Raw genomic sequence first — 55,493 nt, 5'->3', positions numbered from 1 at the left:
TGCTTCAGGTTCTTGGAGCGTGTACTTCTCTGTTTCTCTCTGAGCCGTGGTGTGAAATGTCGCAGCTCTCCGACATCGTGGTACCATTACGCCACTGAAAATAAACTGTTCACAAATCACTGGATCAGCTGAAAAGGAAGCGAGAACATGCAAACTACACACACTTAGTGTCTTCATGCTCCATTCTAAAAGGTGCACCTTGAAAGAGCTGAGTCAGCCTTGGAGTAAAAGTTGTCCTCGTGCTAAAGCTTTTCAGATCCCAGGTGAGCACGAGCAGATGTAGAGTTAATGTGGTGTGAAAGAAGCACTAACCAAGCATCAGCTGCAAGAAACTTGCAGCTGATGCTTGCAGCATTATCTACAATATCATTCAATGTGAATAATAGGGAACAACAATTCATCAACTTATTTTCATGCATTGTCTGACGTATAATACATTAATCTTTGCATTCACAGTATTTAAATGAATTCATTAGTTTGTGTGGAAGTCAAAATGTTACAAATGGATCATCTTGGGCCAAAACACATTGAGTCTTTATATAAAAATCTAAAAAAATCAAATCAAATCTAGTTTAAACAAAAACTTTTGGTTGACAATTAAAAAAAGTTATGGAGCAATCAACGATCATTCAAATCTGACGAGTCGGACATTTTGTCATGACTGATCATTGTCAGGATTATTTCAGTAAAACGATGAATGGATGAATGACAGATTTATGCCTTACAGATTAATTCTATTTCATGTGAAAATGTGAAATGATGCTTTAACACAGAGGTGTTTAACTCCTTTTTGCTTCATGAATAAACTGATTGATTGATTTATTTTACAGCAAAGGGCGCTCTCTATATAGAATTTTAAATTCAGGACACACCACCGTGTTTTAAATCAGAAGTGTGGAAGCATTTTGGCTTAACCAAGACCAGAATGAAAGAGGTGAGAAAGAAAGAACATAAGAGGGACTCAGAGAGGAAAGAGAGAAACGAGAGAGAGAATCAAAGCCATTGTTTGTTTATTTTTATTATTTATTTGATATGGGATTTGTTTCAAAGGCCAGTTGTTAAAGGCACAAAATACATTTTCAGTTACACTTTTAAAAAGAAAAGGAACGATTATGCAGTTTTGCATAGTTTAGTGTGGAGCTAGAATTTAAATGAATTTTAATTAAATGTCTTCTTCTTCATTTGTATTATTTCTTTATTTATTTCATTCAGGATTTATTTTTAAATAAATTGCATTCTTTTGACAATGAAAGATAAAAGAAAATAGTACAGTATTTTATTTCTATTTTTGAAGAAAAAAAAAGAATATTTTTTTAGTCATCATTTGTCTACAGTCTCATTTTGTAAAATAAATCGTGAGAGAATCGCATAGTGAACTCAGTATCGTGAATCGAATCGTATCGCGAGTTGAGTGAATCGTTCCATCCCTACGTATAAATGATAAATAGAGTATCTAAGGCAGCAACGCAATAATTTTTTTCAAATGTAGTTCATTACCAATTTTTATTACGTTTACGCAACTGCTGTTGAATAATTTTAGGAAATTGCAAGATTGTGAAAACTCGTGCTCTTGGAACAATTTGAGGATAAAAATGACTGCTATCATGTGATATAAAGCATGGAGGAACTGTGAGCTTATTTGGAGGACTTTAAATATCCATAACTGACTCAGTTGGTGATTTTCACAATGATTCATATTTTCTCTGTCATATTTACTTTCTCCTGTGGGCCGAATTACATGCTATATAGGGCCGGACTTGGGCCCCCGGGCCTTGAGTTTGACACATGTGGGTTAACAGATGCCTCAGAGACAAAGTTCATTTACAATGAAAACACAAGTGTGTGCGCGCACGTGGGAGTCACTGTTTTCTGTTTAAAGACACACACACACACACACACGTGCCAACTGTATTTGTGTGTGTGTGCGTGCGTTTGTGTGCGTACGGCGCATGCGCTCACTCACTCCACTCGGTGCCGCGCAGCGCACGCGACTCCCAGCTGTCCAGGGTTCGTTAACCTGATGGATGATCGATAATCGACCTGTGAAACGCACGCGCACTCATTTGTATCAATGAACGGAAGCTGATCCGAAAACTGTCCGTGCGCGTGCGTGTGCGCGCGTGAGCAGAGTTCACGGAGAGAGAAACCCGCGGGACTTTCCTCCAACCTTCATCACCTGCTCCCTGTGGTAAGTCCTCTCTGTTTATCTTATTGTTTTATTGTTTTAAACACTTTTAACACTAACATATTTTGTGCGTCAGAAATTCCAAATGATTTACTTGCTTCAGAATGTTTTTTTTTAATTTATTTATTTATTTTTTATTTTTTTTATTGCCAGTAAAGCAGATAAACGGTGACATAATGCACGGAAATGAAACTTTCAGTCAAACTTGTTAAATAAATAAATGTTTACCTGTAATGTAGCCACAGTCAGTGAGGAACACGTTCATACGTTTTTCTTGGAAAAAAAAAAAAAAAAAATCCTTAGAACTTAAAATGCAGCAAATTCAGCATGTTTGAACAATTAAAAATATAAATACAAACAAAAATCTGCAACCGATTAAAAAAAATAAAAATAATAATAATAATAAAACAGTAAACCAATGACTATATAAATAAACCACTATTAACATCAACGTCAAATCAAATAAATCCACAACAACTGAAATCTCCCTCTTATTCTGTCTAAAATATAGTCTAATGATTCAGACAATGACAGAAAATCAAAGTTATGGAAATCTTCCAAAGAAGTTCAAACAAATGAACTAAACCATGCAGAAGTATCAATAATAATAATCAATATGTAGAGTTTGAAAGAAAATATAATAAAGTTGCAGCTTTAGTGGCCCCTAGCGGTGGACACTGGGAGCACATGCAACTGTATTATCTGCATATTGAATAATAAGCAGTCCTGTGGTTGTTTATAGTTGTTTTTTTTAATCTTACATGCGTAATGGACATTGTGAGAAAGCTACATGGTTAGGAAACTATTTACAGTTAAACTGTTAACCTAAATGTGTTGAAAACATACAGCACTAAGACCTCTATGTTAAAAATATATATAAAGTAATAATGTTTTACTCTCATCCATTACCCGTAACGTCACACCGTCTATAATTACAATTTCCTGCGAGTAAACAATGAATAAAACAGAAGAAAACCATTATTTCCTCAATTTAAAACTCAAATTACTTACTTTAAAGACTTCATTTCTGACCTTTTTACACAGAGATTATTAACTGTGATTCCCCACGTTAGTAAACAGTGACCTATAGAAAATTTTAATGACATTTTCAGAACACGCACAATATATGAGGGGCCTGCAGGCTTCCTGTTAGTGAAGCGTAACATCCATCTGCTCCACCTGAAAGTCCACTAGTGAACGTATGTGGACGTGTGTTTAACACTCCTCTCATTACTTCTGTTTGTTTTAACGAAAATAAACATGTATTTATATGTTTGCTGAATAATTACAGCAGGGAGTTGGAGTCGACACCAGCAGTTTATTATTGAAATGATGAAAAAACTGGAGTCAAAGTGGAAAAGTGCAATACTAAAGAACTCACAGCTTACTTTTTTTTTAAAATTTTTACTCACAACGGATTCATGGATAGATCTTCCAGCACAGACAGAATAATCCTGTCACTGTGGTTAATGTGCTTCATTATTGTTTGGTAATCCCTATACAAGAATCACACACACTTGCACACACACACACACACACACACACACACATGCACCACCCTCTCTCTCTTTCTGTCAAAGAGGTGTCACAAATTTTCACATTAGTGACAGCTTTCGTGTGTGTGTGTGTGTGTGTGTGTGCATGTGTGTGTGTCCGTGTCTGAACCAGAAACCTGATAACTGGAGCAAACAGAGCTAACTAATGGGGTTACCAGGTTATTCTGTCCCACAGTTTTAGATTTCACAGATTCTGACAGAAACATCCTTTCACTCACTTCTCTCACATGTCCTTCCCTTCTTTACCTTTAATGTTGTTTACCTTCAATTTCCTCCTGTGGCAGGACACCTTCCTTCCTTCCTTCCTTCCTTCCTTCCTTCCTTCCTTCCTTCCTTCCTTCCTTCTCTCTGGAGTCTCTGTGCATCTAATTACCTCAAATAATCTTAATTAAAATGGAATGTTTCTGTCCTGTCAGACTCCCTCCTCTGTCTAAACACAGATTCAGTCTTTACACAAACCTTTAGACTTTTCTTCAATTGCTATTAGGGCTGGGCGATTTTGCATAAAAAAAATCTCTGATTTTTTGAAAGAAAAATTTGAGTTTTGATTTTTTGATATTTTTTTTTTAATGCACTTAAAAATGACTGCAGACATAAGTGCAACTTTATTGCTGTGATTAAGTTAAAATGCATAGAACAATCCCAAAATAAAAAAGTAAATGAGGTTCTGTCATTCAACAATTTCAAGCTTTAACCCAGGTTTGAGCAAAAGTGTAACAGCGCCTTCACAGTAGCTTAAATTTTCTGATTAAGAAGTCAGATAACTACATATTTCATAACATATAACATTACAATGAAAAAATCTCAGCATAGTGCGATAAAAAAATTGAACATGCCTGTGGCACACATATAGCCCACTCAAAGTGTAAACAAATGTAAACAAAGAGGGGGCTGGCTCACATCACGCTACGGTAACCCACAAGGACGGAACGCGAAAAAAGTAAAAAAAACTCTGGTGGAAAAAAAAAATAATAAAATTTTTTATTTACAAATCCGATAAATCGATTTTTTGCCCAGTCCCTCCAGGATTTTGCGATGTTGCGATCGCAACTATTAACGCAAAATCAACCAAACTCCATGAAATCAGTGCGACAATGCAATTTTTCCAAAAGCCCGCAACTTTCCCGCAACTTTGCTAAAAAAAAACATAAATATGTGGTCGCTTATCATTATTTTTGGGATGTTAGCGCCTGTAGTTGCTACGGAAGTAGCGGAGGATGTTCTATGGGCTTTGTGCCATAGACATGTATACATAGATGACGCATTGACTGCTGCCGCCCACTAGAGCGGTGCATCTACATAAATTATGTCTATGCTTTGCGCTGCTTACAAGGAACCTACAAAGAAGAAAATGCCTACGTCACATCCTGTTTTCAACCAGTGCCAGGAGAAAGCATTCAATGGAGTCATGTGTGATAGAAACACCTCGCATTTGCTTAGAAAAATATCGTCTAAGGACCGTGTAAAACAGTACCCAACGTTGCTTCGTAAGAGTGGAGGTAAATTTTTTTTGTTCAAAATGCAATGTTATCATCGAGCACAAGCGGAAGTCATCTATGGACAAGCATTGTGCTTCTGCAAAGCACGTCAAGAGAATACAAGCCAGTGCACAACCATGTGTGGGGGAACAAACAGGAAGCACACATTATCATTACATACAGTATGTTCGTTAATGCTTAGTTTTTTGTTTTTTTTTATGCCTAAATAAATATGTCTTCATGACAGGTTCGTGTTATGCACTTTAAGATTCCTTAAGTTCAATATTGTTTACCCACTTCTGATGATCATTTTGATTAAAAACTGTTGCACCTTTTGCATTCAGGGTATGCTCAGTGTGTAAGCTTAAAAAAAAAAAAAAAAACACAAGTGTTTGCATGTTTTGCAAAATTGTGTTGGTGTTTGCTTTCCAACATTAAAGCATATTTTTTCTAGAACATGACTCGTCAAAATGTATTTATAATTGGTAGAAACAATGAGCTTAATTGTGAGTAAAGTATGTTTCAGGGCTGAAAAAAAAATCGCCACTTTTTACCGCAACGTTTGGGAAAATGGCCCGCGAAATCAGGCATTTCAGCCCGAGACAATCACAAAAAATGCCCGCGAAATCCTGGAGGGACTGATTAGAAAACATTTATTACATCCCTAGCGTGCACTGCCAGTGCCTGGTTAAACACCCTCAGCAGTGTAAATGTACAGTAAAGACTTATTGTTCTGTCAAGACACCTCGTCTTTTTCTCCTCCACATAAATCAATTCTACCTATTTATAGTGTGTGTGCGTGCGTGCAATGTGCGTGTGTGTGTGCCAGGACTCCAGCAGTGGGCAGATTGAGGAGCAGCATGTTGTCACGTTAGGACAGATTAGTTTGGAAACCTGTAAAAAGCCCACGTACACACACACACACACATACACACACAAACACATGCACATACACTACATGTTGTTGTGTAACTCATGTACTATTATAGGTGTGTGCGTGCACTTTGAACAGGTTGGTGTATTGAACTCACATTAACGTTCAGTGACAGTTTTTACTTTTTCATCAATATGTAATTTGGATCAAACACACACACACACACACACACACACACACACACACACAGTGAGCTAAACAGAGACCTAACTTCACATAGAAACGCTGATTCAGCCTTTTCATTTCATTGGAAAACTAATGCAGTGTCCTCAGAGAGAGAGTTTTACTAAACAAAAGTTAAGAATTGGACCTTTAACAACTACTTCTTAAACATTTTGCACATGTTGCATTTTTAAACTTTAAGAGTTGACTAAATGAGGGCATTCTTGTAGCTCCAGATTATACAGTTTGCTAGAAACATCTCCCCAATGCTTTGCACGTGTTAGATTAATTATGTTTAACTGGGCGACTACAATTGCAAAGGATGGTGAACAACATTTAAACTGAACTTCAAACGTTAGCACTATGGGAAAGTTCACGTCCAGCTTTAGGGTTAAAATCAAAGAATAGCGTGTTTTTAAATGACCCTTTACAAAGACACGAGACAGGGACAACTGAGGCCATATGGGGCCCTCCAACTCATTTTATGGCAGCCCAAAAAGGGAACGCACAAAATGACTCCGAAAACATACAGAATTACAGTCAAACACTCAAAATGACATCGAAAATACACAAAATGACAACAAAAATAAACATAAATGCCAGAAAATATACAAAATGACACCAAAGATACAAAATGACCACAAAATACTTAAAACGACAGAAAAAACAGCACAAGAGTGACTCCAAAAACACACAAAACAACAAAAACTATCAAAACGCAAAACAAATACGCAAATTTACACAAACACACAAGATAACCAAACAGTAACAGAAAAACACACAAAAGGACAACAAAAATACACAAAATTACTCATAACGCAAAAAAGAAAAATTACACGACTCAAAAAACATCCAAAATAACAACATAAATACACAATATAAATGTTTAAAAAAAAAAACAGGAAAAGACACAAAGCGACAACAAAAACACACAAAACTCTTTTTTTGCTGACATGAACGTTACTAACGTAGCCCTTGGATCACAGAATCACATTTTTGTGATAAAAGTTGTCCATGTCTGGCCTAGACCTTTATTTAACGGTGACAGTCTGCGAGAAAAAAATAATCTAATGTTTGTTAAAGATATTTTTAGTTCTTTGCTTGACTTTATACTGTAATTATAATGTTGACACAGAACAGATGGAACATGTTTTGTTCAAGCAAATACAAAAAAATGTATTCAAATATAAAGAGTAACACATGCAAACAACCCATTTTAGAGTAATATTTATTATATGAAAAGGTATTTTAATTGTGATTTTCAGGCTGTCACCACCACAGCGCCCTCTAATGACAGGTTACTGAAGGTGTCTGAACTAAATTAGTTTCTGCTGAAGTTGCACACTCACTTTCTTCCTTCAACCATGTTAAACATCGGTGCTTTTTATTCTTCTTTTGCTTGGAAACGCAGTGAAGTGTGCCATGTGGAGACGCAGTGTGTGTGTGTGTGCGCGTGTGCCTTCTACAATGTGCTAACAGCGACCCACCTCATTACTCCCATTCTGTCTGCTGTGATTTATGAAGCTACCTGTGTGTGTGTGTGTGTGTGTGTGTGTGTCTGCACCTGGTACTTGTGTTGTTTGGGAAAGTTTTAATAGATTTTCATGTCATGTGATGAAAAAAAAAAAAAAAAAAGAGGTGGTGATGATAATGAGATGTGATTGGGTGGTTATTATCGAAAACATCATCAGAGGTTTGATGGTGAGCCAAGTGTGTGTGAGGGAGGATGGATAGGAAAAGTTGACCTGGTGTGTGTGTGTGTGTGTGTGTGTGCGTTAAAAAACAAAAGTAAATTGTGTGGCAGTGATGAAGCGTTTCCTCACAATTAGGGGTGAGTATTGGCAAGGATGTTGCAGTACGATACGTATCGCGATATGTCGCGATATTCTACCCAGTTAACGTCAAAATGAAACGTAGAGATGAAAAATCAAGTCGCTGTATATGTTCATCAGAAGATCATTGATCATTCAGAGGACAAATTGAGTCAAAACTGTTTTCTTCAAAACATCCTATTTATTATTTATTATTAGTGTTTTTGCACATTTTCACTGAGAAAAAGAAAATGCAGTGTTACACACTGCCATCACAAAATAAAGTGCATCAAGTTTCTTTTCACTGAAACTACTGCGTAGAAGTGTCAAAGTAACCATGACAACATAATGACGACATTGTAGCAACTGTAAGTGAGAACATTAAGGATAAATAACCCTGAGTTACTGATGATGCGCAAAAATAAGAAAAAATTATTTATCCTATTGTATCAGTTTAAGCACTGATCTGAACAGATTATATGAAAATAAAATGTCTGTGCATACATAATTATTGCAGGCATTACACACTGCCAAATATATAAAAAACAAATCAATTTTTTAAATTAAAAAATGGATTTTACCCCCGCCCAGCGCCCTTATGAGAGCCGGAGATTGGCACCGGCAGACCCCCGCGACCCCGTTAAACGGGAATAAGCGGGTATGAAGATGGATGGATGGATTTAAAATCTCCACCCAAAAAAAAATCGCGATATATCGTGAAATCGATTTTTTTTCACACCCCTACTCACAATGACTTCACTCAGACATGATGACGTATGGATCCCAAAGACGTGCTGCTTCTGTGTGTGTCAGCAGGAAAACGCTGATTTTAATCCTGTCAAACACAAAGTCACTGTGACCTGGATGAGGCCGTGATATTGTATTGATAGCAACCGAGTCACGATTTGACCCGTTTGTCCTCACCGGCGTGACGTCACCCTGCTGTGTCACCTTTAGGGAGAAGAAACCTAAACTCTCCAGGTGTGTGTTTCTGCCAGTTTGTCTCGTGTTTCTACTTCCATTAGTTGAGTGGAGAAACCGTTGAATGTTTGATGAATCCACGCATTGTGAAGGAAGTGATGTCATCAGGTTATCTCGACTTTCGGGTCACGCTAATGTTTTTCTGCCCTCGTTTCATACTCTGCCACGGTGCCACACGTCTACAAATAAACAGAACACAAACCATTACAGCTAAGACAGTCACTTTAGTCCATTTACTGTTGTACAATATGTGTAACAAACATATGCAGAGTAACAACCAGAAATATTGACATAGACATTACAAATACTGGATTCTTTAAAACAAAAATTCTTATTTCTGAATCCATGTACCCCTTTTGTCAAACTACAACATATTAATAAAAAACTATAGAACATATTGATGGAATGAACAAGTGATAAAACACATGCTAAAGAATGTAATTTTGTAAATAAGTAGAAAAAAACCCAGTATTTAGTGCTTTAGTATTTAGTGCTTTAGTTTTTGATCATTTTTGAGCTCATATATATATATATATTTTTTTTACTGCATTTTAGTTGAACTAGATTTATATTTCACAAAGTGAAAGTATAGACATACATTTGTTTAAGATTGTGTTGTTTTAATTTGAAAAAAAGAACAATGATTAAAACATTTAAAAAATCTATATGAATTTTTCAAAAATTTCAGGCGACCCCATTTAAACTCCAGGTGACCCCAAGGTTGAAAAACACTGCTTTAGTGGCTCCTGAATAGATTTATTTCTATAGTTTTCATTATTTCCAGTCATCTCACGCCTGGGGTGGGACTAGGGCTGAACGATTTTGGAAAATAACCTAATTGCATTTTTTTTTTTTTTATTCCTCAATATTGCGATTGCGATTTAATATGCGATCATTTTTTTAAGGGCCTCTTGTCATGTAATTTTTAATGAACACAATCATTAAATCAATCTGTTTCATAATAAAACAATGTCAGATTTATTGAAACTTTAAATAAATATAAAATGCACTTTTTAAATCACAGATTACAACAATAAAGCAAACAAATCTGTGGCTTTACCTCTTCAACATATCTAACTAACTTCACATTTCATGAAACATGTAAACATGTGCACTTATTAAACACTCTCTAACTTGACTGGACAAGAAACAAAAAAGAAATATATAGATTTTTTTTTTTTAAATAAAAAAAATAAAATTGCAGCCTTTGCTATTAGAAAATTGCGTTTTATGATATGGCGATAATATCGCAAATGCAATAAATCTTTCAGCCCGAGGTGGGACCAAGACTGACACTTTATTTGTTAATTTTCTTCTCTCTCTCTCTCTCTCTCTCTCAAGTACCCCCTGTATTGCCATTGCGTACCCCTCGGGGTACACGTACCCCCTTTTGAAAAACACTGCTCTAAAGTTTGATTTTTTCTTTTTTTTTTTTTTTTTTACACAACCTGAGTTGGGAACTGTCTAGGGCAGGGGTGTCAAACTCATTTTAGTTCAGGGGCCAGATACGGACCAGTTTGAGGCTGAGCGTAAGTGGAGCAGAGATTTTTTGTGGGAAAAAGAGCAAATTCAACATTAATGTTCCCTGGTAGGGATGTAACGATTCACTCAACTCCCAATACGATTCGATTCACGATACTGGGTTCACGATACGATTTTCTCACGATTTATTTTACAAAATGGGAATGTTGACAAATGACTGAAAAATATTCCTTTATTTTTTTGGGTAAAATACTATACTATTTTCCTTTTATTTTTCATTGTCAAAAGAATCCCTTGATAAACTATGCAAAATGATGCAATTTAACTAAAAATAAATCTTGAATGAAATACATAAAGGAATAATACAAATGAAGAAGAAACCTATTAATTTAAATTCTGGTTCTATAGTAAACAATTCAAAACTGCATTATAGTTCTTTTTCTTTTTAAAAGTGCAACTGAAAATGTATTTTGTGCCTTAACAATTGGACTTTAAAAAAAACAAAAAAAACAGTCATTTTACTGTATTTACGTCAGATATTTGTTTAGAGCAGCAGAGGGCGCAGGTAACCCAGTGGTCGGTTGGCATGCAGTTATTCCACCAGTGAAGAAGAGATGCTATGCTAGCAGACAGAGCTAATAGAAAAACGTGACTTTTACAGATATTCACGTAATATTACAGATATTATTTCGGTGCTAAAGGAGTAAAGAATCATTTATGAGCATGTTTAACAGTAAATGGCGGCCAGAAAGAAAATAGTAGCAGATTCCGCCCGTCACGTCCGCTTCTGCAAGGATTAATATATGTTCTGCTGTTTAAAAAAAGTACTGCGATTCAATTTTCAGAGCATCGATGTGAACCGTGGTACCTATGAATCGATTTTTAACTGCCTTACGATTAATCGTTACATCCCTATTCCCTGGTTTGCACTTCCACGCATAAGTGAGTACCATATATCAGTCCCTGCAGGATCTTCACTTGAATGTCCCTGATTTTGGGAATTTTGTGGCATAATTTGAGGAAATCATCTTTAGTCTAAGTTTTCATCAATATTGATACATTTTGAGGCTTTTTTTTTTAATTGAAAATACTGCTAAAATCAGATTTCATATAGAAATCAGAGATGTTTAATCAATTTCTCATTGTTTATTAATACGTTTTATTATAACCTAAAACACAATGTGATGATGGGTGTATAAGACAGTGCTTTGATGCTCGTGATCTCTCGATCCAGTCACAGTCACAGAGTCACGTTCATGAGACGAGACTCATTTCTCACATGCATCATCCAAATGTTTGTCCACGCTCAAATGCTTTGAAGAGCGCATGAAGCAGCAGACAGTCACAGAGAGGTCAGAGGAGACTTTTGCTCATTCCACAGAGAACTTCAACCACTGGCAGTGGCTTTTCAGAAGAGTAATCTACATTAGACCATAGAATTTTTTCTAAGGAAGCTGTGACACACGTGCGCGCACACACACACACACACACACACACACACACACACAGAGGGATTATAATCCTACAATCCCTCTCTGTCTGAACCAATCATGGTCCACCAAATCATCCCTTTTGCACAGCCTGCTGGGTAACCTAGATGCAGGAGTTTGTATTTTTCTCCGTCTGGTAATCCTCGTCCACCTCAAATAGACAAACATCTGCTTTATCTGCATGTGTGAAAGCATCATTTGTGATCAAACTTCCACTTTAACTCAAACCAACTCATTTTTCCCCAGTGCACATTAGGATTTCCAAGTTGCAGCGACTGAGTCAGTGATGCCATTTATACAGAATGTTCTGTATTAACATCCAAGCCTTGATTTTTCCTGGAAGGATTCCCATATCATCACACACAGGGATGCTAAATATAGCTTTTTCTGTTCATCTTTTTAAAATCATATTAAATGGCCAAAAAGCCTCTTTTAAAAACAAATATTTGTTTCAGTTAACTTGAAATCAAATATATTTCTTTATGGATGTGATTTAAAATGTTTACAGGGACATAGAATGCTTGCGTGCAATCTTTAAAAAGTGAATATTAGATTTATCGTTAGCTGATTACTCATTCATTAGTTCATTCATCTTCTGACACACTTATTTCTGCTCAGGGTCGCAGGGCTCCGCTGGTTCCGTCTCCAGCTATCAACAGGTACTAGAGGCCCCATGCGGCCCCTGGCCTAATTTTGAGTGCCCCCCAAAGTAAAAACCAAAAATAACTCCAAAAAACGCACAAGGCATTGACAGAAAGCTACACAAACTGACCACAGAAATACACAAAATACAAGAAATGACAACAAAAACACAGAAAAAAACGTTCAACATCAACAAAATGAAGATACAAACCCAAAAAAATGACAACACAAATACAAATGTTTTTCTCCAGAAACACACAACATCTGCAAAAATAAATACAGATAGAAATACAAAACATTAAAAAAATATACAAAATGACAACAAAAACGTGTTGCACCCACTTAGGGATTAGCGATACAAAAAACAATAAAATAGTCTTTATAATTAAAGTCAGCTCCAAAATCATTCACCCTCACCGTACCACACTCCCAGTTCACCTCCCAGTTATTGTTACAGGATGGGGAGAATACGTTTCCATAACACTAATACACTGCAATCCGTAAGCCTGTACTCGTAAGAGTTATCACCCAGTTTACACACGTGACTGGTTTCACTAGACACTGCAAACTAAACATCTTCAAAGAGTTTACACACGTGCATATTCATTGCACACGCACACACCTTAGGCCCTACCCCCTTTACCTGCCACACATGCAAAAATACACAAAATGACAGAGTATAAATGCAAAACAACTACATAGCTACACAAAATGACCACAAAACATGCAGATGGATTCCAAAATGAGACCAAAAAGAATAATGCTCAGATTGGACATTATTATCCTCCGCCACAAAGTGTGAAGGGGGATATAGGTTTGAGCTTTGTTCGAGTTAAAGGGGACAGCTTTTCTTGGAAACCATTTAAGATAGGATAACCAAATTCGGTGTGTGGCTTTAGGGTATCAATACTTTGGAGTTCCAAATTGAGAAGTGCGCAATTATTTTTCACAGAGTTGTTGCCCTTGTTCCGTTTTTTGGACTCTGTTCAAGGTATCTTCAAAGGGGACAGCTTTTTTCAGAAACTGTTTGAGATACGATAACCAAATTTGGTGTGTAGCTTCAGGATATCAATACCTTGATGGAGTTCGAAAATGAGAAGTTTGCAAATATTTTTTCCGGAGTTATTGCCCTTGTGTTGTTTTTTTACTCTGAGGTATTTTCAAAGGGGACAGCTTTTCTTAGAAACTGTTTAAGATAATTAGTAGTGTCATATTATGATGTGATAATATTTTCTTATGTATACGTCTAAGTTCTTAGATTTACGACATTTGGGAAAAGGTTGTGAGTTATAATGACAACCAATCTGGCGGGGGATGTTGATGACTTTGTCTTCTTGTTCTAAATGCTGACATGAAGGTTAATAACCACACAATTTCCGTGGCCCCTGTTGTGATAAAAAATGAGTATAACTGCGTGGTTAAAGGACAACACACACACAATTAAATCATTTTATTACATTAAGTTTATTTTACATAGTGTCATTTTCTCTTACACATCAGCATTCAAAGAGATGAGTCATAACTCAGTCTCTGAATGCTGGTTAATGTTAGTGTAACATCCTCTCAGGGATCAGTGACCGGTGGATGCGGTGAAGGAACATGTTCTGCTAGCAGAGCGTTCCCATGGGTCTTTGTTAGCGCTACCAGATAGCGCTCGCAGTTTGGCTCTGAAATTGAGCGTGAAAGCGAAGTTTCACCTTGAGCCGTAAGGTGTCGGCTCCTGATGGAGCCAAAGCAGCTATTTACAGAGTGAAGAGAAGTCACAGCGTCCTGAAGTAAAGGTTGGACCAAGGGAACAACCCAGCTATGTATGTGTGTGTGTGTGTGTGTGCGCACGGCTAATCCCTGCTGCAGTATGTAAACCAAACAACACGATGTCAGTCAGACACATGAGAGGATTAAATTCTATACAAATGCGCTCGACATCACTTTCGGAGCATCATCCAAACAAATCCTTCATTCTGTCAAACAGCATCAGCTCAATGGAAGATCAACAAATCAGAAACTGTTACTGTTAATCAACATTAACTAATCAAATTAACGGAAAGGACGACTTTGAGCTTATCTGCTATTTAGAAGAAGAAATCAGGTTGTTGTCTTTGTATTAGTTTCCTGTGAATGAATCAAAATGAAAGGGTTTTACTTGCAGTGGAGCTGTCACGTCAGCTTTAGCACTTTATTCCTGTAACATCCACACAAAATAAATACTGTGGAATAATAAGCTCCAAATGTCTGCTAGATGTAAAAGTGTCTTTAGATTTTAAGCAAACTTAAATTCTAATATCTTTAATGACAGTAGAAGAATACGGATGGATAAACAAGTGTTTTTTTTCTTCTTTTTCATACAGCTACTTTAACTGAGTAACTGCATCAGTGCCATGTTTTCTAGACCAGTGTTTCTCAAATGGGGGTACGCAATGGCACTACAGGGGGTACTTGATAGAGAGTGGAAAATTAATAAATATAGTGTCAGTCTTGGTCCCACCCCAGGCGTGAGATGACCAGAAATGATAAAAACTATAGTAATCAATCTTTTCAGGAGCCACTAAATCAGTGTTTTTCAACCTTGGAATCGGCACCCCATATGGGGTCGTCTGAAATTTCTTAAAAATGAAAAAAGATTTTAATTTTTTTTTTTTTAATTATTGTTCTTTTTTCAAAATAAAACACAATCTTAAACAACTGTATTTCTATACTTTCACTTTCTAGTGTCTAGTTCAACTAAAATGCAGTAACATTTTTAAAATGGGGTCATGATTCATAAAAAAGGTTGGAAACCACTGCATTAAATACTGTTTCTTTCCACTTATTTACAAAATGAGATTTTTTAAAATGTGTGTTATCACCCATTCATTTCATTATTATACTCTATAGTTTAAAAAAAGCAAAACGTTGCAGTCGGACATAGGAGGTACTTGGATGTCTGAATGTTAGTCTGCTTCAAATTTGATGCCATCCGTATTGGCAGCTGTTGTAGCTAATGGCGTGCACTTTTCTTACGAGGTACGCTATTGGTTCAACAAGGTGTCAGTCAGCAATCCACTCAGCTAATCAGATTATGCCTGTGGGTGGAGCTCTGGTTTTGTCCCCCTGCAATAAAAAGCGCTGCATTTTGGTGAGTTTCTACTAGGGATGTCCCAATACAACTTTTTCATTTCCGATACGATACCGATATTGCAGCCTTGAGTATTGGCCGATACCGTTCCGATACGAAGCCAGCACGAATCATACATACTTTTATGACTTATTTTGTAGTGTGGAATGTTAGAAAAGGCCTGATCAAGTGATTTTACATAGAGAACAATAGTCTGAGAAAAATTGACCCGTTTATTATTAACCAATTGGTTAAATCATTCTTAACCTTCAACATAATATTCTACAGCATTCTACAATTTAATAAATATAACGGAGATTTTAGATGCAGTCCGATTAAATCCGATATTTGTTTTCTGGCTGATATCGGACTGATATCAATATCGGATTGGGACACCCCTATTAATAATAATAATACATTTTATTTATTTATAAGACAGTACAGAAACAACAGCACTACAGTAGTAATATATACAGTGTAGAAATATAAATCAGAAAGAAAGAACATCAGTAAAAAAAAGATAAAAACAACAGGATTGATCAACCCTTCTTGTTAGCCTGGCCATGGAATAAATCTCCATGGTAACTAAAGGCTGATGATACAAGATTTTGATTTATTTCATCCTTTTTGATGACTTTGTCAAACACATTACTGTTTGCTGAATTTTCATCAAGCTTAATAAAGCCTGTTGCATAGGCCAAAATGAAATATACAATTATTATGCATTGTCAATAAAATTACATGTTACTGTAGTTAATGTCTAGTTTGGTATGTTAATAATCAGTTGCCAATGGTGTATGAATAAAAGTAGCATCATGGTTTTAGGTTTGCATGTTTTCCTGCCCTCAGCGTCCACCACTATAGCGTGGACCTCTTTTGTCTTCAGCTGACACTGTGGAACATTTCCTTTTCCCAGCAGGCCTCATAAATCTGAACTTCAGTGGTTTCATGTCGAAGCTGCTTTAGTTTTCCTATTTAGGTCAGAAGAAAGGATCTCTTCAGATTTGACCTTGTTGGAAGTCGTGCCTGCAAGGAAACAGTGGCTGAGAAAGAGAGACAGGATCAGATATCAGGAAAACTATAGCGGAATTACATTTTCTCATCTCTATCATTAGATAAAGAGGAGTTTAAGAGAAAAGTGGAGATTAAATCCATTTTTTTCTTTGAAACTGTCTCTTTTCCAGATAAATACTAGATATGGATTAATATTAAAAGTGCACATGAGAATTATATTTCCTTTCAAATCTTTGGGATCTTTTTTTTTGTGCCTGTCAGGGATAGACATCATACTGTGCTTAATACGTTTCAACGTCTCTAGCGTTGATCACCACTGCTTTATAGACAGCTGTGTGTGTGTGTGCGTGTGTCTCTCTTTGACCGCTGTTTTTACCAGCTCTTGGCCTCAGGCTGTGAGACAGCCACTATCAGACCTTCCTTTCTGTCTTTTCACATTGCCATTAGTTTCTTTGTCCCATTGTCCCCTCAGGTTGGTGGTGGTGGTGTATGTGTGTGTGTGTGTGTGCATGTGTGTGTTTCTGTATGCGCGTGTGAGCCTGTGGCATGCAATCTCTTTCAGCAAACAGCAACATACAGCACATTAATGCATTCATGCCCAGCAGTTTCTTTTTCTTTAACACCGGCAGGATTGAACGCTTCCCACCAATCACAGAAGGCCCTCGGCTCGTCCACTTATTCACACAGAAATCTATGTCAACAACAAAAGATGAGAGCAGATGAGAAAAAAAAAACAAGTCTGAAATGGCTTTTTTAAAGCTTTCCCCCATAACCCATCCATCCATAACGACCAGTAATCCAAACATTTGATATTTGCTTATATTTTGCACGTTAAAATGATTTATTTTGACTTTGTATGAGATTAGAATTTGAAGAGAATGCCAGCGTTTCTTTTAAAGTATCCACAGCAGGCAGACACTGTTGGATTCAGTTGTTGAAGCTCAGTTTGAGACTCATGGGCTGTATTCAGACGTGACATCAAAGGCTTGGTGGCGAGATTGAAACTCAGTCGGGATGTTTCTTTGTGTCCCTAAATGAGTGTTGGTACTTATCTTTAAGATGCCCCCAGCTTTTACCTATCATCTGTGTGTGTGCGGTTGTGTGTGCGCGTGCGTGTGTGCGGGATTATAACCCACAGCTGGCCTCTCTGATTACTGACTGCCTGGTCAGCTTGGATTAGGCTCGCTCACACACAAACACACATAAGAAACAGAAAAGGTAAAAAAAAAAATATATATATTTTTTTTGAGCTATTTAGTACACCTTGAATTACAGTAAACACTATGTCAGCATTTTAATGCGTGTGTGCCCATTAAACTACAGTAAGTAGGGGTGTGTGTGTGTGTGTGTGTGTGTGTATTTACCTGTACGTGTGTGCGCGCATGTTTAATTCCCACTTTAATAGAGCAGATATATTTAATCCTTCCCTTGTTGAAGCTGATGTCAGCATCAGTCTGCTCTCAGTGTGTGTGTGCGTGTGCATTTGCAGCTAATTCATCATAAAAGCAGATTAAGCATCTGTCTGTAGAGCATAAAGTGGAGCATTAACATCCATCTGGACGTGAAAGAGAGAAACAGAAAAGTATCTCCTGTGTCAATGAGCCGCAACCAAACTGTCGTATGTCTTTACCGTCGTCCGTTATTAATCAAGTCTTCACTGCGCTTCTACACAGCAGTGACAGAATTACTCCAGTCTCTATCATCTAGAAAAAGAACGTTACGCATTGTAGAAAACGTTGTTCATCTATGGTTTTTGCAGTTTCTCATCAACCTCGTAGACTTTCACTGAAAACCAAGTGAAATCACAATTCCTGGGAACGAATTCTGCTTTGTTGTTATCATTGTGATGTAAATAAACTATCAGACAATTGCAGTTTAATAGTAGCATTCATTACAATGACAACTTTCCCTTTTGGTCACTCAAGACTGTATAATTTACCTGTAATCACTTGCTTTACTACGCTTAATTAAAGTAAAGTTTAATTAACTGAGTGCTCTTGTTTTAGAAATTATTTGATAAAAGTTAATAAATATAGCCCCTGCAGTAGGAGCTTTAATTCTGAAATTAGTATTAGTTATAATTCACAAATGACTGTTATAAAAGATTTTTTGTTGTTGATTTTGATCAAAGCAAGTCCTAAAAGGCCATTAGGCTGAACTGGATGAGTTAAAGGTCTTCCTCATCACAATTCTCTGTTATAAATGACTTTTAGTTCGACACACAGTAGGTCACTAAATGACCACCTGGTTACAATGCTTTGCAGAAAACAAATGTATTTGCGTATAAAGTATTTCAATTTGGCGTATTTTGGTGTACAAATGTAAGAGTGACTACCCTCCATAGAATGAAATTTGACTATTACAATCAAAGTTTGCTATTGGCTGAGAATGGTGGTTATGTCATGAACCAGCACTTTTGGCCCCGCCCCTCCTATTAAATCTAGCACCTGTGGACTATGTAATCTGTGGTGAGTAGGTTGGATTGAGAGAATTGTGAATAGAAAGCTTTAGTGAGTATTGAGTTGTTAATTAGCATAACATAGATTGATCTTTTGAGTGTATATAGTATAGACTGGGCGTGTCTTAACTGCTACAGAATCCCCGCCCATAATTGAGGCATTTCTTTGGATTTCCAGTCTAGATGCATGTCAGAAAAATGACACGTGTTGTAATCACTACTTATGAAGAGTACAGTGAGTAAACCTGTATATCATTGAACCTTAATGTTCTCTTCATAGCAGCTGGATCACTGGTCCCTTTACAGAAAAGTAATGCAGATAAAAGCATTAAACGGAACTCCGAACTGGAGGAAAAGGAAGCGTGTGTGTCCTATCAGTGATCATGTGACTTGGCGGGGCACACGTACCAGATGGACACAGCCAAAGACTGACCTATACGCACACACTGCATGTCATCCTCTGCTCTTACTCATTACTTTATCACTATCCCTGTGAGCGGCTGAGGCTGCACACGCAGCATCCGGTGTCATTCAGGCCTGACTCCCGTCTGTCTGTCCGTCTGCTCTCTCTTCTTCTTCTTCTTCATTTTGGGAGGTTTCTGTCACCTTCACTCAGGAGCTGGATTACTGTTGTTGGATATCCAGATGCATCTTTTTTCTGAAACTTTTGGAAACAAGTATTGAATGATGGGGAGATTTAATTTCACGTTGGATCGCTAAGTGTAAGGAACATTTAGCTTTAACGATGTAATGCAGCGACTTCTTTGTTTAGTTGAACTTTATTAACAAGTACTGTTCAGATTTGCATGATTTTCTAGAGTTTTCTTGTTTTCAAATTCAATAACTCAATAATTCTACTAAAACGTTAGGTTTGCACGTAAAGAAGAAAGATGTAGGGATGGATTGAAACTGATCTTAAAGATGTACAACATCAGATGATGTCTTTGTCTTCATTGTCAGAGATGAAGACTCCTCTCAGCCCCTCTCAGCTGCTGGACAGTGGACGGATCTTTTTGTTTGGAGGCGTGTGTCCGGAGATGATGGACACTCCCCCAACCATTAATCTCCCAGTCCAGACGACTCCATCCCCAGGTGACTAACATGAATCCTCGTTTCTCCATTCAGTCGGCTGCTGTGCGTTTTCTCTGACTGTTTTCTCCCTGTTCTCCGCAGCTCAGAGCAGCTCCTACTTGTTGTGTGAGGTGTGTAACCTGCAGCTGACCTCCGATGCTCAGGCTCAGCTTCACTACAACGGCAGATCTCATCTCAGGAGAGTGAAACAGCTCAAGGTTGGAGAGACTGGACAGCAGCCAGCAGGTAAAATGCTTCAGCGCTTCAGGGGAAGTGAATGATCTAATAGAAGTAATGATTGTAAGAGATGGTTGTGCTTTATTTCATGATATTAAATCGCTCTGTTAGCAGGGGTGGAGTGGGACAAAAATTCAGCTCTGGCATTTTGTGTCCAGACCAGCCCACTACTTCATCAGTGACATGTAGAAGCCGTTATTAAGTCAGTCGTTTTAATTAGGATTCCCCGGAAAACCTTAAAATGGGGACACTTTTGAACCCGTTTTACCTATTTACATTTTGCAACTTCCTTTGTCCCATTTTTGCCCCTTTTCAAAAAGTTATGATACTTTTTTCAGACTTAAGCAACGCTTTACCAATACATGTCTCTTTTCTCCTATTTTTAGGCCGGGCACCCGAACTCAAAACGCCACTCACTTTGTTCTTGTTGTTCTTGTTGTTGTTGTGTACACTAGTTAAAATCGCTTCTCTTCTATTATTTGTGAACGGATTGGGCTGAAATTTGGTAGCTATAATCTATGGATCAATCAATCAATCAATCAATCTTTTATTTGTATAGCGCCAAATCATAACCAATGGTATCTCAAGACACTTTACAGTAGAGCAGTCTTAAGGACGGACTCTTCATTTTATGGATACACACATATGCATATATACGTATATACACATACATAAGTATCCCACACCCAACATGAATTCATCATGGCGGCAAGGAAAACCTTCTGTTAAGCAGCAGGAACCTTGTGTGGATCCCATTCCTATGATGAACAGCCATCCACGTTATGCTGTGTTGGGTGTGTGCAGAGGAAAGGGTGGAGACAGAGCCGCTGAGTCTCTGTAACTCCACACTGAGGATCCCACGGACCTGCAAGACAAAAGCCAGAAGGAGTACAGGAGCAAACACACAAGGGAAGAAGCAGACATAGAGGGAGTGTTTGAGAGAGGAATGGGACCCTCTCCGGTCCCTCTCTAACCTAAATGACCTCTCTCTTAACGCCCTCTCCAACCTCTCTCCAACCGAGCATGCCAGACCCCCCCACCGGCAGTCTATGCCTATTGCCTCTTAACTATGAGTTATGAGCTGGTTCCTAACTAAAAGCTTTACCAAAGAGGAATGTTTTGAGCCTAACCTTAAAGGTAGAGAGGGTGTCTGCCCCCCGAACCGTGGTTGGTAGATGGTTCCAGAGAAGTGGGGCCTGATAACTGAAAGCTCTTCCTCCTATACTACTTTTAGAGATGAATGGAACAACGAGTAGTCCAGCATTTTGAGAGCGTAGTGTTCTGGGGGGATTGTATGGCACTACAAGCTCCTTGAGATAGACTGGTGCCTGTCCATTTAGGGCTTTATAAGTGAGAAGAAGAATCTTGAATTCTATTCTATATTTTATGGGAAGTCAATGCAGAGAGGCTAATACAGGAGTAATGTGATCTCTTCTCCTAGTTTTAGTCAGTACACGTGCTGCAGCATTTTGAACCAGCTGAAGTGTCTTAAGCGACTTGCTCGGGCAGCCTGCTAAAAGAGAGTTACAATAATCAGGTCGAGAGGTAACAAAAGCATGGACTAGTTTTTCGGCGTCGCCCTGAGACAGGATAGATCTGATTTTAGCAATGTTACGGAGATGAAAGAAGGCAGTTCTTGAAGTTTGTTTTATGTGAGAGTTGAAGGATAAATCCTGATCAAATAGAATCCCAAGGTTTCTAACGGTTGTGCTTCGTGCCAGAGTAATGCCATCTAGGGCAGTTAGGCTAGCATAGGTTTCTCTAAGGTGTCGTGGGCCCAGTACAATGACCTCAGTCTTGTCTGAGTTAAGAAGAAGAAAATTTTGGTCCATCCAGGCCCTAATGTCCTTTAGACAGGCGTCGCTGTGTGCGCATCGACGCTCGGAGCCTGATTTTTGATTTGGGGCCCCAAAAGAAAAGAAAAAAACCAAAGTATATTTCTCATTTATTTGCGAGTCAAATATTACGACGGTTGGTGGTTCCGAATTTTTGGCACATACCAATATATAAATGGGGCCCATTACCCTGTACGTGTCATGGGGGCCCCCAGGGGCCCCATTTTTAGAATGACTACTCCTCCATTAGTTCTTGTTAGATCGAAATGCAGTTTAGTATGAATACTCTAATGAATATGATGAGACGCTCGGAGCCCTTTTTTTAAAAAAATGGGACTCGGGGGCCCACCCCCCATTTCCGGTAATTTCCAAATGAATGGGAACATAGTTGTGTGATATATCGTTTCAAAGGTAGTTCAACGTAGATTACGGTTATGCCTTGCACAATTTGATTAGGAGCCTGGTGGCCCAACCCACTTTTTTCGGCAATTTCCATTAAAGTCTTTTTCTTATTTATTTGTGAGTCAAATATTGCGACAGTTGGTGGTACAAAATAATTGACACATACCAATATATGAATGGGGCCCATTACTCCGTAGGTCCCACGGGGACGCCGTGGGGCCCCATTTTTCAAATGACTACTCCTCCGTTAATGCTCGTTGAATCTGGCTGTAATTTGACATGGATATTCTATGAGCGGATGCGGATGTCAAGAGCCCCTCGTAGACCTTTTTTTTTACTCGGTGGAACCGAGCCATTTGACTGAATTTTTGGGAAACTTTGTCCTTTCTTTAATTTTTTTGGCCACTTTTCATCCAAATAAGCCAACTTTTGCCCAATAAATACCACTTGTCTCATTTTATTCCTACATTTTGCCTCTTTTTGTTCCACACTTTTGCTACAATTTGCTCAATAAATTTGCTTTTTTTTTGTCCATTCTTTACCTGCTTTTGGCCCATTTTAGTCACTTTACACCCTTTTCTTGGCCACCTGTTACCATGTCTGCCTCCACTTGCTTGTCAAAAAAAAACAAACAAAAAAAAATATAGCGGACCGAACCGGCCCACTTCGGGTCGACTGCCCGTGGCAGGTATGCCAGATGGCCAGTCCACCCCTGTCTGTTAGTATTCTGTTACAGTTTCACTGTTTCTTGTTTTTCATGTTTCCAACACGTTGAGTTTAATTTTAGTCAGAAGCAAAATAAGATGTTGTCATAGCAACTGTTTGCACTGATTGCAACAATTCAAGCTGCAGCAGCCATAGTTTTATTTGCAGCAACAGTTGTGGTGACAGTAGCATCAGTCAGAGCACGAGCAGCAAAGCAGTCATCTATTCGTCCCCTATTTGTACTAATGGACTCTCATGTCTTCGTTCTCAGCAGGGGCTCAACTGAGAACACTTTCCCAGAACACAGGACTGCACTCACAGCCTACAGGACTGACTCCATCCTCTGTTCTTAGTCCAGCTCTGAATGCAACACCGAGCTCTGCAGGTAGGACAGCAATCTACGTTTTATTCCTGGTCATTGTTTTCTGTCGCCTAATGATTCATTGTCAAATTCCTGAAAATGACTTATTACCAAGCAGACGAGCAGGTGAATGTCTGCATTTGTATTAGATCCTAGGTTCCCAAAGTGGGGTACGCAACTTGTCATGGGGGTACATGAATGAAAAATGACCTCCATGCATTGCCACAAATGACATATTAGTTGATGTAAGACAACCCATAGTGATAGAAACAATCTCATCAAAAAAGTACAAATACGACGAGAGCTACATTACTTTACCGATTTACATTCCTTAGAGATTCTTGTTCTTTTTTTTCCATTATACATTATTCCTCAACAGGATACAGTGGGTAAAATAGGACTACATTGTATGTAACATTACATCAGTGGTTCCCAACCTTTTTTGGATCATGACCCCATTTTAATATTACAAATTTTTGGCAGCAGTGACTTTTTTTTTTCTTTCTAGAATTTGCTTTTTAATATTTAGTACACAAAGTGACAAGATGTTTTTATATTACATTTTATTTGAACTAGAATTATATTTAAGAAAGTGAAAGTATAGAATACAGTTATTTAAGTTCAATTCAATTCAACTTTATTTGTATAGCGCAAATTACAACAGTCATCTCAATATGCCTATCAAAATATAAAATTCATAATCAGAAAGAAAAAACCCAACAAGATCCACATGGACAAGCATTTAGCGACTGTGGGTTAGGTTACGTTATGATTCAGTTATAATTCAGTCCTGTTTATGCAGACTGTAAATCATAACCATAATCATTTAAGATTGTTTTGTGTGCGGTGTTGAAATTTTAAAAATAATAATAATTAAAACATTTTACTATTATAAATTACTAGACATTTCAGGGGACCTCATTTAAATTCCATGGAATCCCACATGGGTACATGACCCCAAGGTTAAAAACCACTGCATTACATTATCATGTATTTTATGTGTGCAGCAGAAGGGGGTACATGGCTTAAGGTTCAATGTCTGAAGGGTATGGCACTGTGAAAACATTGGGAACCACTGTATTAGACACGCTATAAGTAAAGGACCAGAGGGATGCTATGAGCTGCACATGGCGTTTGTAAAGTCTGACTGACAGTCTGTGGAGTGAGTGATTTTGGCTCATCCATCATCAACAGCTGCTGGCCCTGGGGAGAGGTCACAGTGGGTGTACTGTGTATGCATGTGTGTTTGCGTGCACAAATCCCAAATTGAGTTTTAAAACCCATCTTGCATTAAATCACATAAGTGCTTCAGTTGTATGCTCATTATCCTTTCCCCCACCTCCTCAACTGTCAATCTTCTCGTGTGGTCGAATATGTGCGTAAATAATTACTGCAGTCAGAGACTATAGGGTTTAATTATTTTGAAAATGTAAATACAAACTTATAATTTCATTGCAGCTGCAGTGTACTCATGTTTTGTGACTTAATGTGTTGATTTAAAGAGATTTGGGGGTTTTTTTTCCATCATTTTTCTTAGTCAGTGTATTTAAGGCCCCCTGCAGGTGAACCAACAGCTGAAAAACTTGCCGTCGCCTTGCTTGACCTTCTTTGGTGTGCTTGATTAGATGCAACTGGAACAGTTTCCTTGAGTTGCTTGAGTAGCTCAGGTCCACTTCATTAAAGTCAAAGTGCTGGTCTGCTAAGTAACCGGGCCACAACAACGCTATTCCTTTGTCAGATGTACACATAATTACAGTACTTGGGATGATTATGTCAGCGGAGCCCTCGGAACGACAACATTACACCCACACACATGCACGCACACACACACACACACGCACACACACACACACACACACACACACACACACACACACTTCTACGTGTGTGTTGCAGCTGTAATTACATACTGTGTGTCCATAGCAGGGTAAAGGCTACAATAACACTGATTAAAGATTAAATCTCCCTCTGATGGACACCCACCATCTCACACACTGAGGAAGCGTGTCTTTCTTTCTGTTTATTATGGGATGTTCTCTCATCCATATAAAGCTCTGCGGCCTAAACTCAGTGCTCATGCCGACCAGGCTGAATGAGTGAGTGTGTGTGTGTATTAATGCTCGTGTGTGACACTGAGCTCTGTGGCTGTGTAGGCTATCAGTGATCGGATGGCATCACAGTCAAACTGTCTGTTTAATCAAACTATTTAATTGTGCAAGATATTGACTATCACTGGTTTTCATCACGTCATCCATTCATACAGCTGTCTTTTATACCTATTCTATAATGGTCACAGGATGCTGGAACCCCACCTTAGTTGGCATAAAACAGGGTGCATCCTGGGAAGTATTTGTAAATGACATTAAATAAAAGTAATTATGAGCAAAAATTTTTTTCTTAGCCAACCAATAATCATGAGCCCATGTTTTTGACTGTCATCAATGGAAGTGAGTAAAGTAGATGCCATATTTGATTAAATCTCTCTACATTTACCATTTCTGATCATGACCCAAACTGCAGTACATTGCCAAGGGGCTTCTTGAGTTTGGCAGAGTTTTCAACATGGTTTGGTTCAGTTACTGTGCTATTTAGTTGGATTAATGCTGATCAAATTAACCTGTATACATTGGAGAATAACCAAGCCATATCTGATTAGTAGTTTGAATACAGGAAAATGTTATATAATGTTATATATTTGCTATCACAGAAATAGTATTACAGTAATTGGTTTGTTTTATACAAGTTTAAGTCAAACTCTTAATGCGAAGCAACTCAATGATACTAAAGCTAAATCATGTTTGAAAAGAAGCCACATTTCTGCAGAAGTACGTTATAAAAAATACAGAAACAAAGTCAATAATTTACTAAGAGAAAAAAAAGAGAATATTATGAAAAACAATTAAAAGAGAATAAAAACAAAAACAAAAAATTGTGGGAAATTATAAACTCCATAACCATGCGTAAAAGCAAAGAAAAAAATGCAGACCACTTTATAATAAACAACGTAAAAGAATACAATAAAAACATAATAGCACAAGAACGCAACAGTTTTTTCATAAATACTGGAAAAGACACAGAGAAAGGGATCAAACAACACCCAACACTTAAATGGAACCATTTTGACAATGAGAAGAAAGACATTGATAAGTATTCCATACTTGAAGAAGTAACAGAAGCAGAGGTGGATAGAATAATCACAACCTGTACTTCAAAAAAAATCCAGAGACGTTAGTAATCTAACTATGAGTCTAATAAAAACCATAACAGTTGAAATAACCCCGCCACTAACACATTTAAGTAATCTCTCATTTAAGAATGGTGTTTTCCCAGACAAAATGAAAATTGCAAAAATCAAACCGATTTACAAGGGTGGAGAGAAATGGATTTTCACTAATTATCGACCTATATCAATATTACCACAATTATCGAAAATTCTGGAAAAATTCTTCATGAAAAGACTCGACAAATTTATAGAAGACAATAATATACTACATGAAGGACAATATGGGTTTAGAAAAGGACGTTCAACAGCAATGGCTATAATTGACACCACGGAGAATATAAGAGAAGCATTTAAAAAAAAAAAACTATTTGTATTCGGAATTTTTCTGGACCTAAAAAAAAGCCTTTGACACAATTAATCATGATATTCTAGAAGAAAAACTTCAAAATTACGGAATAAAGCACAATGGATTAAAAGCTATATCACAAATAGGAGACAATATGTTGACTTTGAAGAACACACATCAAAATGCCAAACCATACAATGTGGTGTGCCACAGGGTTCAATTTTAGGGCCAAAACTGTTCATTTTATACATAAACGACATTTTCAAAGTCTCAAATTGCCTCAAACTAACGTTGTTTGCAGACGATACAACCATCCTATGCTCAGGTAAAGACATTAAAACTCTAATAGAGTCAACAAATGAAGAGTTATCAAAAATCCAGACATGGTTAGATGTAAATAAACTAGCCATAAACGTCAACAAAACAAAATTCATCAATTTCGGAAAGAAAAAAATAATAGGAGATATAAGACTGAAACTAAACATGGAAATATGTGGCAGCCAATAACCACTAGGAGGCAGCAAACACATGCTTTCCTTCTACACGCACACACACACACACACACACACACACACACACACACACACACACACACACACACACAGGCTTGTTCATGATGTAGTGGTTTTCTCTCTCTCTCTCTCTCTCTCTCACATACCATCTCTTCTCTTCCATCTCTTTTGAACTCCTCTTTTGATTTGCTTGCTTTTCATCTTCTTACCTTAGAACCTTTATTTTCTTTTGGGTCCTTACTTTTTGCACGGTAAACGATTAAACCGTCCCTACTTTTACGTTCTTACAGACTGTGCTGAAGAGAATATATCAAGGAGCCGAGTGATTGAAGTATGGAAGTGAGGATGCTGAAGATCTCAGTTAATGAGGAGATTTTATCCACGTCTCTTCTTGGCAAGGAGTAAAAAGTCAATATTTGTGTAGGTTTTCACAGCTTTCATGTTTCCCTCTGCTGGTATATACTTAATTTAGCTCTCCTAGGCAAATCAAGGTCATGATGCTGTTCTTCTGATAGCCCTTCATTCATAATGAGCGGTGGATCCAAGTTCAACTGTTATAAATAGAAATCTATTGAAGCTGTGTGTGTGTGTGTGTGTGTGTGCTTGTGTGTGTGCGTGCGCGTCAGCTGGTGATATGTGACTTTGTGGTGATGAATTAACAGTGTATGAATAGGCCTTGCTGACGGAGTCCTACACTGAGCGTTGTGTGGTGTTGACAACAGGCTCAGATATGACCACAGTTGAACTGGCAACGTTGTGCCCACCTGACCCACATCCGAACATACCCACACGCTTTCAGACCCAGTGGCAGACAATGATGACCTCGTATAAACTTAAATATCTGGTAGAAACAACTGGGAAAGTGGAGATAAAGAAGTAAAATATGTTTGAGATTTTAATAACATTCAGTATGTGAAAGCTGAAAATGGTTTATTATGTGAATCGTCTTTTATTGGAGTGCAGCACTGGTTCTTAAATATTGTATAAGGGACACTTAAAATCAAAGGAGCGTGATAAGGCTGTTCTTGGGTATAATTTGCAAAAGTGATCCATGTAAATGTTAATAGTTTGACCAACTATTAAACTTTGATCACCACATTTGATTACTTTGGCTTACCAATGATGCGTACGGCGGAATAGTGGTTAGCACACACAGCAAGAAGGTCCTGCATTCAAGCCCCGGGGAGGACACTTGGGTTCTTTCTGTGTAGAGTTTGCATGTGTTCCCCCTGTGCTGTGTGGGTTTCCTTCGGGGACTCCAGCTTCCTCCTACAATCCAAAAACATGACTGTGTTGTCCTGCGAAGGACTGGTGCCCTGTCTAGAGTGCGCCCCCACCTAACGCCCATTGAGAGATGGAGATGGGCCCTAGCAGACAGGAAAAACAGGAAAAAGCGGCTCAGAAAATGGATGGATGGATGAAAGGACCAGGAAAAGACTGTTCTTGGATTTAATTTCTCAAAAGTAATCTACTGTATGTAGTTTGACCTGTAGGGAACTTTTATTACAAGCTTTATCAAAAGACCCTGTGTGTTACTAGAGGTGTAGTAAAACCATTTTCATCAAGAGTCTTTGTAAAGCTCTGATAGGGAGAAACGGTCAGTGTCAAGTTGTTATTAGTGATGCACGCTCGTTGCATTGTCTGATTACTATTATTTGGTGATCAAGTAACTCCAGAATACTGGGAATAATTGCAGTTTAAAAACAGGAATTGTTTTACAAGATCTGTTTGGTCATTGAAAGCCCCTGCTTGTAATTGGATGGCTTTTAGCTGGTGTCATTGCGTACTTGCCATCATCATTAGATCAATGGAGTCTTACTGTTGTAAAGAGCACAAACTCATAGCGTGACTCATGGAGAGCTACAGCTGCACCAAATTTGCATTGATATCTTACAGAGGTGTGTATTGCCTGGCATCTAGCGATACGATTTGTATCCCGATACATAGGTCACGATACAATACGATATATCCCGATATTAAAGTATAAGGCGATTATTGCGTTTTTTTTTTTTTTATATATATATTACTTAAGAAACAACTAATTTGTACATTTATACACCTTCATGACAACATTATGTATGAAATACAGTATATTTTATTGACATATTTTACACTCAAAACATTGGCTTTAACATGCCATGTGCCAACAACTTAAAATAAAAAAATAACATACAATCTACCTGTGGCTTTTAAACCAACTTAGACTTTAGTGCAACGTAACTGAGGTTTATGCCTAGAACAACAAATAACTACAGAAAGTTCGAACTTTCTTTTTAGATTTTATTGAAAAAACACAAGCTGGTCAACATGCCCAGGATCCAGCGCACTTCTTTGTGCAGTTACAATGTCTCTTGCTGTGGGAAAGACTTTCCTGGTTAAATAAAGATTTAAAAAAAAAAATATATATATATATATATATATATATATATATATATATATATATATATTTTTTTTTAATTAAAAAAAATGAATATGGATGCATTTAGAATCGATCCGAGAATCGTGCGACGTAATATCGCGATTTATCGCCGAATTGATTTTTTTCAACAGCCCTAATATCTTATCTAACGCCTCACTGCTCACGGTTAGTTACCCCAAGGATTAAAAGTTTTTATAAACTTTTCTTAATCGTTAAAAGACAATCAATGGCGTAACCATGCCTATACCATTGTTTTAGTTTGGACAAACTATTTGTTAGGATTGGTATGGTGGAGAGTCTTTGAGATCAGACTAGTTAGAGTAGTAAAATATTTGTCATTGTCAAAAGATTAATTGGATAATACATGATTGATAGAGATCGGTTAACCCTACGAAACTAGAAATTCAAACATAGTGCAGATTTTATTTTTTTCTGACTGTGGGTGGATTCGTGGTTAGTTTGACTACATTTATGTTCGAATAGCATTGGTCCATCATTTGACGGTCAGTTTTAGCCTTTGGTTGTCTGTCCTCATGTATTAGCTCAGTGATGGACTGTCAGCATGGCCTGGGTACATTCTACCTGTGACTTGATGAAGCTGCGATTGACACCAGTTTTTTTTATTTTTTTACCCTGAGACAAATAAGCAGGTGTAGAGGGTAGACGGATCAAAGTGTAACTGTTAAAGGTTAGAAAGACGAGGAGGAAAAAACCAGCTTTTTTTTCTTTATAAATGAGATTGTTGTGTGCTGAAGTTACACAATGTTCCTCTCATCTTCTCCTGTCACTATAACCTGCTGAGATGAACATGCCACTCACAGACTGAGGGAGATAGAAAGAGGGATTTCCACTGAGACAGTTGATCCATCATCTCTGTTCACCCTGAATATCATCACCTCAGTGATTCACATAGACTGTGCACTCTGTCTCCTCCTCGCTGCATGTTGGCCGCCCTCTTCCTCTTCCCCCTCCTCTTCCTCCCTCTCACGCGTGTCGCTCTGCGTTCATGCCGATAGACAGTCAGATGGCGATTCTCTGCTGTGTGTTTTGGGTTTTTCTCTTCATTGGTTTTTTCTAATCGGGAACCAGATGACAGAAGGGAGCGGGGGAAGGAGGAGGGGATGAAACAACTGTCTCCCAGTTCATGATGTGGAGTAGTTTCCTAAGTCGAGGTAGGAAATCCATCTTCTGTGTTTTTAAGTTGAAGCTCCGTGTTTATTTGTTGCTGTGTATCTCTGTCTGGCAGAGTGTGTGTTCATGTGTGTGTTGTTTTCATGCTATGGGGAGGATTTCACGGCCCACAGGTCGTGACCTGAAGTCATACCTTAAAGTGAGTTTAAGCTTTCAGAAGCTGTCACAGTCAGACGTTTATTAGATTACAATGACAAAAGCTTTGAGACTCATTTTTTGTTGTAGTTTGCACAATTTAGAAATTCTATTTTAAGAGCGCTTCTTTGCTTGATCTCATAGGTAACATCACTTTAATATGCATCCCTGTTCAATCAGACGTCACTGTATTTATTACTGTACTGTCCATTCAAAGCTGTGCCACCTCGCCTTGTAGCCAGTATAATCCAGGCTTCAGTGTCCCGTGACTTTGAATGAGGATGAACAGATGTACACATAAATTCTTCACCTCATGAATTAAACATGTCGTATTGTGTATATTTACTGTATTCATTCATACTCTATTCTATTAATAATTGTGACGCCAAAGGCCAAAACGCTGTAGGGCTCATGTTTTACATTTCATTTGTTTATTATTTGCTTCAATGAAGTGTTGTTAAAAAAAAACAACAACCAACAAACCAAAAAAAAAAAAAAAAAAACCCGAAGCATCACTGTTAAAATTAATAACATTATACTGTAACTCTGTCCAAGTAATTTCTAACATGCATGTAAAACATCCCCTCAGATTCCCCTCAATGACAACACTGTGGGGATCCTCCAGAATAAAATACAAAAATAATTTTGTCTACTGTCAAATTGTCCCTTGAAGTGATGCCGCTGCAGAATTCCTCCAGACATGCTTCATGCTGTTGGCAGCTGAGCTGAGCTATGATTAGCACACGTACTGTACATGCTGAGACAAGTGTGCAATTTCTACCATTATCTTCACTTTATTTCGGTGCGTTCTAATCTGTGTTGATCAACACGTTGCGTTGCTTTGACAAATCGGAATAAAGACACAAACAAGTGCCGTCAGCATAGCAATTTATTACATCACACGTTTCCATGAAACGTCAGATTAATACCAGAATGACCAGAATAGCTTATTAAAATCAGTGAACTACTTATTCTCTGACCAGAATCGGAATCAGAATTCCTTTATTAATCCCAGGGGGAAATTGCTTATGTTGCAGTTACAGAAAAAAAAAATCACAAATAAAAGAATAAGACGTTTAACAAAGACGAAAGAAAGAATAAACAATAAATAAGTGTATAATTAAGTAAAAGACCGTTAAAAAATAGGGATCAGATACACACATTACAGTAGTAGAAAATAAAGTAGGATAGATAATACTACTACTACTAATAATAATATATAAATGATATACTAATATATATATATGTAAAAAATACAGATATTTACAAAAATAATACAAATATGATTTAGATATTTACAACCGTCAAGCTATGACGTTACAGTGATTAATTATACAGTTATATATGTTAATATGTTTTTGCTTTAAGGCATTTTATAATTTAAATAGAATAAAATAGATTAACTAGAAAAACAATGCTTGCATTATCTATTGTTGGTTGAAACCAGAGGGCTTGTGCTATACACACTTGTCTGCCTTGTTTTCTCGCCTCCTGTGATCTTCTTATGTATGCTTGACCTGGAAATCTGGCAGCCCGAGCTCGCCCAGATGAGGATGTTTTCCTGGGAATGCCAGTGTCTTTACAACCATCATAGGCTCCGTCCTAACTCCTACAGGAGATTCCTGGATGAAAGGGTTTTCTTAGAAAAGGAATTGGAAAAATAAAGGCTGTGATTGGTTGGCTGGATCCCTGACATTCCTCTCATTATAGATAGCGTGACTTCACTGATAGCACACACAGTGCTGCTCATCACCACTGACCAGGATGAAAAGAAACACAGTGGATTCCTTTGTCCAGTGTGTTCGTACCACAGTTTGTTTACGTCAATAAATGGTTTCATAACAAAAAAAAACATGAAAAAAATATTTTATAGGTTCATCTTTTTCATTAGTAGATTGTAGCTTAATAGTTGGTCAAGTATGAACAAAAATATGCTGTTATAAAAACATACGAAGCTTGCAACAATAGCCAAGCAGTTCATGTGGGTCAAATTCTCACCCACATGGAAGGCAGGACTCATTGTTTCCCAAAGTGACACTGCAGTCTTGACGGTATGACTTGTATGATTGAGAGGGAGATTTTTTGGTCATGTTGTTGATGTAATGTGTTTGTTGATGGTTTTAAATGATTTTACTGATGCTTTAAAATGTTGTTCTTGTAGATTTTAAGCTGTTGAATGTTTTCTGTTGCACTTTTTGATCATGTAAATCACATTGCGTTGCCTTGAAATGCGCTACACAAATACATTTTGCCTAAGTGATCAATGTGCACACCCAAACACTGTATGGTATGATATTACTCATTTATTTGTTTGTCTGTTCACAGTATTACGTTAAAAGCACTTAACTGAAATGTTAACCAAAGATAGACTTTAGGGTGTGGATCTGGATCAATATGCTGATGTTCTCATCTTATCTTTAGCAAACTTTAAAAAATTCACATCTCTGATAGTAATTGACCAATATTTGTGAAATTTGTCTCAGTTATTTCTCAGTTATTCCACAACGTTTCATCCGGATCAGATGCAGTTTACACATTTATCACAAATTTTCGAAAAAAAAAAGGGGGTGCCCATATATTTTGGACCTACTGTATCGTTATTAATGGGTATATACAAATCTTCCAAGCCTTTAAAGTGATCCTGATCAGGGTAAAATGATCAGGATCACTTTAAAGATTTGGAATAAATTGTAATCCAGATAAAAGGAGATTTGGCGCATAGTGGAGGTTTGTGATCTCTGATTGCTTTTGTTCCTCATGTATCGATATTTATCACTTTCCTCAGTGGATATGTCTATAGTCTGACAGTATGTTAGTAAAGTACTGATACTTTCTCACAGGACCAGCATTCATTATATATTTTGGTATATATGAAGTTTCATTAGCTTAATATTACACAAAGTAAAGAGATTGACTGTCTTTTTAGGGGGTAATTCATTTCATATTGTTCTGTTTCTTATTTTGTTTCTGATTCTTACCTGTTTTAATCACTTCATTCTTCAATTTTAACTTTGAAACTTACCCAAATTCAAATAAATAAATGAAATGTATGAAGCTGTTAGTAGTAGTAGTTCTCAATCAACCATTCGACACTAAACGACTTTAGCATTCCAGATGTTTTTGTGAAAGAAAAATATTACTACAACATAGACAAATTCAAGATGCATAATATCTGAAGTAAACTTTGAATTTCGATTGACATACTTGATGTTGTCACTGGTGCATTTAGTTTATCTATTGTAAGGTGAAAGTTTGTCAGACACGAGCAAAACTAAAGGCGTCTCCTGGATATCTGACACAGCTGGACCTGCTCTGTGTGGACGGAATCTCTGAGTTAAATTACTATCGACTATGACCTTTACTGCAGTGGACCACTGCTCAATTAAATTCTACAAAGAGTTAGTGTTATTGATGAGCAGGCTGCGAGTGTTTAAGCATTTCTATCTCTACTGATCACTACTCCATCTCCTACATACACGTCTCTGTCTGCCTTTATAGTCTTCATTTGTTGTGTGTGCGTGTGCGCTTAAGTTGATTTTTAAAGGAAGAAAGATCTGAACATGACCTACTTACACACACTGGCTTGTAATGCTAATGTGCATGTTTCTGTGCATAATAATAATGCTGGGTGATCTGTAATGCTGCAATCAGCAAATCCACTTTGGCTCTGTGTCGCTCTGCCGCTCGCTCTCTGTGAATGTGGAATGTTTAAAATGCATAAGAAGGTGTTGAGATGCCCCCCCCCCCCAAGTAGGATTGCTGGTGTATTAATATTCTGAATACTCCTTCTGCTGCTGCAGTGGATTAAGTCTTAAAAGTTGTTGAGGGATTTATTAGTAGGACTTGGGCTAGTTTACTATTTGACAAGTTGCCTAACTACTTTCCTGGACAGGCAAAGGGAGAACATGCAAAAGGCCACAGTGAAGGGTTCCAGGTCTCCACCTCACCACTGTGCATTGGTGCGGTTGCGTTGACACACATAAGTGAGCAATCTCCCCTTGGAGAGGAGAACAGGGAGTGTGCATAAGTACAGTATATGCTCAATCCTCTTACTGAGGAACAGAAAAACTCATCAGCGTCCAAGGCATGTTGTGAAGATTGCTCTGTTGTCATGTTGACAGTATATACAGTATAAGGAAATGTATGATTACAATTATTTATAAAGGTGTTTTTGTGTTTAGGTGCTCAAATAAACCAAATTCTGTAGAAGTAAGACAAACACTATCATGATTTATTCATTAGATTTTGAGTTTCTTTTTCCAAGTTCAGGATGACCTAGTCCCAGATGATAAATGATGCTACCATATTGTATTCTTGCTGCCTCATGGTATTGCATGCAGGGGTGGAGCAGCGATTTTAAAAGTGAGGGTGTTCTAAGGGTAGGGCAACCGTCGACTCCCGATTTAGTTTATTAAGTTCATTTACTAAAACCATGATGAAGCTGTTAAGTCAGTGATTCCCAACATGTGGCCCTTTATGTCCCCTTAAAAGGGGAAACTTTTTAACCCCTTTTTACCTTTTTCTTTCACTATCTTGCAAGTTCCTTTGTCCAAGTTTTGCCCCTTTTCCAACAAAATTTGACATTTTTTTGTTTTTTCAGGTTTTAGCTTCCCTTTGCCAATATATATCCCTTTTTGATACTTATATCCAATATTTGTCGATTCTTTAACCATTTTTTTGCCACTTTTCATTCAAATAAGCTACCTTTTGTTCATTAAATAACACTTATTTACTTTTCTCTACATTTTGCCTCTTTTTGTTTCACATTTTTGGAAAAGGGTGTTTTTTTTGTTTGTGTTTTTTTTTTTTTTATAGGTGCAGAAGCTAAAGTTTCATTAAACTCCAACAGTTATGAACAGCTGATGACTTTCTACTGCCTCTGCTGGCATGTCTCTGGTTATCAACTCATCAGTTAAATGATCCATCAGTGTTGATCATAGTTGGAAAATCTTGAAGGAACATAAGCTGCCGTCAGAGCTTGTTTTGCCTTCTGGGAACTTCTCTTTTAATCCAATACTAAAAGGTTAAACCTTGTTTTACTTGAATTACAACAGTTGGGCGACACGGTGAAAGTGTCTGGGTGCTAAATTGGTTTTTCCCACAGTCTAAAGCTGTTACCGCTGAAAGCATTTATCACTTTATAAAACGAAAACAGATAAGGAGCGACTATAAAAGTTAAAGCAGCTGAAGTTCTATATTTAGAAAGAGAAGTAAAGCAGAATGGTGGTGAGAGAAAGATCAACACTGATCTTGAAGGATAGAAACCTTTTTTAGACAAATATTCAAAAATCAACATTGAGTTTGTTCCATCCATTAAATTCCTTCAAAAAGAGACATTCAGTAAAAGACAAATGAAGACAAATATTTTATATTTTTGTTTCTTCTTTCACTCCATAAAGAAATTGAAGATTTATTTTATTCTTACGAGTATATGGTCCATTTGGGATCAGATGAGTCCATGTGTTGTCTTCTGTGGCACTCCATGGCTAAATGATGGATACTGTTACAGAAAACAAATGGACAACTTGTTATGTCAGAGTGTTACAGAAATGAAGCAATTTTTTTAAAATGTTTATTCTAAACTTTGATAATATGTGTCAAATGATCTGTCACATTTTTTGCTGCACTGGATTTTGTCCACCACTTTTTAAAATAGAATAAAAATGCATTGAGTTTCATCATTCACCAATTTATTTGTTTTATACTAAATATGGGCAACCAGTGGTCTGGGGGCCACATGTGGCCCTTGGTCATGTTTTGTGCGGCCCTCTAATCGAACACAAGGATTTCAAAGACGCACAAGCCACTTAGTTACATAAAATTACTCCGAAACACAGAAAATGGCCCCAAAATCACACAAAATAACTCAAAATTGCACAAAATGACAACAAAAGTATAGAAAATGATAGAAATACACAAAAACGCACAAACCCTTTGTTCAGATCAGTCATTGTTCGAAATGCTGACATGGACGTTGATACTGTAGCCCTCAGATCAGGCAATCACAATTTTGTGGCCCTCGCTGTGATCAAAGTTCCTCATCTCTGTTTTATACCTTTGATCTCTGAATTGAAAAACAGTCCCTGACTCTGCAAAAGATTTTCTCCCAGCAACACGATGAGTTAGCCCCTGATATACATGCTGTAAAAGGAGACGTGTGAACCAACAACTGCTCTCTGATCTCAGCATACACACACACACACACACAGCAGAGACTGCAGCAGGGTAATTTAATCTTTAATCCTCCGCTATAATCTGTAAGTGGCGTGTGTGGTCGTCTCCTCTCTCGCTCGTTCTCGTCCCAGGGGATAGAGTTTCTTTCCTCTGGAGTAAATGTCGGTAGGGGATTAAGGAGTAACTCACACACACATACACAGAAACACACACCTGACGTGAGGGTTTGGGGGTTCAGATAGCGATGACACATGCCACTCTTACTCTAGTCACCTGATACTCTCTAACGCGCTCTCTCACACAAGGAGTGAGCAGTGAATGTGTGTTTAGCTTTACTTCAAATTTGTTGGAAGACGACAGCAGAGGAAATCAAACGAGGGGAGCAGAATTTAAAACTGAGGGATTTAAAACAACCATTCAGAGTAAAAGAAATCCAAAAGGACGACTGGGCCAGGTAGGGAGGTTTGATCTTCATCCAAATCTTCCTCTTTGTCACATCCTCCTGGCTGTTTGTGTACGTTTCGATCATGGTTTCACTTCGGCTCAATGCGTTTGAATTACTTTACAGTCTGATTAACAGCACCAGATGTGGCTCTTTAGTTTTATGGGCTGCATGAGGAGAACCAAGCTGTGAAAAGTGCACCATCAACCCATGAAAACGCATTCATTTACCAAAAATGACAATAACTTATTTTATTTTAGTTTATTTTTTTTCAAATTATATGTTTAATTTTGAACATTCAGCTCTTCTGACAATTTAATTTTATATCTGTGTTTTTCAACCATTGATCAGCTATAACAAACATTTCTGCATTGATAGATTACATGTGTTCCCTATAGGTGTCATATATGCTTTATTATGCCACTTACTGCCACCTATTGACAAGGAGGAATAATTGCATCTGCCTATACATTTTGAAAGTTTATGGACAAATATTGTGAATGGGATCAGTTTATTTATGGGGTTCACTAACTGCCAGGGCCACCGTGGCTCAGGTGGTGGAGGGTCGTCTTCTGATCGAGAGGTTGGGGGTTCGATCCCAGTACCTGACTATGTGTCGAAGTGTCCTTGGGCAAGACACTGAACCCTAAGTTGCTCCCAATGGTTGACTAGCGCCTTGCATGGCAGTCCTGTCCCACTGGTGTGTGAATGTGAGAGTGATTGGGTGAATGAGCTGATATGTAAAGCACTTTGGGACTGCTTCAGTGTGGTTATAAGGCGCTATGTAAATCTAGTCCATTTACCATTTACCAGTCTCATACTCCAGTGTACAGCTGGTGAGACATATAATTTACAGTAGTTACATAAAAGTTGTGAATATTCACACACGTGTGACGTAGGAAAGATGAACAACCTTTTGAAAATTCAACAATGATCCAAAAAGAGAAAACAAAATTTGTAAAATTCTCTAATACTATTGATTTATCTTAACCATATAACCAACTCAAAAAAGTTCTAAGATTATGACAAATTAATAGTGCAGCTCACGGGAATCAAATACCCGTGTCCTTTGACCAGTACAACTGTGATATTAATTAGATTTTTGCTACAACTGTAATTACAAAGTAGCTTTGTCAGCATGTTTAGATTTACACACGTGTGGCATCATGTGATAGTTTAAATATCAGCAGCTTCACCCTCATCGACACTGATTTCTACAGGTCGATAAAGTACAGGAGGTGCAGTCCACAGCTTTGACGCTTTGGGCAGAACTAACACGCGTGCATGCGTGGCATGGATGCATGTGTGGGTGTAGTTAAGAAAGACGTGTGAATGGTAGAAATAACCCCGACAGCACAAATTGTAAAATTGATCACTGAAGATGGAAATGGACTGACCACCTATTATTTTCCTCATACAAATGACTTATTTACGCTTGTTTTAGTGGTAAAGCCTGCTTTTATTAACAAGCAACTGTTAATGTCAACATCACACAGGTGTGCAGTGCGCGCATGAGACAGTAGATCAGTGGTTCCCGAACTTTTCACAGTCATGTACCCCTTCAGACATTTAACCTGAGGCCATGTACCCCCTACTCCTGCACACTTAAAAACATAATAATGTAATGTCATATACAATGTAGCCCTACAGCACAAGTCTGGCCCTTTAGACCATCAAATTCGGCCTGCAGGAGAATAGTTAAAAAGACTGAAAAAACATAAATTATTGTCCAGATTACCAAATAATTCAGTTGTAGATAAATTAGCTAGGATATCTCATATATCTAAATACACAAATTCAATGTACATTATATTCCACAATATTTGGAGAACGTTTTTTTCCCAAGATTGCAGTTATTTTAAATTTAAAACTGTTCAAAAAAGTAAATTTTCCTACAGTTATTTAACACAATTTCCACAAATTAAATACAAATTGGTCACAAAATTAATGAAATTTGAAAGAGCAAATCCTACAGGGACTTATTGCTTGGATATTGTTGGTACAAAGTACAAACTTGGGTACATTAATCAATGTTTTTTAAATTTCTATTCACGTACCCCCATGCCAATTTGCGTACCCCTGGGGGTACCCGTACTCCACTTTTGGAACCTAGGCAGTAGATCTATTTACATAATCCATGTATCAAATATAAGGGTAATCCATGTTTTTGTGCAGAAAAGGATTGGTTCAACAGCGGATGCTTCAAGCTTGTCTCGATTCTGTCTGACAGCTCACAGCTTTTCTTTTTTTTTTTGCACTTGGCTGTTAATAATGACATCAACGTATCGAATGCTCATTAAATCCGCATTGATCGTTCACACTGAGGTCTCATTGAAAAGTATCCAATCTGTGTCTGATTCAGGACCATATATGAAAGTGGTCTAAATCTGATTTTACGAAATCAGATATGGGTCAGATTTGAGTGTTCACACTGCTGTTAAAAAATCAGATCTGGTCACTTAAACCCCCAAAAAATCGGATTTGGGCCAAATTTGCCTGCAGTGTGAACGCAGCCTTAGAGATCTGTCTTTCCACTCACTCACTCACTCACCAACAATGACTAACTTGCATGGTACTTTCTCTATAATGGGAGCAAACATTTGTTACAGTAATTGAGGTTTAAAGGGCCCATGTTACCCTAAATCAACTTTTCTGTGCTTTAAACATCATAAAGTGCTATTAGGGCTTCATACACATGGCCAAAGTGTTTTTTTCATTGATTCCTTCAATCATTAGTTAGAGGGTGATTTGCTCCTTTCTTACTGCAGGGCGAGCCCAAACACCTCGCTCCAATTTGATGACGCGTTCCCACTTTGATGATGAATTTGATGCGGCACTGAGCTGGAGAAGCCGCGCCTCCAGAAAGCTCTCTGCCGTGATTGACATGTAAACAGACACGCCCACGAAGGTGAGCATTTCAGCGTCCTTCGCGCAGTGCTATGTATGTATTTTCTACAGTCTATGTATGTACCGGCGAACGCCCCGCCCCCACGTTCTGTCTCGTGTTTATAAAGCAGCATGAGCTTGACTACGGAGTGGGTGGGAGGAGGGCGGGCCGTCCTCCCGCCCTACGTCACCGTGGGGGAAAGAGGAAGTCAGTGTTCGGTCTATAGACACGCCCACTCATGAATATGCATAAGTAGGACGCAAATCAGCCCGTTTGTGTCGAGTTGCTCAGAAAGTGATTTTTCAGAGGCTAAAACTCTGGAAAACCGGCGAGTTTGGGAAAATAAACCTCAATTACTATGTTGACATGGGACCTTTAAGACTTAATCTATTTTCATGTCAAGGAATAACTTAAAAAAATACTCTGTGAATTCCTCCTCATCCACTATTGTTCTCCAATATAATAATCAACTTACATACAGTTCAAGAAAGTTTTCATGCTTTAAAAAGTATTTTAAAAACTCCTTTACATGTTAACATCATAAAGTAAACAGCAGTGTTCATTTTGTCCAATAGAAATTTTTGGCATAGTTTTCGTCGTCTACTCGTTTTTAAATGACAATAACTAGACTATGACCATTTTAAAATTATGTTAACGAAACCTATTTCAAACTGTATTAATATTTTTGTAGACTAATAAAGTGAAACTATAATTTCATCACGTGGGGCTAAATCCAATTAGAACTCATGTGATTATATGGTATTACGCATTAATCACATTAAGTCTGTCTGTGTGTATTTACAAACATCAATACCATCCAATATCAGGTTGATCAATGGTAATTTAATATTTTATATACTCTTGTCCTCTATATTTTAATTGACTATATCTGTAACAGATTTAATCGACTAACATCTTAATGTTATTTTGTTGACAGTAACTGAAATAATCCTGATGACTTAATGGCTAAAACTAAATGTCTGGTTTTCTGTGACAAAAATGGACACGGTCTGCGTTACTTTGAGCACCTGACTGCGATGCGTTACGGCTACATAAGACTCCACCAGCTGACAAATGTTTGCAGTCCTTCTGATGAAACTCTATACTTTCCTATAGGATGTCATTGGATAAATCTATCCTGAAATATTCTTTCTCTCCTAAGGCCATCCCAGACCAACCAGGATCCTCTAAGAATGGGCAGGTCATTTCCAGGAAAACTGATTGGTCAGGAGGCGGGGCTTTTTTACTCGCTGATCTCTTATCCAGAACAAAACCTGCTCCGGTGCAAGTTGGATGTTTAGCATAAGTTGCCATAGCAATTCACCCCAGTAAGAAGTGAACCAGTGTCATGGCGCAAAAAATCAATACAAACATGTTAAAGCCATTGTTTGCATAAAAGCCTAATTCAGTGATTAACTTTCTTCCTACCAAATAATCAAGAGACTGTGTTCACTGAAGAGTTATTGATGATGGCAATTCATATTTTGCTCATGCTAGAGATAATGTTAGAAGAACACTGTCAGGTCTATGTAGTGTTTAATGTCCTACCTTTGCTTTTATGACTTTTTTTCCCCCACAGTCATAACAGTCCATTCAGCAATTTTCACTTTAATTTTCCCAGATTTTTTGACCAATTTCTTTTTATATAAGGGAAATATTATGTAATAATTTTAGGAAAATGGAAAGTTTTTTGAAGAATCTTTTGGTTTTTTTCAACAGTTTAACATGAAAAATGACTGAAATTATGCAATATATTGTTGAGTTTGGTTTACGCAATGTTTCACGTTTTGTCTGTCATTTTTACTTTCTCCCACGAGCCGAATTTGATGCTCGAAAGGGCCGTATTTGGCCCACGGGCCATGAGTTTGACACATGTGCTCTATACTTTCAGGTTTGCACACTGAAACTCTGATCTCTGGTGGTTGGCTGTGAAAGATCCCTCAGGTCTTTAATGGCATGAGGAAGTTCATGCACTTTAGTCACCAAATCTAAACAGTTGTTAGCTGAAAGTTTAAACTATGAGCCTGATGCTTTATTCCAGTATCTCTGCTCAGAAACTGTCCAGTTAAAGTCCTCCTGATCCCTGCTGGCCGACTGTTTTTGCTCAATTTCAAACGGCCCAACTGTTTGTTTCCCTATAAATGGAAAATATCCCCAGCCATGTGTTTGTTCACAGGTGGAGCTCTGATTGATCCTCGTATCAATCATCAGCGTTCTAAAATAGAGTCGCAGGCCTGTTACAGTGAACAGACTGCTTCCACGTGAACGCAGTAGCAGATGTGTCGATCAGTATTTATAGAAGCTTCTTAGAACGGCAACTTACTGTAAGAGAGATGGGTTACCGTGCGCACGATGTAACTAGATCTCTGAGGACAGAAGGACAGAATCAAGGCGACTGTCAGCACAGGGTCAATCACAGACGCACATAACATCCAAATCATACACATCATAAATGAAACACAGTCGTTTATGGCCTCCACGCTCACGGCTGAAGGTTAGTGTTTTAATATGGGAGGGTAAAAGTGTAAAACGGCAGGGGTGCAGAGTAACATTACACCATATTTGAGTGTGGTGTTGAGAGAGGATAGAACTCTGACACTGGAAAAAAAAGATCAGCGGAGGCAGCTCAGGATACAGGGTTTGTGAAGGCTTAAGATGTTTTCGAGAAGGCACAAATAGTTGTTGTCATGTTCTGAGCGTCTTGAAATGCTTTACGTGCCCTTGAGTACAATTGAAGAGTCAATTAAAAGCTTTGTGAGGGTTGTTTGAAATATGTGGATGGATATGATCTTGAAGAGGTGGAAATGCACTTTGGAAAGTTAATTGTAGGTTTAATGATTAGACTTCAACACCTCTGTACGTTTATAGTGTCAGAATAAAGCACGGCTGGAATAGCGACAAACACGCGAGCCACCGCCAAGCACCAAATATCCAGATATTACCAGATACTGTATTGGCAGTTTCCTGGGTCAGTGGTCCTTATCATGGTACCATGATCATTCATACTTTAAAGGCTTGTAAGACATTTCTATCACAATTAATAATGATACACTAGGTCCAAATGTATGACCACCCCCATTTTTTTTTTAACAAAATTGTAGTGAAATTCGCAATCCAGATTCAATCTGAATCAAACTTGGTGGGTTAATGAAGGAACCAACCCACCATAACTGAGTCAAATGTAATGAAGATTAGTCATTTTTTTATTGTGTTTTCATTTTGTTAGTACACTTATTTTTCTACAAGACAAAAAATCTAAAACATTATTGAATAAAAGGAAACAATAGACTATATTTCTTAAAGGGTTTGTACAAATACTATGAACAAGACCTGTGGTGTGTTACTCTATACCTCTTTTTTCTCCTAATCTTTCTTGGTTGTATATGCCAACCATTTTCCCCAGTTTTTATCAAAGCATTCTTTCTTCATTTTTAATTTGAAAGTAAGTCTTTCCATCTCAAGAATATCATCCATAATTATAATCTATTGCTTGAGGTTTGGTCCTTTGGTCTTTAGCCAGTTTTTAGTGATGTCCTTATTTCCAGCTGCTAGATAATATTCACCAGATAATAGATTAGTCAATTTAAAACCGAGATATACATTTCAGAATTTTCCAGAATCCAGAATCAGTATTGATCCAGATCTCTTCTAAAATGTTTTGCAATCTTCCATGGCGTATAATCTATCTTTGGTTAAAATTCCTCCAAAATCTGGTCTGACGTAGTCCCGCTAACAGACAAGCAAAAAAATGAATGAATTTGACCCCCATAGACAGAGGTAAAATGCTGTTTGACATTGACCCAGTTTCTCATCCAGTATTGTACTGGTAACGTTAGTTATCCTGGTATTTTATGGTTGTGTTGTTGTTTGAAAGATAGTCTCTGCGTCTTTTGGTTAAACCCCTGTGAACCCTTGCCAGTGTGTGTTTGTTGATAACTAGTAAGTAAATGTGATTGTGTCTCTGTAATAGATTGACCACCTGCCCACCTTGCCCTCTGAGCTGACTCAGCGTTCTGTATATTTCAATCACATTCATTTAGTTTACCTGACTGTGTTGACAGGCTAAGGAAAGCACAATCTATTAACATATACATTATTCCAACAAAGGTCTGAAGTGCCTTTAAGCATGCACATCACATTATTAATCCTTAAATGTCATATTATTCAGGTAATCTGTGGATAGTATATTATAAAATAGTATTTTGTTTGTTTGTTTGTTTGTTTGTTTTATGATATGAAAAGAGTTTCAAACCATGACATTAAATATTTAAGATCACCATGCATGATGCCTTTTGCTAATAATACCTCCATCCAAACAATGTTGTGCTGTGTGTCAGGTTACCTGTGTTCACAGCGCAGCATTGTGTCACTCTCATATTGAGCTGTAGTTACAAATACGGACACTGACTCACTGTGTTACACGAGGATAAAGCCTGCACACACACAAACACTAGTACAGTGCCCATCAGAAGTATGTATTCATATAGTGGGAGGAGCTTAAGTAGAGTTGTCAATTATGGCCAAATTAGTATGTGTTTGAAGGTTGGATTTACAAGGAATGTGCGGATGCAAAGTAAAATAGTGTGTGCGATTTCCCTGGTTTAATTCTATGGGACATGCGCACGATAAATGTGTTTGTTGTTTTTTTTTTACTCATTTTTATATTTTTTTTGTTTGGTGTATTTTTCTGTAATGTATGTTTTTTGGAGTGATTATGTGTATTTTTATAACTGCATTTCTATTGTCATTTTGTGTATAAATATTTAGTTTTGTGTATTTTGAGTCATTTTCACATTTTTATTGTTTGGTGTATTTTTCTGTAATGTATGTTTTTTGGAGTCAGTTTTGTATAATTTATGTTTTTTGTTGCCATTGTAGTGTGATTCTAGAGTCATTTTATGTATTTTAGTATCTTTTTTGGTTTAGGTCTGTGCATTTCTGTTGTCATTTTGTGTACTTTTTGTGTAAATATTTGGTTTTGTGTATTTTGAGTCATTTTCATATTTTTGTTTGGTGTATTTTTCTGTAATGTATGTTTTTTTTGGAGTCATTTTTTTATATTTTTGTGAATTTCTGTTGTTTTGTGTACTTTTTGCTTAGATTTAGGTTTTTTTTGTTTTATTTTACTCATTTAGTATATTTTTATTATAAATACCGTGTGTGTGTGCGTGCGTGCGTGTGTGTGCGTGCGTGCGTGTGTGTTTCCATGAAATGTTTTGAGACGCTGATAACCAAACTCCATAGCCATTGTAGCGCCAATCAGAAAAGTAACAAAATGCAAAGCTCCAAACTACATGAGTGAGTAAGTAAATTAAAGTATTATCTACAATTCGGCTGTCTTTTTTTTTTTTTTTTTACCTTTGAACCGAGTGGTCAGAGCTTAACTTCCATGCGCGGCACCACAGAGAATTCGCAGTTTTCCAGATGGAGTATTGAACGGGTTGCGTTCAATACCGACTCTAGTGAAACAGCGCATTATTGAGCAATTATTTAAACAATGGGAAACGTGTCTGCAAAAGACTCACCAGTGGCTGACGGTTTCAAATGAATTATTCAAAGAACCCGTGTTTGAGATGCAGACGATAGCATGTCACAGCGATGGAGACAGAGGAGGAAGTGAAAGTTTAAATAACCATGAAGTATTAATTTAAATAACTTTTAGCAGTACAACAATGTTTTTAATATTGCCTTATTTTTTTAACCCAAACAAACTGCGACACAGTGACGTCACGAACCCAGAACCGGAAGGAGCGCGCTCAATACCACGCTCAATGCCGAGAGTGCCGGAATCTTAAAATTAACGTTTTGAACGTTTTGCAACAACAAATTACTCTAAAATAGCGGATGCACATACTTGTGGTATTTGGAAGCCGTTGACAAACTTTCAGGTCGAACTCATTCTGTGTCGAGGAGATATTCGCTCCACAAACACACACACACACACACACACACACACGCAGACCTTTGCTGCTTTATAGATAGATGTTAAACATTCAGATGTTCTTATTTACCAGATAAGGTTTGACTATAATAATAATTTTACACATTTAAACTATTGCTGTGTCAAATGAACATGCACTTTAAATAAGAAGGGTAATCGGTGTGTGTGTGTGTGTGTGCATGTGTGAGTGTGTGAGCAAAGTGCTTGCAGCTGTCTTGAACCCATAATCTCCTACATCGCCACACGTTGAGACAAAGACCATCACAACTACCTTAAAGTAGCAACTCTTCCTTCTCAAGTTGAGAACATAAATGAAATCCGCATTAATATCACATAATATATATATTGCATTAAGATAAATTAATTAGTTTATATTAGTACATTTATTACATTTATAGATATTACATGTAAAGCACAGTGATTAAAGTGGTGGTTAAAGCAAGAAGAAGGCCCTGCGTACTGAGGAACTTCCTCTGTGAAGTTCGCATGTTTCTATTGTTGCTATTATCTTGAGAGCATAATGAGGCTTTAAATTATCAGTGAAGTCAGCCAGATGGACAAAATCTAAGTCCTACATCCAACCACCTCCTCTGTCAGGGCTTATTCAGCTGGCACAAGTGTTTTTTCCACCCACAAACTGTTGTTAGGAGCTTCTGTGAGCTGTGACTAAAAAAAGCAAACAGAATAAATCTTTCGACTTTTGTTTGCCACTGTTAATGTAACGCCACCTCGTGTTAAAGTTAGCGCCAATAAAATACCACAACTCGTGGATTTGTATTTATTTTTACTAAAGGGAGGATCCTGTGTCCCAGTAAATCCAGTAAATCTACAGACAAAGACTTCTTTGTGATGTTTTTTTTAATGAATGTTTGTAATAAGTGTGTAGATTTCCAACATGGAGACCTAAGCAGATGTGTTGTACATGATGAAAATACATTTAGAATAAGTATATAGTGTATTGCTACAAGATGAGACAAAGTAAGTGGAATAAAAGGAAAAAACTATATTTTAATCAAATAATCATCTCCAGCTGCTTTAAATACAAAAACTAACTCATGCTGAGTGAAAAAAACTGTTTGGAATTAGGGAATGTTTTAGATTTAAAGATTTTAACTAACTTGGAGCAAACGGTGTTGTTAGGAGACAACATGTATCCATGTTTACTGTCATCATAATATATCAATAAAATAGGGCCGAATTTGCCTAAAAAAAAATTCACGGATTTTGTAAAGAAAAATTCGAGTTTCGATTTGATTTTGGATTTTTTTTTTTTAATTGCACTTATAAATGATTGCAGACATCCGATATATTGTCAAAAGTGCAAATTTATTACAGTGATTGTCCTCAAGAGTTAAAATACGTAGAGCAATCCCAAAATAAAAAGTAAATGAGGTTCTGTCATTCAGCAATTTCAAGCTTTAACCCAGGTTTAAGCAAAAGTGCAACAGCGCCTTCACAGTAACTTAAATTTTCTGATTAAGAAATCATATAACTACATATTTTATAACATATAACATTACAATTAAAAAAATGATAAACTCTTTCCTTCTCAGCATAGTGTGAATAAAAAATTGAATATGCCTGTGGCACACGTATAGCTTACTCAAAACATAAACAAATGTAAACAAAGAGGGGGCTATAAATATATATATATATATATATATTTTTTTTTTTTTAAACTCGAATTTGCAAGATAAAAATCGTTTTTATCTACAAATTCGATTAATCGATTAAATCGATTTTTTTGCCCAGCCCTACAATAAAAGAAAAACAAAACGTCAGTGTGGACATATTAGGCATGTTGTGGATGAAATAATTATTCAGACTTCATGGTTTCTAAAAATGGTTCCTGTTTTGTTTATGCCTGTCTATTTCAGGAGGCAGGTGCAGTGCAGTGAGCGGGTCATTACCAGGACTTATCAGTGCCACTGTTAGCTCAGTGATGATGAAGCCTTTCCTTTCATTTCCTGTTGATACGACGTCGCCGGTTGGACTCTTCCCAAACTTTAACACGGTGCGTGTGTGTTTGTGTCCTGACAATCCAATCTCATGGGAGAATGTGACTCTGTCACAAAAATAAAATAATCTATTTATTTGTGCATGCCAGCACATTTTCGGCAGGTTTGTCGTGCTGTAAGGCACTTTTATTTTCTGTCGAAACACAAATTGGTTTTGTGATGCATGGAAGTCAATGTAATGACTGATGTATTTAAATCAGAAGTAATTCTAGAAAAAAAGAAAAAAAAAAGTATTTCCCTAAACTGAACCCTAATCTAACACTGACAATGTAGCATACCATCAATTGTTAGCCAAGTTAGCGTGGTGATCAAGATGTCCATCTTACACATGGGCGTCCCAGGTTGAAATTACCATCCCACCTGCCAAGCAGCACAAAAACACGTGTTTTGCAGCACAAAAAGTATGTTGGAGTGCTGAAGCAGACTGTCAGTCTCTAAACTCTGTCACCTCATTCAGATGGACCCGGTGCAGAAGGCCGTCATCAACCACACGTTTGGCGTTACCATGGTTCCCAAGAAGAAGCAGGTGATCTTCTGTCATGTTTGCCAGCTAAGGTTCAACTCAGATGTAAGTTGTTAGAGCATCAGTAGAACATATTTGTGTTTTTCATGCTTATTCTATCATTGAGTGTCTTTGCTTGTACTTAACACTTCACACTTACAGTAAATGTTAGAACAGAATAATAAAATCATGCTCTGCCACAGAAAAAGATAGAAAGTCGACGAGAAGCAAAATCCTAATGAGTTTTTCAAATGTTTCTCTTTCTGCTTAATTTTTCAGTCTCAAGCTGAGGCCCATTACAGAGGCAGCCGTCACGCCAAGAAGCTCAAATCTCATGAGAACAAGGCAAAGACTAAGCTGTCCGTTTCCACTGAGACTAACGGGAGCAGCTATAGTCCTGCAGGCCCCACCCCTTCTCCATCATCCACCAATCAGAACACAGGTTGAGTTGATGTGCAAATGATGCTGATTCAGACTCTGCTTTAAAGAATACTTTTGTTCTGATGATATTTTTTCTTTCCTCTTTGCTTTCCAGATGTCTTGTACAGAGTCACAAACTCCTCCTCCCCCATCAAGCCTTTGCTCCTCCCCTCCACCTCCCCCCTCTCCTCATCCTCCACTTCCAGCAGAGCAGGCAGTGAGCCTCCCCCGTCCAGCCCTCCCTCTGCTCTCCCAGCTCCACACTTGTCATCTTCATCCTCTTCCACTTTTTCCAAAACTTCACCACCTCCTGCTCATCCTGTCGCCTCCTCTGCTGCTTCTTCTCAGCCCTCCTCCCAGGATGCACCACTCTCTGCAGAGTCAGAGGAGGAGAAGGCCAAAAAGCTGTTATATTGCTCTCTTTGTAAAGTTGCAGTCAACTCTTTGTCTCAGTTGGAGGCCCATAATGCAGGTGAAAAGATCAGAACAGATAAAAGGATGCATGGGTAGAGAAATAATGAATAAGATCAATGTCATGATGATAAACCTGTCGAATTACCCGCAGCATTTTGGCCCCTCCTCTGACCCATTTTTCATGTATTTTCTCCGTAAGGTTCAAAGCACAAAACAATGCTGGAGGCCCGCAGTGGTGCTGGACCGATCAAAGCCTACCCTCGAGCAGGAGCCAAGTTGAAGCCTGGCATCAGCCCGGCAGTGAAGGGCTCTGGTCTGCAGAATAAAACCTTCCACTGTCAGATCTGTGATGTCCACGTCAACTCTGAGATCCAACTAAAGCAGGTAGGAACTGATCAGTATCTTAGTTTGATCAAATAAATAGTTTTTGTCCTCATACTTGTTTCTGCTATTTATTTGTTTGTATTTGCTTGACTTTTTTCTTATTTTTTCTTAATTGCAGCACATATCCAGCAGGAGGCACAAGGACCGAGTGGCTGGAAAACCCAGCAAACCCAAATACAGTCCGTACAACAAGCAGCAGCGCACGTCACTAAACGTAAGAGTCTGCTTAATGCTCTCTCTCACTCTAAAGCAAACTCTCATACAACATAGCTACAGTATGTTATGTAAGTTGTGCTTTGAGCAGATGTTGTTGTTACCTAGTCTTTTCAAATCAGAGTATCATCAAAGCATAAGTACCATGTTGTGCAATGTGACGACATATCATTGCAAGTCAAGCCCACAAATCTCATTATTTTTATTGTTCCATGTAAAAAAAAAAGTATTTTCTTTATGTTGTCATCTCATTTGGCCTCTTTTTATTATGTGATGCCACCTTATTACATATGTTCATGCAATGCCATATCATGTCACTATAGCTAATTTTCTCATTACACCTCACATGATAATGTTTTATCTCATTGTACAGAATATTGTTCAAATTCGTATTATTTCTCCCATCACATCTCATTTAACTTATTTTTCTTTCAACTATTAGCTTTTTTAAATTTAATATCATAAGATATATATATTATCTTATGTTATGTCATATGATCTGATGTGTTATTCTAACCTTGTTGTCAGGTGAAATCATCATACTGCAAACAGTGTTATCTCATGTCATCTTATAGCTCACACTAACTCCCCCATTTAATGTTTTCATGACATACTGTATAGTATAATAAAAATGTCATGTCAGGTTTTCATGTTATGTCATTCATTCTGATCTCATTTAATCTCATTGTATCTCATGCCATTAGATCTCATGTGATCGGACCTTAGTACTTACTGATTAATGTTTTGTATCTTGTGTTATTGATTTTTATGGTATTCTTCCTTATTTTTTCTCATGTTTTTTCTCACCTTGCCAGAATCTCTTTCCTTTCTGCTTCTCATTCGATATGGTACCATGTAGGCTGCATAATTAATCAAATTTTCATTGTGATCACGATTTTGGTTGCCACAATTAAATGAACCTGAATTCTGTAATAGTGTATTTATTCGGTTAGCCTTTTAAATTCTTGGGTTGATTTTATTTTATTTTTGGAGTTATAATTCTTATTTAAAGCGTCATTTTGCACTGTAAACTCTACACATATTGCTTGTTTAAAAGTAGTGTAATAAAAATACTGATTTTTTTTTTTCCCCTAACATGATGAATAATTGTGAAAATAATCGTGATTACAAAATTGAACAAAATAATCGTGATTATCATTTTGGCCATAATCGTGCAGCTCTAGTACCATGTCATATACGTATTTCACCTCATAATGCAATCTAGTTTAAGCTAATCAGATCTCAAGGCACTCTTTGTCATATTCTCGTATCATCCTCTCGCATCTCACTGTACCTCATATGTCTCATCTAATGATTTTTAGCAACAATTTCAGAAAAGTATTGCTGCCTCGCATTGAACAAGCCATCATTGAAATTACGCAGACTTATTTTGTACAGTTCTAGATGAATTTGGAGTTTTTGTTGATCTCCATTTATGCTCAGCTCTTCTACAATCAGATTTCAACTTCTGCATTATCTCCTCCTCCAATGTGTTGCACTTTTTGATCATGTACAGCACATTGAGTTGCCTTGTGTATGAAATGCACTATACAAATACATTTGCCTGGTGTATTTAGTTTATTCAGCATTTTTTTTATCAGTTTTTTTTCTCATCCCATGTTGTGTCACTTCAAACTGTATCTCCTTCTCTTCACAGAAAGAGCTGGTGGCTCCCTCGCTTTCCTCCTCTTTCCTTCCCACACCATTTGTCCCTCCGTCCTCATCCCTCAACCCCTCCCTCTCACTCCCTCCCTCATCCCTGTCCTCCCCCTCTCTCTTCACACAAGCCTCCTCCCCCCTCACTCCCGCCATCTCTCTTCATCCTCGCCCTCCAGTGTCTACATCCCTCTTCACGGCCTCCTTCCTCCGTCCAGCTCCTGGACCAATTAGGACGAGCCAAGGACCGATACTCTTCACACCCTACTGACGGTAGTGGGGATAAAGAATTAAACCAGTGACCTTGGAGGGCTGGGAGGGGACCTTAGTTTTGGGATTCAGAAGCTTGACAAAGATGCACAAGAAGAGAAAAGAAAAAACGATTTTAAATATCCGCTCTGGACCTGTTGTCATCTGACAACTTCAAAGCGGTCATTGCTTCAAAACCATCAGGAGTGCAGATATTTGCCTGAACAAAAACCAGGGACAAAAAAGCTTTCTGTTCCTAAAATAATGTGTTTTAAACATGCACGGGAGGAAAAAACGTCTACAAAGCAATAAGTGTCTGTGCAGAACTCAATTATTACAAGTGCACAAACTACGAAAGAGCTAAGTCAGTGATTTAGCACCTCCTCAGAAACTTTCAAAACTCTACAACTAAGTGTTTTTACCGAAAGTGAACCCAAAACAGTTGATTGTCTTTAAAAGAAAATGTGGCTACACATCAAAAGTCTGAGCCAGCTGACAAAATCAAAATGCAGCATCTCCACCTGACACAACAATGACAATGAACGACTGTTTCCATGCAAAGGATGCAGCGTGACTTAAGGTCAGATGCCAGGATCTGTTTTCTCCCAGAAATAGAAACTAAACTAACCAGCAGACTGAAGATGTCTTTTTTTTTTTTTTTTTTTTACATTCCTCCATCATTGTTGTCTGATTTTCTTGAGCTGGTGTGAATGCATTCACACAGGAGGAAAGAAGGAAAATGGTTTTAATCTCACTTTTGATCAGTCATCTAGAGTAGAGGTTCTCAACTGGTCTCACCCTGGGACCCACATTTTTCCACAGTCATTACATCGCGACCCACTTTTTTTTAGAATTCAACCAACCAAATTTAGCTTTTCAAAAATAGCCGTTGAAAACACACATATATAATATATTTTGAAACATAAATCTATATATTTTCCTGTGCAACATGCATTTGCACAACATGCCTGTTAAAAGAAAAGTTTCTTTAAAATAAAAGACTAGTCCAACATGAGAGATATTAAGTATTCATTTTATTTTTGACCTGCTGTCCGCGACCCGCCCAGTACAAGTTTGCGACCCACTTTTGGGTCCCTACCCACCAGTTGAGAATCACTGATCTCGAGTCCTGTAACATTTAAGAATGAGAATTTTTACTTTTTAGGAAGAAGACCCAAACTCAGCACTGCATTTACATTTTTTTATTTTTTTTACTGAAACATCAAAAATGTGTATAAACATCTAGCCTGTTTCACTGATAATTAGATCAGGCTTAAAGTCTGTAGGTTTGTTGTCATTTTTCTTTTTTTTTTTTTTTTTTTTTGGTCTAAAGTAGACATTTTTATAAGAGTTAGAACTTAAAAACCATCAGAGTCAGACACAAAAACAAGTATGTTAGGTAGTTAAATTAATAATTGCAGTCCCCTTTCATTAAATCACATCACTTTTGAAATATTCAGGTTTTTTTGGGCATGTCAAACCTTCCACAGTGAGTCTTCATGGCTGATTGTTGTTGCTGTTTGTTGATTCAATCTACTTTTACCTTTGACAAGAACAAAACTCATAATTCATGGTACTGACGTTGGTTGTGATTTTGTTTTTGACGTTTGGACTCTGTATGTTTCCTCCTCCTGATAGATGAACTACCGTACTTGCTGTCTCTAAACTCTAAAATTTCAGTCGTCGGAACAAGAAGACACTAAGAAACAGAAACAGCTAAATCTGTCACTCTAACTGCCACCATCGTCATCAGCAAACATGCACCATTTAAGAAGCTCTGCAATGGAAATATGCCACTGATCCTTCATGTCGTTTTTAAGTTCCAATCACGTGTAAAGTGCATGGTGTAAATACAAATGAAGCTATTTTCATACCATTAAACATCTTCACCTATTTAGAATAGTTTGACCTTGAATTCACATCACTGGGTTTTTTTACACACTGCTGATGTTGACCAAAGAGTGTTATTGTAACTATAACAATTCATCAGTGTTTACCAAGAAATGCTTATGAGACAATATTTCATCTGGAGATACGAACAATCCCAACAATGACAAAAACATAGGTAAACCATGCACCAAAATTAATTTTTATTCCATTTAAAGTGGAAAATATAGTTAGCCAACTATGTCATCTAAGACACGTGTCAAACTCAAGGCCCAGTGGCCAAATCCGGACTTTCAGGTCGTCCAATTCAGCCCGTAGGAGAAAGAAAAAATAACAGGGAAATTTTATTCTGTAAACAATAAATAATTCAACTGTTGATATCTCACTCCCTCCAACTTTCACAAATCAATGAAACTCCACAATATTTAATGGTTATCACAATTTTCCAGCGCTTTTATCACGAGTGCCGTAATTTTTCAGCAACGTTTTCCAAAATCCTGCAATATCTCACAAACAATCCCACAAGGTTGCTCTTAAGATTTGTCACAAAAATCAAGGAATTTATGAGTAAAGATCGTTTAC

General features: G+C 37.6%; 1 protein-coding gene across 4 annotated transcripts; it reads left to right on the top strand.

Annotated features, from left to right (window-relative positions):
• Positions 1 to 2,028: 2,028 nt before the first annotated feature.
• znf385b (zinc finger protein 385B) lies at positions 2,029 to 53,909 on the top strand. Of its 4 annotated transcripts, none has more exons than XM_028436821.1 (11): positions 2,029 to 2,188; positions 20,248 to 20,379; positions 20,461 to 20,604; positions 23,809 to 23,922; positions 49,046 to 49,182; positions 49,644 to 49,754; positions 49,968 to 50,130; positions 50,224 to 50,580; positions 50,722 to 50,906; positions 51,025 to 51,120; positions 52,777 to 53,909. In XM_028436821.1, the coding sequence occupies exons 2-11, from the start codon at positions 20,250 to 20,252 to the stop codon at positions 53,044 to 53,046; spliced, it is 1,707 nt and encodes a 568-aa protein (XP_028292622.1). In that variant the 5' UTR covers positions 2,029 to 2,188; positions 20,248 to 20,249; the 3' UTR covers positions 53,047 to 53,909. The 4 variants fall into 4 exon arrangements, with proteins under 4 accessions (XP_028292622.1, XP_028292623.1, XP_028292620.1 ...); XM_028436822.1 differs by lacking the exon at positions 2,029 to 2,188 and adding an exon at positions 19,915 to 20,009; XM_028436819.1 differs by lacking the exon at positions 2,029 to 2,188 and having other exon boundaries at positions 20,192 to 20,379.
• The last annotated feature ends 1,584 nt before the right edge of the window (positions 53,910 to 55,493 follow it).

Source organism: Gouania willdenowi, chromosome 21 (genome assembly GCF_900634775.1).
Source record: "Gouania willdenowi chromosome 21, fGouWil2.1, whole genome shotgun sequence".
NCBI lineage: Eukaryota > Metazoa > Chordata > Actinopteri > Blenniiformes > Gobiesocidae > Gouania > Gouania willdenowi.
The sequence above is the reverse complement of the archived record's forward strand: the minus strand, read 5'-3'. Positions and strand labels throughout refer to the sequence as shown.

Excerpts from the sequence above, each read along its gene's own strand:
- znf385b (XM_028436819.1), top strand. The coding sequence starts at position 20,223 with ATGATGTCTTTGTCTTCATTGTCAGAGATGAAGACTCCTCTCAGCCCC. Across the intron at positions 20,380-20,460 it reads CCAGACGACTCCATCCCCAG|CTCAGAGCAGCTCCTACTTG; the intron begins GTGACTAACATG and ends TGTTCTCCGCAG. Across the intron at positions 50,581-50,721 it reads GTTGGAGGCCCATAATGCAG|GTTCAAAGCACAAAACAATG; the intron begins GTGAAAAGATCA and ends TTTCTCCGTAAG.